Consider the following 63,637-nt stretch of genomic DNA (forward strand, 5'->3'; position numbering starts at 1 on the left):
CCAGCTGTGCTCCCCAGTTTCGTACAGTTTGACTCTTTATTGATAAAATTAATTCTAGTTTTACTTATGTGCTGGTATAGAGACTTGAAAGTAAGTTGCACCTGATAAAAAACTTGCACCTGATAAAGGTTGCAGCGATTATGAAGAAACTGAACATTGAAAACTACCTGCAGTGGGATATTACAGCCCCTCAGCCCACTGACATCTCCTGAGCCGTAGTGCTAATGTTAATCTAGAGGCTTCCTAAGAAGAAATCTCTCATTCCCATTTTCCATGTATCATGTAAATGGGTGATACACAAAGCCAACCCATTTTTATAAATCTTCTCAATTCTCTCCCGATCTTATCTTTTATGTCACTTAATCTAATGCAGCATTTTTTTTAAAGCATGCAAAGGGAAGGAATGGAAGTGAGATCTGATAAATGAAAAATAACTCTCTCTATATAATACAGGCTACCCTTTTCACCCGTGTGAAAACCCAGTGCTAGTGTGCAGTCAGGTGCATGGTGCAGATCCTAAGGAAGGTCACTGGATTTGGGGCAATGCTGCGTGCACCCGGGTCTGCTCATTCCTGGCAGGAGCCCAGACTCAGGCCTCCTCTTTGGCCCTGAGGATAGCCTCCTATGCCGAGCCCCACTGAACCCTGGCGCCCCTAGGACCCCTCGCGACGTCTCACCACGCTGATGCCATCATTGAGAAGGGCCTCCCCGAAGATGATCATGTAGAGTTGCTCGTTCACTCGCGCCTCCTCGAACACGGCCAGCACGGCCACGGGGTCCACCGCGGAGATGAGGCTGCCAAAGAGCAGGTTCTCCAGCAGGCTGATGTCGCTGAGGCCGAAGGCCCTGACCTGGCACACCAGGTAGAGCGACAGGCCGATGCCCAAGGCGTTGACCAGGGCCCCCAGGCCTGCCCACCACAGGATGGAGCCGATGTTCTCGAAGAAGGGCCGCGTGGGCATGAAGTAACCGCTCTCCAGCACGATGGGTGGGAGGAGATAGAGGAAGTAGATGCTGGAGTCCATGACGGGGGGCGACTTGTGGTCGGTGCCGAAGATGATGCTGCCCACCAGGGCCCCCACGAGGATGAGCAGGCAGCTTTCAGGCATGAGGCCCGGCAGCCGGTGGTAAAGATGGAAGCCTGTGGAAGTGCAGAGAAGCACGTTTGGAAATTGCTAATGAAGTGGTGCTCCTTGAAAGCCAAGCGGATAGGACCTGGGGCAAGCTGGCTGGCTTCTCTGAGCCTCAGTTTCCCATCTGTGGCAGGGACTGGAAGTGTTGCAAGGGCGGTGACTTTGGGTTTTTGCAGTGCTGGGAACCAAACCCAGGGCCTTGCACATGCTAGGCCAGCCCTCTACCACTGAGCTATATTCCTAGCTCAGGAAGGCTAGACTGTACACTTACAGATGCAATTTCTGCATCTGGCTCATGCAAAATCAGACACACGCACCTGGACTCTTTTCAGCTTTTCCAATCTTACTTCATTCCCCTCTTCACTAAACAAATAGGCAACAATTAAAAGTGGCTTATTTTGTCTCCTCTATTTAGCCAGTGACATTGCTTCCTGGTCAGACACTGGAGAGGGAAATCAGGTCACATTCTCATCAACCCCTCTTCATCACCTTGGACCCTTCATGCCACCAGCCCTGAATTCCTCCAGTCCCTCTAAAGTCCACCTTCTCCTCTCCATTTCTATACCACTGTCTTTATTGAAGACATCCTAATTCCCCATCTTAGATATTGCATTTTTCTTCTCACCTCCTGCTGTACTTTTAATCTTGAATGTACCCCAGTGTCCTGAGTGTTAAAAGTTTTGGTCCCCAGGGAGGTGATAGTGTGAGATGATAAAACCTTTAAGAGGTAGGGCCTAGTGGGGGGGGGGAGGCCCAGGTCAGTGGGAAAATGCTCTCAAAAGGGATTGTGAGACCCCTGCCCCTTACTCCTCTCCCTTTTGTTTCCCAGTAATGAGGTGAGCAAGTCTGCACTGCTGCATACTTTCACCACGATGTGCTGCCTCACCACAAGTCTAAAAGCAAAGGAGCCAATTCCTCATGGGCTGGAACCTCCAAAACTGTGAGGCAAAATAAACCTTTCCTCTTTATAAGTTAATTATCTTAGGTATTTTGTCATAGTCAGAGAAAGGTGACAAATACAGCTCCATTCTCAACCTCAGTCCCCCAGCAGATTCCACACTCTCCAGCCAGATGAGTTTTTTACACCATATGTATCAGATTATCTCATTCCCCACCTAAAACTCAGAAGACACAACAATAAACCAATAATATTGCTTGAGCGTCCCTCTGTGCTAAGTACTGTGAAGTAGAAAACTAAAGATGTAATGATTGACAACACAGCTCCCACTGATGATGAAATTTTAGAAGTAAGACCCAAGTTAGAAGACAGAAGTAATGGTATGTATTACTGGGCGTTATGGCACATGCCTGTAATACTGAAGACTTGGGAGCTGAGGCAGGAGGAGCGCAAGTTCAAGGTCAGTCTTAGCAATTTAATGAGAGTCTCAGCAACTGAACAAGACACTGTCTCAAAATAAAAAGGACAGGGGATGTAAGTCAGTGGTAAAGTGCCCCTGGGTTAAATCCTCAGGACAAAGAAGAAAGAAGAAGAAGAAAAAGAAGTAATAAGATGAATAAATGTACAATTAGCTGCATTTTGAACGTACCAACAAATATAGTAAAAGATCAGAGGTCAGTGGGTCATCATGGGGACCTCTCCAAGTCTGCCTCCACACAGCTGACCCTACCTTTGTACATTCCCCATTTCAGCCAACCAAATTCCTTTCCTCTCCGTAGGTCTCCTTTTCTGTCTTCTTATCCTGTTATCACTGCTTGAATTATCCTTTTCTTGGTCTATTGGGGTCCTGCTCAGACTTTGAGGCTAAGATTCCTCCTGAAGAAATAATATATCTTTCTCTGAATTATCAAAAAAAAAAAAATGATCTGCACTCTACCTGTCTGATAGCAATGGTCCCTTTCTACTTTTTTTTTTTTTTTTTTTGCACAACTTCTGTGCCCTACTAACCTGTATTTTCCTCAGACTCAGGCAGAATGATTTATCTCTCTCCAAGTGCTTAGCACAGCATCTGTCTACACAGCTGGTCTGTTTGCTGAAAGAATCTGTAGGTATACAAATGAGTGAGTTCACATCATCATGGATGTTGTTACATGGGACAAAATTGAATGGGCTGTTGGAAAAGGACCAGGATTTATGGCATTGGATGGCAGAATGAGAGACATTTTAGGTGGAAAGGACTCCAATGCAGAAGAGAGGCAGACTGGTTCAGTCAGATATTTTCGACATTCATCCAGGACTTCCACCTGACTGGAGCAAATTTTGAATTGTGAAGAATATTAGAAAGAGAGAAGGTGATTTTGTGCCAAATAATAGAGGGGCTCCAATTCAAAATTAAGAGAGCGAGAATTCCTCCCAGGGGCCATCGGGAGCCAATAAATGTCTCCTCAGGGATATTTTGGGTTAGTCACCCAAAGAGGATATGGGTCCCTCCTCTATGCAGACAGGTTAGTACAATGGAGTATAATCCCCATCAATAGATGTGACACCGACTCCCACCTCCATTTCATTAGCTTCAAGGCTAGCTTAGGGCTTCCTTTTAGAGTCATGGATTCTCTATTTCTCAATTACAACTTTATCAGCCTCTCTTTCTCTCTCTCTCTCTCTCCTTTCTTTATAGTTATTTTAATCAAACTCAACTTTTCTTAACACAAGAAGATGGAAAAGCCCAGAGTGTGATTCTCTAAGGTCTGTGGATTTCTAGGTTGGCCCTGCTTCCAGGAATCAAGTTTCCCAAAACGGATCCAGCATGTACCTGCCAAGCTGCACCTTCCTGTTGGAAGCTACCTACCCATAAGTAAGGCTTCCTAAAGGGACACATTATAGGCATTTCGCATTCTAAAATGCTTCCCGCCTTTCACAAGGGACGACAGTTAGTCACTTTGAAATCCATCCCCAATTCTATAATCCCATCCTTACAAATGGTTCAAGGAAGATTCTTCAGTGATGTTTCCAAAAGTTGTAGTAAAATAAAAGACAAAGTCTGAGGTGATGTTTTTGTTTTTGTTGTTATCTTTGTTCTGGAATATCCTTGCTTTACAAATGCATAAATTGGTTATTTTAAAAGGAATTGGAGAGTGTTTTGTGTTTTTCTTCTGGAATGTCTACCAGTCAGTTGTAGGTTAACCTGTCCTCCTCCTTAAATCAAAAGGCCCTTGAGCAAGTACCAAGAATGCAACGCAAATAACAAGAAATGTTGGTGAGGAGGTGAGAAAAGGGGAACACTCATACATTGCTGATGGGTCTTCAAATTGGTGCAACCACTCTGGAAAGCAGTATAGAAAGTCCTCAAAAACCTAGGAATGGAACCCTATTTGCCCCAGCTATCCCATTCCTTGGTATGTATCCAAAGGAGTTAAAATAAGCATACTACAGTGAGCTGGCCACATGGATATTTATAGCAGCTCAATTCACGATAGCTAAGCTATTTATTTATATGGAACCAACCTAGGTGCCCTTCAACAGATGAATGGATAAAGAAAATGGGATGTTACTCAGCCATTAAGAAGAATGACTTTATGGTATTTGCCAGTAAAATAACAGATCTGGAGACTATCAAGCTAAGTGAAGTAAGCCAATCCCCCAAAACCAAATATGGAGCGTTTTCTTTGATATATGGAAGCTAACTCACAATAAGGGGGTTGGAAGGGAAGAATAGAGGTTCAGTAGATTAGATAAAGGAGAATGGAGGGAAGGGAGGGAGAGAGGAACAGGGAAGACAGTAGAATGAATCTGACATAACTTTCCTATGTACACACATGAAAACACCACCGTGAATCTCACCATGGTGTACATCCACAAAAACAGGATCCTAATTAGAAGAAGATATATTCCATGCTCGCATAGTTATATCAAAATGCATTACCCTGTCATGAAAAACTAAAAAGAACCCCAAAAACTTAAATGAGGGAGTAAGAACAATAATTTGGAGGCAAAGGAAGCAAAATTACTTGATAGTCTCTGGATAACATAGGTATGAAGGCTAAATGAACCCACACGTAAGTGGATGTAATTTTCCAGTTTGAGTCAAAGATGGAAAACCATTTATTTAATATTTTTTCACATATGGAAATATAACTCATAAAATATGTTAAATATAAAAACGGAGTCTTTTCAGGGACAAATTTTAAGCATTTCCTTCAAGTTTTGATCTGCATGAATATGTGTATGAGCGCGTGAAAATCAAATATATGTTATAAAGTTGAAATGATACTCTCAATAGAATGTCACATCTCACTTATGTCAATAAAAATAATACATAGGCTTTCCCCATTATTAAATGTTCTTTTTAGTATTCTTACTTTTAGTTATAGGTCAACACAATGTCTTTATTTTATTTTTATGTGGTCAAAGCCAGTGCCTCATCCATGCTAGGCGAGCCCTCTACCTCTGTGCCACAACCCAACCCCTATTAAATGGACTTGGAAAAATAAAGGCCCTTGAGGTCAGGAACCATGGTCATTTCCATGTATTGCATATATTCAGGTTTTATAATATAATCTAAAAAAGGTCATATGCATCCTTACATGTTAAAGTTTTACAAATCATCAGTATTATTACTATCATTGCCATTATTTTGCCTTTGGTAAGTGAACCATCTTATATAAAACTTCCAACCCAGTACTTGGCAAATGGTATGCATTCAATAAATATGCCTTTTCTTCTCACCCCCATATCCATATGGAACACAGAAATTATCTAGATTCTTGAAGACTAGAAAACATGAAATCATACTCGAATAAGCATGTTCAAGCTGACAACCTACTTAAGCAATTTTCTCTTTCTAAACTATGTTGAATGGCGTTAACAGGAAAATAAGTGCATTTAAATCAGCAGTTCCACAGACAATAGTGTCCTCTGAGTTCTCTTAAATTTTAACCATAGTGAGTCTGAGCCACACCTTGAAAGGACAAGCTATGCTTTAGGTTAATATGAAACTAAGACGAAACGCACCCTTTCTGCATTGATTGATCTTCTGATGGACAAAGTGACCAACTAGTCAGGGACAGAACTAGTCTCCTGATTCCCAGACCAATGGTAACCATTACTGATAAAGGGAGGCTAAAGTGGGGGACGGACAGTGAAGGCCAAGAATCTTCAGCCTGTTTACAGAGGGAACACTCAATTGTCACTCAAGACCATCTGAACATTTTCATTGTCAACATGGTTTTCATAAAGGTGTTAGACTCTTTGCTCTGAACTGAGGACGATATCCATTTGGAAAGCCATTTTTACTCGAACAGGTCTCTAAAATAACATGAGACCCTTTGTGCCACTTAATCACTTAATGAATCGCAAGGGAGCTCTTTAAACTAACAATTCCCATCCAATCTTCATACTCTATTAGTTCAAAATGAGTAAAAGTTATAAAGAAGCTCCTAATGAGCACACCTGTGCCCCAAGCCATAAGGAGGGAGTTAGATTAATAGATAAAAACCCACCAAAATTCAATGCAGACCATGTGTGGCTCAAACCCACATTTCAAATTCGTCTTAGAGACAATGTATATACATATAAATGGGCATCAAAATGTTCTAGAGATTCTATCTCAATCAGGCAATCTACCTACTCAAATAATACAAAGTTTAGAGGTGAGACAAAGGAGATATTATGCTTAGGAACTGAGATGATCATATTGATTTTCCACTTTGGAATAAGCTAATGTTCTAAGGAACAGGGGAGTGCAATTAAGGATTAAATAGTCGAAGAGTGTAAGGTACCCCTTGCTTTTTTTTTTTTTTTTTTTTGGTATACACACACACATACACACATACACACAAATACCATGGTAGGAATTTAATCCTGTCATTTTTTAAAAAATCACTTTATTTCACAGAGGAGGCCATTGGCTCCATTTGACTTAGATGTAAACCAATATTTTACCAACAGATATCATCTAATTTGGCCCCATATCCTATCTCTGAGGGACACAAGAGTTGCCTGTGATTGTCTTGCGCCTTGCTTCTGTCAAGTTTCAAGGAACATGCACCACTTGTAAAGAATAAACAATGGAAGCCATTAATGAATTCCACATTTTGTGGTTGAGAATGAAGGAAGACTATTTCACAGAAGAAACATTATGTGGTTCCCGAAATTTCCAACCTGCTTCACTCCAAGGTCTTAATTTTGTAAAGCATGTTGAGACTTTTACATGACAATGTCCCAACAGTGTCACCTGAAATGAGAAGAAACCAAAGGAACCCAGGACCTCACCGTCGTCTCTTAAATTTCAAAGCAGAATCCTGAAGCATTGAGCAGCTTTGTTAAAAATAAATAAAGAAGTTGTGACTTACCCTTGACCTATGGGAAGAGAATTTTTATTTAATCACAGTTAACATTTGAAATCCACTTAGTCCACCATCTATAAGGCATATTCACATATGTGATCTCATGTGAGAAACAACTTCTAAAACCAGTTGTTTGAGGACTTACCTATTTTTGCAAGAGATGCTAAGAGTATCCAGAGGGTGACCTCATAAGGAATTTGCACATAATCATAATCCAGTTCGAAAACAGATATCCTTTCATCTGGCACCGAGCTGGAAGCAGCAAACCAAGCCTTAGGTGCATGCTGAGCAGGGGAACTTGCAGATTCATTCAAATCAGAAGATGCCTCAGAGCCTACAAGGGCCACGAGCAATAACAACCAGATGCAAGGACTAAAAGGCACGAATATCTTGAGACCCATTCTGTGGGCTTCTGCTACACACCCTGGGTGCAGATGTGTGCCACACATCTGCCGCGGAGAGGACTTCTAGAGAACAGCTGCATTCACCTGGCTCAAGGTGACAGACACACAGTCCGTAGGTCCATCCAAGAGAGTCCAAGTATGTTGTTGAGGCTGTGTGTAGAAGATTTCTACTGTTTTTTTTTTGTTTGTTTGTTTGTTTGTTTTAATGCTTATGTTGGAGCAATTCAGCTTCGGACTCAGACACAGTCATTCAAAGAACTTGTTAAAGAAAGCACAAGGAGCTACCTGTAGAGCCTTCATGCGATCATGACCTGAAAGCAATTTATAAAGGGGGGAAAGAAACCTCCTCTTCAAAGCCGTTGGTTCCTCACTTCACTGCAGGCAGGTTTCATCTTGAGGGTGAAAACCGAAAAGGACACCACAGTGCTCATTCCATGTGCCATCAAAGTCCTTTTAATGAGGAAGGGAATCCTTGCCGCTCTGTGGCATCCCAGGAAGGAGCTACCTGTCCTGCCCCTGTCCCTGCTTTCCTCCCCTTGCTACTCTGTCACTTGTTCTGAATGGTCAAGGCAGGTAGTTCTTGAAACACACTTAATTATTTGCTCTGATTTGGCTTTTGTAATGAAATGTTTGCGCTGAGTGTTCGCCACAGGTTACACTGCTGCCACCTAGTGGGCGCCCACGATGAGACACCCTTGGCAAGTTGAGGGATGAATAAGGTGTAAACTAGAAACGTCCTGGAAAACTGTGTCTTACAGTCTCTATAAAAGAGGAAGGAAGAGGGGGAGTGGTGGCAATGGCTAGGATGACCTTGGCATAGTGTACTACCAGACTTCGTGATGAATACTTCATAGGAGTGAAGCTTCACCTCTCCTGAAATTTACAAAGAGTTTTTCAGAGAAAAACAAACCAAATAACAACTCCCATAGGTGCCTACAAATTTTCTTCCATCTTAACGAATTCTGTTATTGGGGTCCATTTGTTGAAAAGTAGTGCCACAGAATGTTTATGAAAGAATTGATTCTGAGGTGAATCTTAAGAATTTCTTTGTAGTTCTCTAACCTTTGGCCAAGTGAACTTGGCCAAGTGACTTCATTTGAAGAGAGAGGATAAGGCTGTTCATCTCACTGAGCAGCTACGAGCACTAAATGAGATGGTGTGGAGTTGGCACTTAATAAATGTCGGTTTTCACTATTTGAAATCACATCTCTCGTTCTCATAGAAGATCAAATTGACAGGGTTGCAATAAAGAACAACAGTGAACAGGAAATGATAATTATTATTCATCATTAATATCACTGCTTCTGCATCAAGCTGCACAGGGATTTCTGTTTTTTTCTAGTTTGCATCCTTCGAGCTGATGAGCCCACTACTGCCTGTATTCAGCAAAGATCCTTAGAAAACTGAGGAAGGATTGGTTGTGATCCCAACACCTAGTCACAACTTCAAAATAAGATAGGAGAATAAGGAGCTCACAAGTGGATGTTTTCTCTTTTCCTCACTGTTAGACTCCAAGTTACTAAAATAAATCATCAGGTGTATTACAAGAAGGATACCATAATGAGTCCACTGTTTTTACTCAGAAGATATACACAAATGGCTTCGTAATAGAAAGCTTATTTATAATAGTTTTTTTTAAAAAAAAAAATTTGGTATTGGGATTGAACCCACAGAGGCTTAACCACTGAACCACATCCCCACCCATTTTTTAATTTTATTTTTCAGTTTGAGATAGAGCCTCGCTAAGTTGCTGAGGCTGGCGTTGAACTTGTGATCCTCCTGCCTCAGCCTCCCCAGTTTCTGGCTTTTACAGGCATGCGCCACTCTGCCGCCTTCAGTGTCTTACTTTTATTCGCATTTTTATTGTTTTTTTTCTTCTATAAAGAAACGAGGGGGGATGGGGAATGTCTCCGTGGAAAGACCCAAACCAATTAGAAGACCTCCATTCTCAGGCGGAGAATTACCTGATTCACTTCAGGAAAGTTGCTCCAATTATTTGAGCCTCAGTTTTCTCATCTAGAAAAATGAAGATGCTCTCCATATCAGGGATCCCTTTCCTGCTCGAAGATCGCAAGTCTTTGTGAATATACGATGAAGTGTTTTTACCTTACAATTACCTGACGGTTGATAGCACAATCACCGTTAGACAAGGGAAGCCATCTAGGGAGGGTAGCAGAATAACCTGATTTCCACACCAGCCTACCCTCTGGTACCCCAGGTGAAGAATGAGCTGCCCACCTTACTGATCCTTGGCATCACACAGATGTCTGAACATGCTTTCTGAAAGGCTTTCACAATTTAGTACACAGAAGGTGAGACCAAGCCTCCAGGAGCAGGAAACCCAATGCAGAACCTGTTGGGGAGGAAAAGAAGCAAAGGGAAAGCACTTCTAGAATGAAAACCACAGGAGCTCTCGGACTCTCCCCCTAAGAAAACCCCCGTCACTGGTGAGAATTGTTAAATACAGAAGAGACTATTCAGTCTCTGCAAATTGTCCTCGGGACACTCAACAGTATCTGTAAGATCTGTGTCTTGGCACAGGTGTGTGGCTTGGCACTTTCTCTCCCCGCACCTCAGTTCAGTGTGAGGTAAGCTTTTCTCTGGGTGGGCACAACCAAGAGTTGAGGATCCCTCTAATCCCCAGGATAATCCCCAGGATAGAGGTACAGTTTCTACCCGGAAGAGTCAGGCTGTCAGTACATGTTACCAGAACTGGCCCTGTCCCACCCCAGCAATGTGTCACTCAAGATCTCTTGCAGGCAGGCGTGACTGAGAGATCCCTTCTTCCTTCGAGCCCTACCCATAGAATTGAGCTTTAACCCCAGAGGCAGAGGGCCAGGAATATGGGGCCCCAATTACTCTCATCCAGCTTGCTCAGGGAACTGATTTTTCCTACCAGGAAGAACCAGCCAAGAAGACTAGGTAACTAGGGGCCACTAGCCCTGCCCAGCACCTCCCTCATAATGCAGAGCATCACTCTAAGAACGGCAGGTGGCTGACACTGTTCTCAACTCCAGGGTGGTGAAACAGGGTCTGCAAAAGAGGGAAGGCAAATCCTAGGACAGAGAGCCCTTCAGCTGTCTCTAAGGAGACCAGTTTTATTTGGGACTTAGTGTCGGGAAGTTCAAGCCTAAGGTCACTGTCCAAAACCATGGAGATTTGAGTTGTGAGCCAGCAGGAAGAGCTGGGAGCTCCATGATAGCTGGAGAAAGGGTAAACCATTAAGAACTTTAAGAAGAACCCTCCTGAGGTCAGAGCAAGCCTCAAAGACGGGCCTCCAAACTTAGCCTGGGAAAGGAATGGAACTGACTTCAATTGATCAGATCACGGAGGCATTTATAGCCCAAGGCATTGGTGAGAATGATAGGCTGAGCTGAGTATAAATTATAGACCATTTGGCAGCTGAATGGGTGATCAGTGGGAAAAAAAAAATCAAATAAAAGGCTAAAACCTGTCACCCTGGAGGAGAGAAGAGAAGGAAAGATATTATGAAAGATCCAGTTTGCTTTGGTGATATCAAGGCTGTATAGGGCATGATTTTACTGAAATCAGGCAGCCAAGTCACTAAACAGTCAAACGAGCAAATACCAAGCTCTGGAGTTGGAGAAGAGGGAAGGAGTTCAGTATCAAGAATTGCTCAAAGTCCAAAGCTCATCTAAAATATCCGGTTTTTAAAAACAACGAAAATGAGACTACACACTGCCCACAGGTGATGCCCTTTTAGATTCAAACAAACAAGTAGATTAAGAATAAAAGAACAGAAAATATACCATGGAAACATTGTGGAAAGACCTGGAATAACTTACAAATAACTAACAAAATAGTCTGAAATAGCGAATGTTTCTGGCGGAAGATTTAGGAAATGAAAAGGGTCTATCTGTGACAGATGTGAATGGTGAGAACATACAGTTAAGAGAATAATTCCATAACATGGGCCCACTCTACTGACTCCTACGTGCTCTCTTTGTCAAAAAACAATTTACTTGCAGCCCTGCCTGGCCTAAGTAGACAGGATATGCCACATTCCTCAGCAAACTACCTGTTATCTGCAAAAAGCAAGGCAGGCAGAAAATTATGCTGATAAGAGGAACCCAAGTTAATTTTGTGACCCTTTTCACAGACCAGATTCCAGAAGATAAAGATAACTCCTCCTAAAGATAAAATCTGTAAGAATGTGTGGTTAAGAATCCAATTAGAATGGGTCAGCATGGGCGCAGGTGGCACAGTTGTCATGGCAGTGTGACTTGAAAGTTTGATGTCAACCTACAGTCAGTCAAAAGGTGGACCTGGGCGGGATTTTCTGGAAACTTCTCTGGGATTCCCAATAAAACTGAAGGGCAGGTGAGAAACTGATGTGACTCCATTTTTAAAAATAAATAAATAACAGCAGCTTCTACCTCAAGGCCTGTCCTAAGGAAGGGGGCGTGACCCTTGTCCTTGGAAAAACCCAGAGAGCACTCCTAAGCACACACCCACCCTGCTGAGTTGTTTGTAAATAACCTGAGAGGTCTGTGGCGCCAGGTGTCCCTGACTCAGTTAGGCTAGGTGGGGACCCATAGCAACCCCTCTAGCAACCTCCAATCAGCATGAGACAGGGAAAATACCTGGAATGCCAGATGACCCCCAAGTGGTTTATGGTAGTTGATGACAAGTTGGGAAACCATGTAGTTTAGCACGTACACTCCTCGTGGCTTAAATCAATCAGTTCAAAGGAATCCCCCTCTTGTACTAACCAATCACCCCTACCCAACTTGTTCCCGCCAGTGAATGTGCTAATCAATGTTAAGAGTTGTTGTTTGATTTTCCCACGATATGGAATGATTTGCTGTGTGATGTTGTGACGCATAGAGTATCCCCCCAAAACCTATAAAATCTCACTGAACAAAGGACCGGGACTCACTCCCTGAGACCACTGCATCGGGAACGGTTGTGAGTCCAGGCTCGAGCTTGCAATAAAGACTCTTGTGTGATTGCATCGGATTCAGCTCCTGGAGGTCTGTTGGGGTGCCACGAATCTGGCATAACACAGGAAAGCTACACTGTCCCTCTCCTCTCTGAGAGGACCCATCCCCTTCTTTGAGAGTGTCCCCTTTTCCTTATCCTGTCCCTTCAGTAAAACTCAGGCCTGTTCCTCTGAGTGACATGTCTGAAGTCTTCCTGACTTGATCACAAGAATTGGAGTTTGAAGGGGATCTTCCCACTGCCTCAGTGTCTGGGAAGGCCCCAGCTCTGTACCAAATCCATCAAGAAGATAAAGCATTTATAAACCTGTACATGCCAAGTGAGATTTGTCCCAGGAAGGCAAGGTTGGATTAATATCCAAAAGTCATCAAATATATGTATTGATTAAAGGACAAAACCTCTTCAATAGATTGAGAAAGAAAAATTTGTAAAATATCAACATATTCTCATTTTAAAAACACTCAAAGACTAAGAATAGAAGGGAACTTCCTCAACATGAGAGCATCACAGCCAGCATACCTAGTGGTAAAAGACTAAATATATTTTGTTTAAGATCAGGAATAAGACAAAGACTCTCATCACTTCTGTTCAACCTTCTACTAGAGGTTCTCTTCAGGGGAACTAGGCAATAAAAATAAATAAAAGGCATTCAGCTTGGAAGAGAAAAAGCAAAATGATTTCTATGAACAGCCGATATACCTTTTACATAGAAAATCCTAAATAATTGACTAAAAATCTGTTAGATCTAATAAGTGAGCTCAGCAAGCTTGCAGGATAGGAGATAAATTTATAAAAACAAATTACATCTTAAAGTCACAAACAAAGCCAAATGAAATTCAGGAAACAATGCCCTTTATAGGAGCATCAAAAGAGAAAATTCTTAGGAATACATTTAACAAAAGAAATGTCAACTTTGGATTCTGCAAAACGAAAACATGGCTGAAAGTAAAGAAGAACTAACTAAATACAAACAAATTCACATTCATAGATCAGAAAACCTAATATTGGTATGTTAGTAGTACTCTTAAAATGATAAGACATGATCACTACCAGAATCCTATATGTGCTTTTTTCTAGAATTTGACAAGCTGGTCCTGAAATTCATATGGAATATGCCAATAATAGCAAAAAAAAAAAAACTTGAACAAGAGAAAAATAAAATTGGAGGATTCACCCTTCTCAATTTCAAACTATGCTACAAAGGCACAGTGTAACCAAAGCAGTTTGGTACTAGCATAAGAATACACATATAGACCAATGGACAAAACTAAGAGTTCAGAAATAAGTCTTTACATTTATGGTCAATTGATTTCCAACAAATGTTCAAAGAAAATTCAGTGTGTAAAAAGTAGCCTGTTCAACAAATGGTCCTGGGAAACCTGATATCTGCTTGCAGAAGAATTAAGATTAAACAGTTAATTTTCATAGGATGCTTAGAACAGTTTCTGATACTTAGGAAACACTAAGTAATAATTGCTTTTAAACTGGCAGAGTGGAGAGTTAAAGATGAGAAGGGCCTCCATTCACTCAATAAGGGTGGAGAATTTGCTGTCATGTATCCTGGGGATACCAGGAAGGAAAAGATGTCTGCAGAAAGAGAGAGGCATGATTAAAGAATACATTTTATGTTATGCAGATTTTCCTGACTAGACCCATTTAGAGAGAGTCACGGCACTTGATAAGCAGAAGCTTCATAGTTTAATTGAAACCAAATTCACTTTCATATGTGTAAATGGTAAAAAGATCAAAATGATAATTATCAATCAATCTAAGTCCCTAAAAGAGATCCATTCTCGGAGGCACCAGGTCATCATAATGGGCTGGACATATACCTGCCTGAATTTATCCACACAAAGAGGGATTTGAAACTGGAAGGGGGGAAAAAACCATAAAAACATTTTTTTTTCACTTGCAAATCAGAGAACTAAAGGAATTATGTGGAACTTTAGGTCCACAGAGAGCTCTGCAAATACCTGCAGCTTTTGATCGAAATATTCAGACAAGTGTATTGACAGTGGAAACCTGCCCTGCTCTGATCCTTTTTTGGTGCCCATTCCAAGAATCCTTGTGGTCCTTGTTGTCTGCTCTGGAAAACCTATCCATACTTGGAGTCCCAGGTTGATGAGGAAGGAATGCCCTGACTTCTCTCTAGTAGACTCCTTACTATTCAGGTCACCACATCCTGTCTATCCTCAGGGCTAATAAGAATGCTCTGCCCTTCCCATCCTCCAGGGCTTCGGCTGTGCACACTGGGAAGCAGAACGTCAGGGGTTTTCTCTTCAATCTCCCAGACACAACTTTTGTTTTGGAGAAACTCCAACAGAACAAAAGCAAACGTAACGCCACTTTCTGTACCCACACATGGTGACTTAGAAAGTCACCTCTCTCCTAGAGCAGCTTTGGACAGAATGATCCACACACCTTTTCTACCTTCCTGTCTTGAGCCACTCTTGCTGACTTTACCAGAAAGTTCCTTGTGCAGCACTTCTGAGTCTAAAGTGTCCGTCTCTTGCCTCTGAGCTCTTTTTCCTTTTTTCAGGGCTCAAATTTCCATTCTTTTTTTAGGAGAAAGAAGGGAAAAGAGCAGTGATAGAGAATAGGTCAATGCTGTCCAGAAAGACGATTTGCTTTCCAAGCCCACAGCTAGCAATTAGACTGAATGGCCTTGGACCAAGTTCTTGTATATCATACTCCAAAATTGAAAGCCTGCATCCCAAGCCTGGAGAAAAGTCAACAGCTTTGACCCTGCTTTCAGGACAGAAAAGCTGAGCTTTGTCCCTGCCCCCACAAAGTCAAACTTCCACTGCTCAGAGAGAAACAGGCCCTGTGAAGGGTATAATCAACACCTGGGGATCCCCCCAATTCAAAGAGGAGCAGACAGGTGTCATGGTGCAGTGGGCATGGGGAGGGCGGGCATGAATGTGAGCTCTGGAATGAGTCAGATCTCCAGGCCAGAGTTACAGACACATTCCTGCAATTCTAATGTGATCGTTTCCCTAAGGGAAATAGAATCTTGAAAGAGGAAGAATCTGGAGAAGCTCTGTGATCTCTTCAAACTTTGGTTATGCTGTCTACCACGATGAAGATGATGATGATGATGACGATCAGTCTGAAGATTAAGTAACATAACAGAAGGGAGAATGCTTGGTACATAGCAGGTAGTAGGTGAGTGTTGGGTAGTAGATGTTTTATATCCCTTAGTCTCAACCATACTGTCTAATAAGTTACTTGTCACTGTTATACCTTAAAGAAATGGGACAATGGAAGTAAAACAGCAGGTAATTAAAACCAAATTATATCCTCTGACTCCAACTACCCACGTTATCACCCGTTTCTATTCAGAAAAATAAGCCCTAAGGCCAGCTGAGCCCAGACAAAGTGGCTGAGCTAGCAACTCTGCCTCCTTACTCTTTCCCCTCCTTTCCAAGGGACTGACCCCTCCCACCCTCCTTCTCCCATCCCACCCATCGCCACCATCCCTTGCACTAGGAATGTCTAGTAGGTGTAGTCTCCTTCTTTTCTTTTTAAAATTATCCCTCCTTTTCTTTCTTTCCTTAGCAAAATTCCTTTTTTCTTAGGGTTACCGTGGTCTTGGACATTGAGGATCACAATTTCTCACTCACATGGGGGGACCACATGGGCTGGCATGGGTTAGAGGCTGCTTTTGCTATCCCAGAAGAGTAGATATCCAGGCAGTTTAGATAAAGGCAAACTGATAAACACAAACTCGTGGGATGTGGGGAGATATTGTGGGTGCCTTGGTACCTTTTGTGTTGCTATAATAGAGCACCGTAGATAGACTGCATCATTTCTAATAAAACGAAATTTATTGGCTCACAGAAAAGATGGGACATCTAAGACCTAGGTGCCAACATCTGGCAAGGCCCTCCTGGCTGCAGTAAAGCAGGGTGAATCACATCATGTGAGGAAGAGCTGAAGGACGTAGAGAAGGAGGAACACGAGGAGACAACCCTGCTCCTGCCATCATGTGCCTGCTCCCACCATGATGGCTATTTCCAAGGGCACAGCATGAATCCATCTTACAGGCCCCACCTCCTGACACTGCCACTACGGTAACTAAATCTCAACATGAATTTTTGAGGGACAAACAATCAAAACACAGCAGTGGATCAGAAGAGATTTAGGGTCTTCTCTACTCTAGCTTCAAGCACATAGGTGGGTGTGAAAAAAATCAGATGATCTTTCTTTTTTTTTTTTTCACAGTTGTTCTGAAAGAACTATTTACATGCCAATGAACCACTACCACCTTCCATTGGATGTGACTCAGTCTAGGTAAGTCTATTGTCCCTTCAGGGTTTCTGCCCACTTCACATCAGTTCCAGCACCACGTGCCTTGGTATTAGTCACTGTGGGTTGCCATGACACATTACCAGAGTCTGGCTGACTTAAAGAGCAGAAATTTGTTCCCTTACAGTTCTGGAGGCTGGAAATTCAAGATCAAGGTGGCAGACAATTAAGTTTCTGGTAAAGGCTTTCTCTCTCTCTCTCTCTCTCTCTCTCTCTCTCTCTTCCTCTGTGTGTGTGTGTGTGAGAGAGAGAGAGAGAAAGAGAGAGAGAGAGAGAGCGCACTCTAGTTCTCAAGCGTCCTTTCTTATAACTAACTCTATTGGATCAGGATCACATGACTGCCTTTAACTTTACCTCCTAAAGAGCCTATTTCTAAATAAACCACGTTGGAGGCTAGAGCTCAACATGTGGACACAATTCAGTCCACAGAAGATACTTTTCACGAGTTGTGTTTCTACCTAGCTCCTGACTTCTTGTGATGAAAGCTACATGTTGCCAGAAGAATTTGTTCTCTTTTCAGTCTCAACTGGCAGAACGTGAAGGTTCTTGTGTAAGATATTAAGATAGAAAAGTGTATCTTTCACTACCCACAGGTAGCTTGTGGACTTCGGAGACCTGTTGCTTGATTACAAGACGGAGTTTCATGTCTCTCTTAATGATCAAACTTTCAGGACTCACAGCCTTTAGCAAAGGGAGGAGGCTTCACAATCACTGGAAAAATTCCCCAAAGGTCCACTGAAAGAGACCACGGATCCCACAATGCTCTGAGATGGAGCAAAATTCTGCCTTGAAGCTCACTGGCTTGGCAATCCTTGATAGAGAGGCCAGGAGGGTTGGGAAGTCCTTCCTGGTGGTGTAGCTATGCCTTGTGGAACAGTGGCACAGGGAGAGTGTGCAAGAGCTACACCTGCTCCTCACTGCCCCACTCTAGAAACCACATATCATCGCTACTTACCTTCTGGAAAAAAAAGTTCCATGGCCCGAACCAATGACATAGGAGACTGGGGAAAGTGGTCGTTCTGGGTGTTTGGGGACAAAATGACTTAAATGAACACAGCCTTGTCTGTACCACACCTCACCATTAGCTCTAATTAGACTCAAGTTTCAATTGCATAAGTCATCATCCAACTGTAGGTGGTGGCTGATCTGTAAATAGCTTCTTAAGGGAACTGTTCAGGGAAAGCCAAAGAGACCCTACAGAACGAAAGTGAGGCGATGGCAGAAGAAAAACATAGTTGTTTCCTGCGGATATGTTAGGTCTGCCTGTTCAGTAACCCAATTATGAAAAAAAAATCCAAGGCATGAAACAAACTAGGGTAGAAAGGTAAAAATAGCCAGTGGGTTATATGTAACTTCCCAGATTCTGGCCAGAGATTTCCCTCTGAGTGATTAGCTTTAAAGGGCACAGGACACAGACAATTATGGGGAGGAGGGATCAAATGTTAAATGGGGCTTTTCTAGTTGACTCTGAATTTTGACAGAGCACACAAATTTAAGGACTCAGAGTGACAATTGCCCCCTTTTCTTCCAACAGAGGTGATTGACAAAACCCCTGAGAGAAAATATGCTCTCACTAAGTGCAGCTAAGCTGGTCCAGGAATCATGACCCTTGGTCACCTTCACGACAGACACTTCATCCCTACCGGTGAGAGAGCACCAGGGGGTCAATGCACAGAGATGAGGCTTGTCTCCCCTCTGGGAAGTTGGGTCACCCCATGGCTGAGAGTTGGCAGGAAGTTCACGGCAGCCATGGGATCGGTATATAAAAGAATAAAAAGATCCCAGAGATTCTGAAATTTCTCCTTCCAGGTTCAAAGATCAAACTAATGTCTGAGCCTCTGCAGGACGTCACGGATGTTGGGAGATCAATGGTGAAGTGAGGAGAGAGGGGGACGCAGCAATGGGAGGGCAGACATCTGCTTCCCCACAAGCCAGGGGAGCACCGTGCAAGATAGCCAGCTTAGAGCCGTGTCGAAAGAATTCACCCCAGAGAGCTTCCCTGCGTGGGCAAGAGGTGAGGCAGAGTCAGAAGAGGGAATTCCTGCATCAGTGTGCCAGCACGGGTGGCAGCCCTGATCGGATGGGGAAAGAGAGACTTTAAAAATTTAGTTTTTAATTAACATTCAATAAAATTAAATTCTTAGGTTCACAGTTGGATGACTTTCACGTGGGTGTAGACTCACCTCACTGTGAGGACAATCCGACTACTTACTCTCTTTGGTCCTTGTTTGGGTCACACCCTCTTGTACCCCTAAATGCCAGATTTGCTCTCGATGACTGTTTTTACCTTTCTAAGCATGCCATATAAATGGAAAAAATGTCACCTTTTGAGATGAACGTTTTTCACATAGCATAATGCCTTGGGATTCATTCCCCTGTTGCATGTCTCAAAGATGCATTCCTCTTCATTGCTGAGCGATATCCCATTGTATGTCATCCTCACCATTCTGTATCTGTTCTGAGTAAATGATTGCACTTTTGAACCATTCATCCTTCACAGTGACCACAGCATTAGATTCTTGAATGGAAGGATCTGGCAGAGCCTTGCAGGAGGGTCTTCCTGGTTCCATCTATGATTCATTTTTTTTTTTTTCTGGCTCATTCTTCAGCATTCTGCATGTGTGAGAACCTCTTTTGGTGTTCTGTCTTGGATATGCACTCAAAGGAAGTGACCTCATGGTCCTGGTTTGGGCCAGGTGACCACCTCCCCACATCTTCCTCATATGGGCCTGTGTACCACTCACATAACAAACCAAATACCCCCATGTCTCCCCCATATCCACCGAGTCCACCTGCCCCCAAAGCTCTGTTTCCCACAGCTCGTTCACTGCCATGCCCTGACTCAGACTGCACGTCCACCCACCAATCATGGTTTGCCATCTTCCCATTGGTTTGCTTCCAGGGGTCCCAGCAACCGCGGATCAGCTCTGGCGCAGGCAGCCAAAAGAACTTCTTTGCCAGTCAGTGGGCAAAATGACCTTCCCTCACAATGTCCCAAACCCAGCCTTGTTGAGGACACCCTTTCCAATTCTGTCTTTCTGTTCTCCCTCAGCCTCAACCCCAAGATACTCTTTGGAGTCCTATTTGCAGCTTCATAATTAATCTCTTATATCCAAATGAGTATTTCTTTATATTAAATATATATGAATTCTGTCTTCTGATTGGATACAAACTGAGACACATTGGTTGAAGGTCACTCAGTTGTTTCCAGGTATTGATGATTATCAATAGAGCCACCATAAACATTTCTATGTTGGTTTTGTATGAATATTCAAGTTTCATTTCTCTGGGGTAAATACTAAGGAGAGGAATTTTGTGGACACCTAGTAAGTAGGTAAAGACTTGCTAACCTGTGGCCACCCCATTTTGCATTTCCACCAGCAAGGTGTGGGAGTTCCATTTGCTCCACATCTTCACTTGCATTTGATTTTGTAAGTTTGATTGCTTCTTCTCCCCACCCACTGCCATTCTACCTTTGGCAGTTTCATTTGATATGAAGGGTTTTTTTGTTATTGTTTTTTGGGGTTTTTTTCGTAGTAAGGATTGAACCCAAGGGCACTTAGTCACTTAGCCACATCCTCAGCCCTTTAGAGACAGGGTCTTGCTAGGTTGCTTAGGACCTCACTAAGTTGCTGAGGCTGGCTTTGAACTTGTGATCCTCCTGCCTCAGCCTCCCGAGCTTCTGGGATTACAGGCGTGCACCACCGTGCCTGGCTGGTAAAGCGATTTTGTCATGGTGGCTTTAATTTCCATTTTCCTAATGAACGCTATATTCCTCTTCAATGAAATATCTATTTGACATTTCACTGTTTGTGAGGGTAGTTTGTTTACTATTATCAAATTTAGAGATCTTTATAACTGAATACAAGTTATTTTTTAATTATCTTCCAAGCATTTTTTATTATCAATTTAATTTTTTTGTAGTTGTAAATGGACATCATAACTTTATTTTGTTTATTTTTATGTGGTGCTGAGGATCCAACCCAGTGCCTCACAAGTACAAGGTAAGCGTTTTGCCACTGAGCTATAGCCCCGGCTCTTTATTATCAATTTAAAGCTCATTTTTAATCCTTCTTTTAACATGGTTTTCCTCATAACAACAGCTACTTTTTTGAAATTTAATTTATCACTTTTTTCTCTTATGGATCATGCTTTTGGTATCAAATCTAAAAACTCTTTGCCTAATTCCAATTTATGTATTCTTTGAAAACTTTTATAGATTAACATTTTACATTGAGATTTGTAGTCCAATCCTGAGTACATTTTTTGTGTAAAGCATGAGGTTCCTCTTATTGTATGTATATGCCCAATGGATTCAACACTACTTTTTAAAAATTCTAACTTTTATTAAATTGTCATTGATCTTTGTCAAAAATCAACAGGTTATATTTATGGAGATATATTTTGGACTGTCTATTCAGTTTCATTGACTTACTTTTCCCAATACTGTATTATCTTGACTGCTTTAACTTTATAATGAGTCAAAAATTTGAGGAATGTGACTTTTCCAACTTTATTTTCTTTTCCAAGTTACTTTGATAATTCTAGTATCTTTTTATTCCCACATAAAATTTTGAATAGGTTTGCCCATATCTACAAAATGTCCTGCTGAGATGTGGCTTTGAATTTTGTTAAGAGCAGGCTATACATCTCCATCTATTTAATTTTTCTTTATAAGCATTTTGTAGTTTTTCAGCATAAAGAACATTTACAAGTTTTTTTTTAATTTTTACCTAAGTGTTTCTTCCTTCTTTCCTTCTTTCCTTTTTTTTTTTGTTGAGCTATTGTAAGTGTAATACTTTTTAACTCTTAGTTATCAATTGTTTGTCACCAGAGATTGAAATATATTTGATTTTTACATGTTAAGTTTTTACTCTGAAAAAATACTAAGCTCATCAGTTTTAGGAATTTGGGGAGGAGTAATCTTGGATTTTCTACATAGAAAATCAGGTTTCAGGAATAAGGACAATTTTATTTCTTTCTTTCCAAACTGCATGCATTTTATTTATTTTTTCTTGCCTTATTACATTGATGAAGACTTCCAATACAAAGTTGCATATGATTCTGAGAGTGAATATTCTTGCCTTGTTCTCATTATTATAAAGTATATCATCTTTAAAGTATACCATTAAGCTGTAGTGTTTCCTTCTGTTTGTTTTTAGAGCAATTTATCATGATGAGAAAGTTATCTTCTATGTTTAGTTTGCTGAACAGTTTTATAATGAAAGAATGGAAAATTTTATCAAGTGCTATCTTGGAATTACTTTCTATGATCATAGGGTTTTTCTTTCGTGAACTGTTAATATGGAGGATTGTATTGAAGGATTTTTAATTTTAAACCAATATTCCATACCCAGGATAAACTCCACTTAGTTAGGGCGTATTTTTAGCTTCAGTTTTCTTGAATATTTTTGTCAATGTTCATGAAGAATGATGATTTGTCGTTCTCTTATACTTTCATTGTTTGGTTTTGGTATTAGAAAAATGAGCTTCGAAAACTTTCTTTCCTTTTCTGTTTTCTGGAAGAAGTTTTATAGAAATTGTGGGGTTTTTTTTTCCTTTTCCTTTCCTTAAATGGTAGAATTAGGCAGTAAACCATTGAGATCTGGAGATTTCTGTTCGGGAAACTTTAAAGTAGGAATTTCATTTCTGTAATAGTTTTGACTAATCTAGGTTATCTGTTTCAGCTTGGCTGAGTCTTTATAGCTTGTGGGAATTTTTATAGCTTTGGGGAATTTGTTGATTTCATTTATACTCTGTCTATATGGTATCTATAGTGGTTTTATCATGCTTTTAACATGTGTGGAGTCTGAAGTGAGATTTCTTCTTTCACTCCTGATACTGATCCTTTGTGTCCCCCCCGCCCCCGCCAAGTTTTTTTCTTTTCTTTTCTTTTTTAATCTTGGTCAGTCTGCTAGTGGTTATCATTTGTACTGATCTTTTCAAAAACCATCTTTCAGGTATTGGGAAATACCTGAAATAGAGTGATAAGAGTGATAGAGTGATAGAGTGCTAGCCTGGTGTATATAAGGATCTGGGTTCAATCTTCTGTAATGTAAAAACAAACAAACAAAAAATAGCTTTGGTACTATTGATTTTCTCTATTGTTTTCTGGTTTCAGTGGAATTAATTTCTACTCTTACCTGTATCATTTCCTTTTTTTTACATTCTATGGTGGAAGTTTAGGTTATCAAGTTTGAGATATTTTCCTTTTCTAATATAAGCCCTTACTTAATAATATACATTCCCCCTAAGCATGGCTTCATTCAGTCTCATCTGGCAAACTCTGATACATCATATTTTCATTTTTATTTGAAAAGTTTATTTGATTTCCCTTGAGACTTCCTCTTTTATCTGTGGATTGATTTAGAAATGCATTGTTCAATTTCTTAGTGTTTTAAGATTTGCTTGTCATTTTCTGTTAATACTTTCTAATTTGACTCCTTTATGAATAGAAGACATACTTTGTATAATTTCAAGTTTTTAACTCTTGTTGTTTGTTTTACAGTTTAGGAGATGGCCTGTCTTAGCATCTTTTCTATGTGTTCATTAAAAGAATGTGTATTCTGCTGGTGTTGGGTAGGAGAGTTCTGTAATTGTCAACTTGATCCAGGAAAACACCAATTAAGTGGTGGTGTTCTGCTCTTCCACATACCTGCTGAATTTCTGTTTATCAGTTTAATCAATATTTGAGAGAAGAATGTTGAGTGAAGTCCCAATTATAATTGTGGAATTGCAATCCTATCAATTTTTATTTCATGTATTTTGAAATACTGTTGTTAGGAGCATATGGATTTTAAGATCATCAAGTTTTCCTTTTTGGAAAACTTGTCTCTTTATAAAAATCTGATATCTAGATATCTTAACAACATATAGTTTCCCATCTTCCCTCCTTCATTTTGTAACTAACTTATATACTACATCTATCTACATTAAATATCCTCCCAGAAAATATTATTTTTTTTAACTTTCAACAGACCATATCATGTTTTCAATGTTTCCCAGCACCAACCTTTGTAGAACCATTTTTATTTTAGCAGACAATTGACCCAGTTGGAAAAGGCCCCTAAACTTCAAGCATCCTCTGAGTACAGAGTCAGTTCTATTCTATTGCCTTTCGGCTCTGTTTGGACCCACCCCATCTGCACACACCGTCCAATGGCTCATCTGGAGCTCAGAAAGGGGTCAATCCCATAATTCAATTCTGGAGGTTGATGATATTCCATTTAGGGTCACATTCACCTAGGTGCAGCTAGGTGATGAACTAGGAGATCTTGAACAGCTTTCTGGGTTCACTATACTGCACTTCTCTGTCTGTAGTCTCCATGGTGCTTTCTCGTGGCATAGATCTCCCCTCAGCTCTTGGGCCAGAGTGCCGGGAGCTTCCTTACCCTGCTTTGTGATGCACAGTCAAATGGCACAGGGACAGAGAGAAAACAAAATTCAATACAGTTTGCCACACCCTCTTGGGACCACAGCACCTTGTACCAAAGTGGGCCATCTCCCTGCCTGAGAGATGTAGGCTCTTGAGGGCCCGTATTTCTGTTCTTGTGTTGGTACTGTTGCTGCCACCACAGCGTGACCTAGCATCTAGGCAATGAAAGAATAGGGTGGCGGGAGTGATACAAAGGAAGAAAGACCAGGAAACCCTGACCAGTCTTCAAGCCAGGCCTAGAGGTCTTCTACAGCTCTCTCTGTCATCCTTAACAGGATGAACCCCTGTGGGCTTCAGACTAAGTCAAGTCAGGAGATAGTAGGTAGAAATAAAAACATAAAACTTTGAATTCTTGTCTTCTTCAATCTGTTTGCTTCTATTGACTCTTTGGAATCGTCAAATCGATTTTCTATGCATTCTCCCAGGTTTTATGGCTAAAGTGAGAGGATCAGAGTGGCGTGTATTTACTCCATCTTGCCCAAAATGACCACCCTGAGATAATATAAATGTTAAATATCAGTATTAACGTCCAACAGAGACCAGAAAGGCTATGAAAATCACCTAAGGTATCACAGAGTCAGTAAGGAGTGACCTCGGCTATGTTGGAGGTAAGGCCCTCACCCTCCTAACTAGGACACATTTTCAGAGTGAAGGAAAGAACTCTGGACAATTACCCTTGGATAACAGGAACCAGACCTGTGGCCTCTTATTTAGAAGATGTGGTGAGAAAATAATACTCTTTTCTGATTGTATTCCACTGAGTCCAGCTGCTGGATTATAGTCTGTTATGTGTAGAAAATATATTTTGGTTGTTTCCTTTGTTTTGGTTGGTTTGCATATAGGAAATATAAATAACCTTTTGTCCTAAATGCTAATTTTTTTTCATCTTCAGTATACTTACTAACCTAGAAAGAGTGCATTGTATAAATATCAGAGTTAGGGATTTTTCTTTTTGTGTATGTACAAGTCTGAGGCTTTTTCTGTAATGCTGAGGACAGAACTCTGGACCATGGGGAACTTCGTCACAAGGGAATCTTTTCTTTTTCTTACTTTTTTTTCATATTTTTTAATACATAAATTTGGATGCACCAGCCCAAAAGAAAGCATTCTAAGTCTGAGGTCTCAGAGAGAGAGGACGGCACAGCAGCCCGATGACAATGTGGGTTCCTCCCTGCTGAGACCCCACAATGATCCTTCCCACAAGAGACTTCCTCCAGGCATAATTTATACCCTTTTTCTCCTCTTTAACTTTATCACCGAAATTTCCAACAAGGATGTTGCTTGGTGCCAGAGCCACAGTGGTTTTTATGATGTGGGTGCCTCCGTAAAGAAAGATCAGAAAAACATCTCACACAGGCACCAAGTGACCAGATGACAAGGTCTCACCCACTCTGCACTTGGACCACATTCAGACCCGTGGATGTGACACACTCCATGTGAATCAGTCAGGAGCTGTTTTGCTTAATTATCCAAACGATGAATCATTCCCTCCATCAAGAAAGACAGCACGAGATGGTTTTACGTCTGTATGTGACCAGAACATTATTTTAACTGCAGGTTGAACTCTTGTAAAGAAAATGAACTTGTGAGAATAAAATTAGCCTTGTCCATCAGGAAGAAGGACTTGGCCCTCAGCATATCACTTTGTTCCCACAAGGTCAGGATACACAGACGGCTGCGGACCTCAGCAGTAACTCACACTGAAGCTCTGTCTCAGCTCCATTCTCCTGACTTTCAAATGGTGAGACCGCTAATTTCCCAGGCTCGGTGTGACCACGGACTCCTGTCCCTGCCTTTCTAGTTTGTACACAAGTGTTAGTGCACTCCTCGACTCCTCACTGGGGAGTCATCTTGGCCCAGGTGATCCCTGCTTCCAGTGGCCCAGGGGACTGTCATAACCTTCAAGCTCAGTCTAAGGGTCTCTGGTCAATGAGACACGGAGGAACTCAAGTTAGCACCACTCTGTTCCCAAGCCTGGATCTTGACATATATTGTGTCAGCCCAAAGGAAGGGACTCCTTCCTCCATAGTCAGTGTGATTTTTTTTTTCTTTCTGAAGTTGCAAAAGTGAGATATATATATATATATATATATATATATATATATATATATATATATATATATATTCTCTAGTAGCTAAACTTTGAATTTGGAATTTGGATCTTCTTGGGGGCTGGAGATATGCAGTCTGACCCTCTCCTGAGATGTGAGGAAACAGTAGTGAGTGTAGCTCCCGGGCCAACCACAAAGTCACCAAGGGAACTGACCAGTGTGCACTGTGTGCTGTCCTACTCAGCTAGGCAGTTCAGTAGATTCAGAACATTAAACACGTGTGTGACTTACGACACACTGAGTCTTTCAGAGGTGTCATCCCATTGCAAACCTATACGCACCTGTAGTCCACGTGCTCAGAGGGGTCATTTCCCACAAGCTCCCAGCTCCCAGCAGAGGCTGACTATACCCCTGCCCACCCCGTGTCCCTTTAGTCTCCACCTTTATTTTCACTTCCTGTGCTCCAGACTGGATGGGAGAACGTGGAACAGAAAAAGCTTTAGGCAGATATTAAATTACTCATGTCTAATAAATAAATACATTTATTTGGTTGCAAATGACATGAATTCATAGGTCCACAGTAGCTAGGACAGTCCCTAGCCACAGAGCAGAAGCAGCTGCATCTGCTGATTCAGCTCAGAAGTGTTGGAAAACCTTGGGGGGGTGCGTGACAAATCACTCTCCCCCTGTCCAGTCCAGAGGAGCACTGGCTCTAGACCACAGAGTCCGTCTCCCTCCAGTGCCTGTCCAGTTTGCTTGGGGCCGGCAAAAAGACACTCAACTTTCCATTAGTAAATCTCCTTTAACCTTCTGCCCATGCACATCTCTCCTGCCCGAGGCTGGCGAGGAAGGGGTTTCCGGCTGGGTTTGCCATCCCTAGGCTGCAGCTCCTCCCAGTGGTTTCTGTTCTGTGGAATCTTTTCCAGTGGGAAAAAAATCCTCGAGCTAATTCTGAGCTGGTTCTACTTGAATCTTCTAGAGTTTTTAACAGGCATGTGGTAGCGCATTTGTGTCCAGAATCGGGAATTGGGACGAACTGATTTGAAGCCTTTCCAAGTGACTGTGGGTAAAACCCTGAGAGCTTTTTTCACAAGATGAGGTAGAGACTCTGGCTCTTGGAAGGAACGGAACTTAATTAAAATTAGTTTTAGCGTTTGATCATCCAAGGCAAGATTCACGGCTGCTTGGAGTTCAAAGACACTGGGTCCATTGACATAGTTGGGGCTCAAGATAAATATTCCTCTTCTGCTCTTCTTAATAATGCTCACGATGTCTTCCGCATACACTAGAAATAAAGAGTTCAATGATTTGCCATTGATAAAGTTAAACCTTGAGTCACAGTAACCTTAACCTCACAGATCCATCAGGGAGCTCCCTACAGAGGAAGGGAGACATGGCCTACTCTGGCACTTTTATTATGTCATCTCTATTGGCTTCTGAAAATATACTCTAGTATCTAGTGACTCTCAATGGCATGCTTCTCTCCCTGCACTCTGTTTGCCAAAACTGTCAATGACTCTGGAAACAAAGCTTATGGGTAGGCTGGGCTACCCGGGGTCTTGGGATGTCCCAGGCGATGAGTGAGGCAGGATGCTGGGACATCTCCTGAGGGTAGAGTTCCAGAAATCAGGAGGACCACCTGTTTGGAATGACAGAGATGACTTCCCAAAAAGGATCCAGGAAAGACATCTTTGTACTGGGTAGCCTCCCTAGCATCCCCCTGAAAATGGGATTCTTTGGATGAGGGAGCATGTCTCTGGAACACGTTCTTCTATGTTGTTACCCAAGATGATCTAGGTCCATGAAACCAGCAAAAGATATGTCCCAACAGAAAGAATGACAGGAAAAAAAAAAAAAACAAACTTCAGAGTTGTATTGAAGTGCTCTTTTTCCCTAAGGTGGTTCCCCCCGCCCCCAGACATACCTCCTCCGGGGACCACATCTCTCTCAAGCAAGCACAAAGTGTATCCATATTTGTTTTCCAGAACTTCAGGAAACAGATTCAAGGCCAAGTGCTCCTCACTCAGAGCTGAAGAGGCTTCACTCTCCAAGGAGCTCCATTTTGCATAGGATACGAAAGCATCAAATTCCTTTTTATCTGAGGAAGATAAACAATGGAAAACATGATCCATTGACGTTGTTTTACCATCAGGGTACCACAAACAGATGCTTGGAGCAAATGGGAAATCCTTACAAAACGGATTTTAAGAAATGATACTATTAATAAGAGCCAGCAGCTGCATCCACTTCAAAATCACACTGTTGAGTGGTATGGATTGTCCAGCCCAAATTGAATTCTAATTCATGAAGCACTACTGTGCTGGGGGCAGATCAAACAGTTGGGGCCTCCTGTGATTGAATCTCATGCACTTAGGAGGGCCGCTGAGCTTTGTCTGCCTCTGCACTGTCTCTGTCTCGTTAGGTACACATCAAAGAGAAGTCTGGTTCATCACAGTGTGATAATATCCAGTCAGGGAGACACTGCCAAGACCCAGCCCACTGCATCCCTAGGAGGAAAAAATAGCCCCTTAGAGAGTTCATGTCACATTAACAGCCATGCACTCCCCCCAAGGACACTTCAGTGACAAACTGCATACACAAGGGCTGTCCCATAAAATTAAAGCTGAAGAACTCCCATCACCTGCGATGTTGTAGCCACCACAGAATCATGGGGCAGAGAATTACTTGTGTGTCTGTGGCGATGGTGGTGTACACAAACTTGCTGTCTTGCCTGATATGTCAAACTACAGCCCATACAGTAGTGTACAGTATGTCATACTCGGTACACAATCATGCCACTGGTTGATGTGTTAATGTACTATACTTTTGTAGTTATTTTGGAGTGCTACTTCTACTTGTAAAAAACTGACTATAAAAAACCATGTCGTGTTACAGGAGCAGCAGACACATACACCTGCTGTTTGCCTGGTCTCTTGATCACATTATTTTCTCTTGTGCTTGATTAATCTCATGTTGTTTTGTTTACCATGACCCTTGAAATCACAGGCTATGATACACACACACACACACACACACACACACACGTGCCATGTAACTGACACCTGAGGTGTGTGGTAGGATATATCCTCTACATTTATGTAAGCACACTCTACAATGTTTGTACTATGACAAAATTGCCTAGGGGTGCATTTGTGAATGTGAATCTGTCATAAAATGATGCATGACTGTACTTATATTTAAATCTTCATATGCAAAAATAGGGTGCTATGACTCCTTATAGGCTGATAACGTATTGCATGAGATAATACATCTGATGTGCTTGGTGTCTGGTTTGTGTCCATTCCACTCTCTTCTAAATGGGAAAGTGAACTAATAGAACTTGTCTCAGGATATTGTAGAGGTTTCTTCTGCCTCTGTTGACTATGTTATTACAAATGCACATTGATTGCTGATCCATACTGAAGAACTAACTGAATGAAGTAGAAAATTCCAAAAGCTAACTCACTAGGCTTTGGAATGGGACACAACTGGTTTATATTCCAGCGCTTCACAATTCCTGTTAAGCAGTATTGTTACAAAATAGTTGGTAGATCAAGCGGTTTGGCGGAATACCTGCTCGATGTGAATTTAAGAGACCTCAGAAAAGGAAAGGCCAAGAGTCAAGTGAGGGGGGTGCCAAAGAGCCAAGGTCCAGGAAGCTAATCTGTCATGCACCTCGTGGTCCAGGTGGGAAGGAGGATGCTCTGAGGCGTAGTTGGCCAGTAAGCGCTACACAGTTTCAAGGTGTAGTGCACCATAATTACCTCTATTTCTTCTATATCCATGGTGAAACATCAGCACACCAGGATTTTCATATAATATGGAAACTAAATTTCATATTAATAAAACTAGAGAGTGGAGTGTTAGCTGACCTCCTAGATCCTCCACAAATGTTATGTTTTATGAGTACATTTTGAATATTCGGCATTAGCTTCCGAGTATTCATTTTGTTGAAAATATCATGTTTGCCAGCAGAGGGCGCCACATCACTGTGCTTGAAAAACCCAGCTCTGCCTCCAAATCTGATTACTTAAAAAGAGGTCTTTGCAAACCAGAAAGAGAAAAAACACGTTGAAAAGTTTCACCATTGAGTGACTCTTACACACAAGCTCTTGAATCATAAGCCACGTAAAACTTTAGCAAAACAGTATAAAATTGCCTAAGGAAACAATTCAGCCATTGATTAAATAATTTGCCCCATTCAAAAAATTGCCTTTTAAAAAATACATCTCAAAAACACTTTCAGCTTATAGATCTGTACATCTCTAGGTTCAATTTTGGACACAGACTTTATCTTTCCTTGCTTGGCTCATAAGATAATTAACGTAGCTAATACACATAACAGGCATGTATAACGCTCTGCCTTCTAGAAAAAATTGCTAGCATGTGCTGAGGTTTCCTATTTGTGAAGGTGTCACTGTAAATGCGTGCTGTGCCTTAACAGGCTCTCCCAGCATCCTTTTTGATGGGTGTTATGGCTGTTCTATTTTATAGATGAAGAAACTGAGGCACAAAGATGTTATTTGCCACATTGTCTTAGGTTGGTTAGCAGAGAGAGTATTATCACACCCCACAACAGCATCATCTACAAGATTCCTGGTGCAGCGAACGAAAAAACAAAACGTTTCTCCAGCCTTCCCTGGTGTGAGGCCACCAGATCTGGAAGAAGCCAGTGAGTGTCCCTCATGCACTGTACTGGCTGGCAGGAGGCATCTGGAATTCTTTCCTAAGGTAACTCCGAGGGAACAGATCCAATGGGTAGTGGCGGCACTTTTCTATGGTCTTGGTCTCATCACAGTCTAACTTGTTTCTGAGGGAATGTCAGGTGGCAGGTTGGGGCCAGCTTACCCCTGAGAGTCTCGTCCTTGCTCCGGCAGCTTCGGCACAGCAACACCATTTCAATCCAGTACATGTAGATGAGGGCGCCTGCTGCCAGTGTGCCCACCAGGGTCATGACGGTGCCCAGCAGGATGTACAGGAACACCACTGGGGGGACAGGGGAGCTGTGAGCAGCAGAAGCAGCGCTCCTGGGCCAAGGCCACCCGCAGCCCACACCAAGGGCCTGCCCAGCACCGTTTCCTGCCCTATTATCAGAACCACTGCCACTGGAAACAGCATCTCCCCTGAACCTGGGACTACCGTAAATCAAGTCCGGAGGGAACCATCGACAGTAAACTCTAGAGAGCCCAGGGAATGGGCAGATCCTGACAGGGAGGGCCTGAGAAGCTTCTCACAGCCGTTCAATTCACTTCTTCATTCACGAACTCCCACACAACCACTTGCATCCTCCTGATTGCACATGGTCAGTTACACTCACATACTGTCATGTCAACGAAAATCTACACTTCCTGAGACCAGGTACATCCCCGGTTCCTGACACAGACAATGGATAGACCACTCTGGAGAGAAGCCATGATTAAACAGCACTCACCACAGGCTAGGAATGGACTTTGCCTTACACGCCTCTGAACTTGCTGGTACTAGTCATCAATTAACTGAATGAATGAAGGACATCAACTACATCTCTGGGCATCTTCTTAAAGAAATTTGAAACTCTTCCTTACCTGGAATTTCTTTTTTTAAAATTTGTTCTTTTAAGATATATATATATATATATATATATATATATATATNATATATATATATATATAAATTAAAATATATATATATATATACATACACTACATGACCAGTGGGATTCTACCTCGTGTACAACCAGAAGAATGAGAAATTATATTCCATCTATATATGATGTATCAAAGCACATTCTATTCTAATTATAACTAATTAGACACAAATAAAAAATTTAAAAAAAACTCAGTAATAATTTCTTAAAGGTTAGTTGCAACATGAAATCTGAACCTATTATCAATTAATTCTTCATCCTCAGTTACATTAAAAAACATTGTTGCATCTTTCACTCTTAGTGGGTTTTACACCGTGACACTTTGTCACTTGGAAACTATTTCTTCACTGCTATTTGGTTCTTCTAAAACTTGATATATTTTATTGTAGAATATGTTTAAAGTCACATGTGTGAATATTACTACCAAACTCATCCAAAAACCAAATCTTAATTGTAAAGCTGTTGAGATCTAAGTGTCACATATAAATTTTCCAAAATTCTAAGTTTTCAGTTGAAAGCATAATGTATTATCCTAATGATTACAGTATACCCTATTGTTACAGGACTCTCCACCCCAGGAACCTCTTTTGTAATATATATGACCAAAAAAAAAAAAGCCCTACTGTATTAGTATTTTAATATAATGCAAGAAATTTGAATGATATATCATAAAAGGTATAAATAAAAACTTACCTACATTCCTCAAAGAAAGATACACGTAACAGCAGCATGTATTTTGACATATTATACAAACATGGAGTATAACTTATTCTAATTAGGATCCCATTCTTGTGGTTGTACATGGTGTGAAATTACACTGGATGTGTATTGTATATAATGATAGGAAAATCACATCTGATTTGTTCCTACCTCCTCCCTTCCCTTCATTCCCCTTTGTCTAATCCAATGAACTTCTATTCTTCCCCTCCCCGCGCTTGCTGGTTGTGGATTAGCATCAACATTTCAGAGAGAACATTCCTCCTTTGGTGTTTGGGGATTGGCTTATTTCACTTAACATGGTAGTCTCTAGTTCCATCCATTTACCAGCGAATGCCATAACTTAATTCTTATTTATGGGTGGATAATATTCCATTGTGTATATACACCACATTTTCTTTATCCGTTCATCTGTTGTAGGGCACCTAGGTTGATTCCAAAGTCTGGCTATTGTGAATTGAGGTGTTATAAACTTCAATGTGGCTGCATTGCTGTAGTATGCTGATTTAACCTGAAAGGTGTCTTGCACAACAATATTTTTCAGGAAAAAAAAAAAGGAAGCCATATCTCCCCCGGATAACAGGGAAATCCGAGAATGGAAACATTTTGCTGCTTCTTGCCTGGACTTTCTACTCTAGCTGCTTAAATGGCTACCACCTCTGATACACAAATATCATTCTGAACACTGAGAAAGATGACTCTTCCCCTTCTCTGTTCTCCCTCCATCAGAACATGAATCCAGGACGTTCTCTGGAAGCCAAGCAAGGCAAGCAGAAAAGGGAATTCGGTCTTAGCACCTTGCCCACCACATAGGGCACACCGGGAATCATTGAATGTTGCAGCTCACTAGTGTCCTGGCTTTGGCCAAGGCTATTAAATGGGTAACACAGCAAAGTGCTTAAAATAGTGTCTGGCATCTAAGAAATGTTCATTAGTATCCTATTATCACTGTTCGCTAAGAAAATACCTACCCCACAAAGAAAAGCAGCTGCCTGTAGTGGGGTCTAACCTCTGGGCTTACCTCCTTTCTTTTCCCTCAGTTGGAGAGTCCAGGTGACATTCCCAATCGAGTTCTGAGCAAAGCAAACATACTTTCTACTAAGATCTCTCTGAGTGGGGCTTTCCAAGGAGAAAACACATTCAATAACTTCATCCTTGACAGTGGATTGTATACTAGGAAAGGAGGGAAAATTCCATATCAGATCAGTGACACAATTCGACATACTGTGACAGCGTGTGTGTGACTCTTGTCAGCAGTCAACAGTTTGGCTTTCAAAAGGAAGGTTGTGTCAATAATTGAAGATACCAGAAGAACAGAAGATGGACAGAGAAGGCCCATTCTTTGGGTAACTTACTGGTTCTGCTGTACATTTGCACTAGGATATAACTCACTGGGGCCCTCATCTGACCTTCCTTACTCTAAGAATTTCCCTTGAGGACAGATAATAACAGTAATTTAAGGATGACGTTAAAAGTAATAATATGAGCATCCTAACTTGGCCAGGGATAGACAGGCCCAGCAGGTAGATGAGGAACCACAGGTCATACCGCTGATCCATGCCCTGCTGCCCCATCATGGAAGCTGTGAGTTCAGGCATTTATTCACAATCTGGATTCTCTAAAATCACCAGTCTTCACTCTTGTCTTCACATTATGAAGTCTTTTTGATGTCAATGGTGTTTAAGACTGCATTGCTGTGAGCCTCCTAAACCACCTCTTAATCACTGAGTACTTCCTGCCTGCCATAGCCTGCGATGAACACGTCACCTCTACTGCATCTGCCCCTGATAGTGACCTTGCAACTTGAGGTTATTATCCACAGGTTACAGATGCGGTGAGGGAGGCTCACAGGGGGTCAGGTTCACATTGCCACTAGGTGGAAAACAGATTCAAATCCGAGGCAAATCAAGTTCTGTTTGCCACACGCCACCCCTCTGATCTCTAATGCAATGTCAGCCTAAGTTGGGACCCAATGACTTCTCTGATCTAAGAAATTCTGGCTAAATTCTATTTCTCTTACCAAAATCTATTCTTAACATTCTGTAACTATGTGTGCTTTTCAAAGTGATATCACATTTGTTCACTAAGATGTTTTAAAAATAGAAGAAGACACTAATACATAGATTCTTACTTTGGGTAAGATTTGGGGAAAATGAGGGGTACATCCTCTAGCAACAGAGCTAATTGGACATGGCTTTATTCAAGCCCTTTGACTCTTCAAAAGACTGTAGGCTTTTGAGGCACTGAATGTCTTTGAATGTCTAAATTTCCCTTTCTATTGGTTAAACTCTCTCACCAGTAAATTCCGTCCACTGATGTGGGTTTTGTGCTCCAGAGAGCACAGTCCAACTTCACAAGAAGGTATTTCAAGACAGATAACCGACCTCTGAGTCTTCTTTTTCAGGTTAAATGGCTTCAAATATCTTGTGTGCGGTTTTTGCCAAGCTCTGCATTATGGGGCCATTTCCTCTGGATACTTTCCCAATTGTTAATGATTCTGCAAATTTGGATCCCTGAACTCATGGCAAATTGAATGCATAGCACTGGTTGGATGTGCTACTTCTCCTCCAGCAACCTGACTCAGCATGTCTGTCTGCCGGATACCTTGATGTTTAAGGCAGCCACATCAAACTGTTGCACTAAAGTAAGCTTTAAAACCACTTGAAGGTCTAGGGTGTTGCTCAGTGGTAGCATGCTTGCTCAGCATGCTAGATGGCCCTGGATTTGCTCTCCAGCACCAAAAGCAAAACCAGAACAAAAGCAAAACACTATCACACACTCATGCATCACTAAATGACAAGCTGAGTTGATTCTATCATTGCAGGAGCATCGGAGTGTAGTTAACACAAGCTAAGGTGGCTCTGATGTCACTCAGTGGTACAGATCACATACGGATCTTTCACTGACCAAAATGTTGTTATGCACAACTGTTTCATCCTATGTCCCCACCAGAATCTGCAAGGCTTCAGGACTAAAATGAGCATACAAATGCATTTCTGTGTTTTTGTTTTTGTTTTAGTTGGTAATAGTGGCTACCCTACTAAATACAATCAGCTGTGCACATTTTAGCAATTTTCTAAGGGTGAAAGCATCTAGTCTGGGTTGCAAAGACTTATCTCTTTTTCTTACCTTTTCTTCTCAGAATTTGGGGCTTTCCACTCCCGGTCAGCATCTTGGATGTACCACTTTATCACAGGTCTAAAGAGCTTTTCGAAGCCAAATCGTGCTTTGCAGCGAAGAGTTAAAGACTTTCCTGACAATAAACAAGTCCAAGAAAATAGGAAGGAAGGATATGAGAAAGCTTTGTCCCCTGATGGGGAGGAAGACGTGGCCAGGAGACAATTTCTGCCCAATTGGCAGAAGAAAGCTTGTATGCCAGAAATAACCAAATGTTGACACATCTCGTTAAGAAACACAGTGGTCCTTGTGTGTTCGTCTCTCATGGGCAACACTCATATCTCAAAAATTTTACTGTCTGTTCTTAACATGAAGATTAACACAGTCATATGTGGTTTGAGCAAGACATCAGGGAAATGAGAGTTTTAGTGACCAGCATGGTCTTTGACACCACTATAGAATACAATGTGCATCAGTAAAGAATATTTTACTAACCAATGTTTGCATATTAAATGACATTCATGAGGTTACTATAGCATGTAATTTAAAGAATAAATTATTTAGATACTCAGCTGTGTTTTATGAATAAGGTACCATGAATTGGCATTCTTATTATTAGACTATCCTCTTTCTACCTACCGTCTCCAAAAGAAATATCCAGAAACGCTCTGCCTCAAACAATATTTAACCAGGAAATGTTCAGGGCCTCCAATTGAAAAGTAAAAGTTTTCCTACCGATAATGCTTTAAAGCTCACTCATGCCATAAGTAACTTGACTACATATTTGGAATTAATCTTTTTTCTTCTTTCTTCCATTCTCATAATGTTTCCTGTATTGCTGTCACTATTTCTGTCTTCAGGACACGCTGCTATGGCCACCCAGTGATCTTATACCATAGTATCTCTTTTTACATTTCTACAATAACAAATCTTTTATCAGCATTTAAGAGAGCACATATTTTATTGAAAAAGAAACCATTTGGTGTTAAACGTATCCATTCTTTGGCTTTAGGGAAAGACATAAGTGTTATTGAACTTGACAAAATGAAAGGAGACCACGGGGGGTGTCAGTTTCTCCTGTACCCCCAAATGACACCATTTTGTAATACGTTGCATGGAGTTTGTAGTATTCCACTATATTTCTTGTAAAGACCAAATATCATATTTATAAGGGTAATTCCACTCAAGGTGGTAAATTAATAAACAAAACCCACATGTATAACCTCTTCTTCCTAGGAGAATCTAAAATCTATTGATCATGTCCAATGCACCATTCGTTTATCATCCATTGCTCCATGATACTCAATAAAGCCCTGTAAAATCAGTTTTATGATGCCTATTAGCAGATATAGGGACTGGATATTAGGAGGATTTAGTAACTGTGCACGGTCACAGAACTAGGCAGACCTGAGTTAAGATTCATACCCAATTCTGCTTAATCAAAACCCTAGTCTTCTTTTCCTATTCATTTAGACCTGCTCTATAAGTCCAGTGTCATTCAAAGAAGATAACATGGATGAGCTTACCAAGTTCTACTTCCAGTGTGTCCTGGATGGGATCCAGAATATCTGGCTTGAATTTAGTGTCTTCCACTAAAAGATGAATATAAAAATAAAAATATAAAAATAAAAATCATTATTTGCATTGGGAATTCTGAAGGCCTGCTTGCTGAAGATTTGGGGTCCTTCGATTGGTCCTCAATGTTTCAGTGCTCCCTCTTCAAATCTTATCCATAATCCACAAGTCTAGGAACTCAGGTTTCCGTGTGAAACTTGCCCACGGAAGTGATTGTGGGACATTGGGATATGGGTGTCATCAAAACATTAGTCCTTGACTAATCCACATCTGCCCGGGAACATTTCCTTCCATACCAATGGTGCTCACCCATTGCAGACATGTAGCCCCGTGTTTATCTTCTACCACTAGATTCCCTTTTAATATCCTTTGCCTGAAAAACCCAATGGAAGGGGGAAACTGTTAAGCAGATCTGCGTTCACTCCCTCCCTCCTTAAATTCAGGGATTGTTGCAAAACAAAGGAGAGTCCGGCTTTTCGCCGGTCACGGTATTCTTCATCTTCCTGCCACAAAACTTCAAAGGTGGCCCCACTGTCAGCCTTCCTCCTGAAGGTGTCCTATCTCCTGGTAAAGGAAATGTTGTGGCCTTTGCTCTCCACATCATATTGATCCTCACAGAGCGTCTTCCTAATTTTTGTCAACTTTGAATCTTTCATGTCTCTCTCTCCTTCTATTTCTCTCTCGGCTTCTTCTCATCAGTATTTGCCTACACCTAGTCTCTGACTTAAAGTAAGAAGAGGGAAGGAAAATACCTCCCCTTATTCCTGCCTAATGCATTCTTCGTCCTTCCCAAGAAGAGAAGGAAAGGGCTTTATGGGCTTGTTTCCTCCCTTCCCTCACGGGCCATGGAGTCTCATTTCTTCTCTCATGGCTTCATTGAAGCTGCTTTGGCTGAAGTTCATCTAAATCTCTTGGGTGACATATGGACTTTACCGGTGGGCAGTATTGCACACTGCAGGCATCCCCCTTAGAAGCCTGCTCTTCCTTGGTATCATGTCTCTGTACTCTCTACTCACCCTCGACCTCAGTCTTTAGTTCCCTGTGTCCTTGTAGGTTCCCCTTCCTCTGTGCCTCTGCCAATTATCGCCTCTCTCCCCAGATCTCCTACTGATCTTTCACTCTTCCTGCTCTCTTCAGGTAGTGAAGTCCACACTTAGGACTCTTCCTTACAAAAGATCTTGGCTCCCAAACTGGTATCTCTGCTACATTACCAAGTTTACTTCTTCTGCTGCTCTCTCTTCTCTTCCACTGATACCCCCTTGCCAATCCTCCTCTGTGCCACTTCTCTACACGTTAGCAACCCTCCAGGGCTCAGATCTAGGTCCTCCCTAGATCTCACCATGGTCCTGGGTTTTAGACATCATGTGAAGTTGACCATTCTCACTTCCACGTCTTCAGCCCTATCATCTCCAGGCTGGAGGGTCCAAATACCTATTTTTCATCATGACTTGGATGACTCAAAGTCCTTTCAAGTTAATATTTAACTTCATCAGCAGACTTTCTTCTTCTTCTGTCTTTTATACTTATTAAATAATGTTATCATTTACCAATGTATCCTGATCAGAGAATCAAAATGTTCTTGATTTCCCTTTTTTATCTGCCTTCTGCATAAAATCATGTTCTATCCACATAAAATATGTTCCACACGAAATCATGTTCTTCCACACGCACACAAAAAAAATCATGTTCCATCATGTTCTATTGACTCACAAATTTAACCACTTTAATTACCTCTACTAGTCTCTTCATAGAGAAACCAGAGGCATATATATATATATATATATATAATTTATTTTAATTTGTTATACATGATGGCAGAATGCAATTTATTTCATATTACACATATAGTGCACAATTTTTCAAGACACTGATTGAACATAGAATATTTTCACACCATTTGTGTACTTAGGGTAATGATGTCTAACTCATTCCACCATCATTACTACCTCCTTGCCCCCTCCCTTTCCCTCCCTCCCCTTTGCCTTATTTAAAGTTCCTCCATTCCTCCCATGCTCCCCCACCACCAATCGCTATTATGTATCTACGTACTCATATCGAAGAAAACATTTGGCTTTTGATATTTTGGGATTGGCTTGGTTCACTTAGCATTATATCCTCCAACTTCATCCATTTACCTGCAGATGCCATGATTTTATTCTCTTTTAATGCTGCATAATGTTCCATGTGTATATATACCACAGTTTCCCTATCCATTCATCAACTGAAGGGCATCTGGGTTGGTTCCATAATTTAGCTATTGTGAATTGTGTTGCTATAAACATTGATGTGGCTGCGTCCCTGTGGTATGCTGTTTTTAAGTCCTTTGGGTATAAACTGAGGAGTGGGATAGTTGGGTCAAATAGTGGTTCCATTCCCAGTGTTCTAAGGAATCAGAGGCATCTTTTAAGAACATGAATCAGAACTGCTGCTTTCCCTCTTGTGACCAACTTCATTGGATTACGGAAAATACACCTAGCTGCCCAACTTGAAGCTTGGCCCCCGTGACCTTGGCTCTTCTTTTTCTTCTCTTTATTCTCAATTGCCAAACCCTTTCAGATATGCCTTCTAAATATTTCTGGAATCCATCCACTTTTCTCCATCCCCATTGCCACTGCCAACTGGGGTCCCCTTCAGCAATTCCTTACTTGATCACTGCAACCTCTGAACTTTCCTCTCTGCCTCCCATTCCTGTCCTCAAAAATCCATTTCCTACACAATAGGCATAGTGATCAATCTTGAATGCATGTCTGCTAATGGCACCCTCCCACTTACACCCCCAACGGCTCTCCATTGTTTCTTGGATAAATTCCAGACTCATTAAAACACTTCAAACACTCATTAAAACACATCAAATGTGCTTCTGCCTCTGCGTGGAAGGGTGCCTCTCCCACTTTTGTTGGACTCGTTTGACCCCATTGTTCAGGTTTCATTTGGACTCTGCTCACCCAAGTTTGGGTCTGGTGAGCACCCCTGTATGCCTGCTGCTCCCCTTCCTCCCTCTACCTTGTATTCTGGTCTCCTTCTTCCTATCCATCTGCCCCTCAAAACAATACATTTTTGGAAGTCAGAGAAAGTGTCCAAGTTCTCATTCTTGCATCCTTAGTTCCAAGACTGACACATATTAGAACTTCAATAAATATTTGTGTGGGAATGAATGAAAATCAGAATAAATGAGTTAATGAAGAAGACCGGATTGATGAGAGAAAGTTTGATTAAAATAGATGCAACACATATTGTAAGGTGTCCTTTGGAAAAGAGAAAAATAGATTATGCCATGGAGAATTTGGAAGAATGATTTGAGGCCTGAGTGAAAACATTTATACATCACATGGAGGAGAGAGTGATTAAAGTAGGATCTTCACATGCCAACTTCTCTTCATTGTTGTTGGGTTTTTTTTTTTTACTATTTATTTATTTGTTTGTTTGTTGGTTGGTTCTGGGGATTGAAATCAGAGGTGCTCACCCAGTGAGCCACCTCTCCAGCCCTTTTTATTTTGAGATGCAATTTTGCAAAGTTGCTTAGGGTCTTGCTAAGTTGCTGAGGCTGATCTTGAACTTTTGATCTTCCTGAGTCACTGGAATTACAGGCCTGAGCCACTGCACCTGGCTCCACCTTCTCTTCTAAGGAGAAATTTGACACAAAATAAAATGGTAGAGATCTGAAGTAGATGTAGGTGGAAGGCCAGGGATAGGCAGGAGTGTTTAACTAGGTCCTGGTGAGTTCCATGTGTCTTTTATCTTACAGGGAAAGTAGAGGAAGTATAATTGATGGGTGTCTTTACTAAGAGATGAGTCAATAGTTCTGAAGATCTTGGGTACAAAGCATTAGTGACTGACTTGGTTATGCTTTAGGCACATAGGTCAATCTTAAAATGAATTATATCTTATAGTTTAATGGTGTTGAGTTTTGCAGATCTATTAAGAATGACCCAAGGAGAAATTTGGTACAAAAATAGATAAGCCACAGAAGAACTCCAACAGGGCAATGAACATAAGATGGGATATTGAACTTCATTATTAGTCAGGGAAGTATAAATCAGAAGAAAAAAAAACAAAAGGAAACATCACTTGATACCAACCAAAAAATTCTGATAAAACTAAATATTATTTGTGAATAATGAGAATCTGTTCATTGCTGATGAGGGGGGATAAATGATACCTTGGTGTAATACTATGTGTTTATGACACAAAAACCATTTTATAACACAAAGCAATATCCTATTAACAGATGCATACATATGCAGCATAAGTACCAATGCAAAGGACATAAATTATAAGGTAGTGACTACACAGGGACAAGAAAAGCATGGCAGGGGATGAGGGTAGAGACCTCAAGCTGTAGTTACAATGCTTTGTTTCTTTAAAGAAAAAGAAGAAGATTTTAAGGATGTGGAAAAACGTTAACACATGTTAAACTGGTAATAGACATGCAGATATTGCTTAAAGCTTCTGTGTGTAACACATTCAATGTGCTTTCAAATTTATTACCAAAGCAAATCAAGGAGAAATGAATGGATAACCCAATTTGGGACATGCTTGAGAATGGTTCAGAACTTAGCCTTCCTAAGGGGATGGGATCTGGGTTGATGGGAAAATTGATGCTTGCCCACACTCAAAGCTTTAATGTTTACAAGTGTATGACTATCCCTTTTGTTTTCCTAAAAGGAAAAATAATCAACAAGGCAAATGAAGATAATTTGATTTAGTCAAGTAGAGTTTTGATCTCAAATCTTATAAGAAAAATCCCACTCACCAATGGTCATCACTTGAACAACATCTCTGATGGTACTCAAGCTGGCAGGATCTGGTTGAGTATAATCACACACGTATGTGCCCTGGTGATAGACATAGGTATCATCCACTAAAATTGAGCTGCTCTTTTCCTCAGAAAGGAGTTTTCCATTCTAAGGCAAAAGATAAAAAAAGAATTAAATACCTTTCTTAAACCAGAGAATTTTATTAATAACCATCGCAGCTATGAAAATCTTCATAAATTTGAACTAGTCTGAAATAATGATATTCCACGGTCCATGAAGACATTGTGCTAAAAAAATGTATTGTAAGGTTCTTATGTGAAACAAGAAGCATTTCCTAAGAGCTTTATGTTTTCATCTGAGGAACACAAACATGATCAACCCACAAAGGGTTTTTAAAACCTAGTATTTTCCCAGAGAATATTCTAGAAAACTTATAGGATTCTAAGGAATGTTATCTAAATGAATATTTTAAAAACATTTGTGTGTGCGTTTATAAATTATAATCATTTTTTTCTGTGAATAAGAGCAAAATATACAGTTTTCTCTTTAAATTGACCTCTGATAGAAATGAACTACAGTAGATGGGGTAGAGAGAGAAGATGGGAGGGGAGGGGAGGGGAGGGGGATAGTAGAGGATAGGAAAGGCAACAGAATACAACAGACACTAGTATGGCAGTATGTAAAAACGTGGATGTGTAACCGATGTGATTCTGCAATCTGTATACGGGGTACAAATGGGAGTTCATAACTCACTTGAATAGAATGTATGAAATATGATATGTCAAGAGCTATGTAATGTTTTGAACAACTAATAATAAAAAAATAAAAAAATAAAAAAGAATAAATTGACCTCTGATAAAACAATAAATTTTAGACTAAAGGTATTAAGTAAATGTGTTTACATAAATATCACAAAGAATGACTGAAAACTGAGAGACAATTACTTAACTCTTAGTGGATCCATAGTAAAGTAAGAACTAAAATATAATTATAACTGTCTCTTCCCACTCGGTGATTCCCTTTGGCCCTTAGGATAAAGTTTACAACTCATCATGGTCTTATCTGGTCTCGTGCTGCTATTTCCCCCCAACTCACTTGCCATCCACTATATAACCATGCTCTTCCCTGATTTCTGCACTTGAACATCTCCCATCACATTTTACCACTGAGTGTGCTACAGCTCATTCTCAAGCAGTGGCTCCCTAGAGATAAATTTGCAAGAGCTTCCGTACCTAACATACCCTAATGGTGGTTCATGCCCACTGCTCTGGGGATATGAAGGGACCAATTCTGCCAGAGAGAATTGGTCCCTTCATATCCCCAGAGCAGTGGGCATGAACCACCATTTCCATGCATGGGCCATTTGTACTAAGTACATGATTACTTATATCCCTCTCTGAATTTGTTGAAAGCAGCCCTCGTGTTTACACATATAGATAGTGGTGGACACAGATGAATGGACACAGTTTCCTTTTCTCAGCAAGTTCTCAGGCCCTGAGTGGTGATCCATTCTCTAGTACTGGGCACTATGTACAGGGAGCATTTGGGTAGCCCTGCCTCAGCTCACAAGAGGCAGGGACACTTCCTTGAGTCCATGCAGAGCCTTTGAAAATATGAAGCAATCGGTCCATTGAATGTGTCATTTGGCAAACATTTGAAGCACAGCATGGATATGAGCAGTAAAGTCCAAATGGAAAAGGCCAATGAACGATGAACATCGATATGTTTGTTGTGTTTCTCTAGCACATGTAAAGTAGGACAGCAATTGTAAGCGTATTGTAGAGGATGTGGAAATGAATTCATGTACACTTGAAACAAAGGTTTTCAAGTAGAAGAATCACATGTTGGGACAGTTTTAGAAAAAGCACTTGTAGTTAGGTATGGAAGCTCTTGCAAATTCAAGCAAAGACTATAATAATCACTTCTCTATCACCAGGGGCTGGGACACTGTAGGGGTTCAATTAATACTTGTGGAGTTACTGAGTACTGCTGCACCAATATCCCTGCAGCCTCTGACTTCCATGCACAATATTGCTTCTATGATACATGGCCTTCCAATTTCCAACTCAGAGTCCTAGGAGCCTACCTTTTATAACTAAAGTTGAAAGAAAAGAGAAAAAAACACCACAAATAATAAAATATAAGACCCTGTTTTCTATAGATTATAAAAATTCCTTCTCAAGTATTATCACATATGATTTTCCAAATAGCCCTCTGACTTGGTTTGCATTGATTCCATTTCTTTCATTTTATAAATGAGAAAACAGAGGTTCTGAAGTTTAAGTAAAAGTTACTAAGAAAGAGGCTGGTAAGTGAGAGAAATGAGAATAAACCAAAAATTTTCTGACTCTGAGTTTCATGTTTTCACTGATGTCTTTCCCTTCCACTTTGCCTGTTGACTGAGAGAATCAGGGGTTAACCCATGCCAAGCCTCTGGTGTGGTTCCTGTGGCCCAAGAAAAAATTTCCAGTAGGTTGGCAGGAAGTGTAAGAGGAGGGCCAGGCTGGTCAGAGTAGGGCAGCTACAGAGAGGAAGAAAATCCAGGGCAAGAGCTAGAGACAGACCAGGTTAAATATTTATCAGGTAATCTCAAGGATCAAGAACACTTCAAAAGCAAGGTGAAGAGCATGGAGGGAAATTCAGAGATAAAAGATAGAGAGTAGGGTGATAAAAAAAAATTTTAGAGTCAATCACAGGAGAAAGTAATGGAAAGAAAAAGCAGAACTAAGAATAGGACCTCAGTTGAGCCTGGGGAGGGTGGTAATGCCAAAGTGGATCTGACTATTATTTTTTGTAAAGGACAGTCTTGCTCCATGTGTACCATCAAGACTTTGTGAGATAGAATGCAAAGAAAATATCAAAGAAATTAGGAAAAAGGAAGTTATGCCAAGGATGACCGGAAATTCATCAAATAAGTCAGTGACAGGAGATCCTTGTAGGAGAGGTAGAGGCTGAGGTGGGTGTGCAGGGAATTCTTTGTTTTTCTCAGGTGTGAAACAGTCATGAACAATCTATGGAAGGAGGAACAGCCATTCTACACTGTGAATCTGTGTAGACAGTGGCAAAAAAGTCCTAGAGAGAACTGAAGCATGAAAAAAAAATTAATGAAGACACCAAAAAGCACTGCAAAATGTCTGTAAGTTAGGCTCTAATACCATCAAGTGCGACCACACATGCTGAGCATCAGGGAGCACCAGGGCTACTTGGAACTGGGCGACACAGCTGCGTTCCTACCAGGGCTCCCACCACTTGGTCTGGGAGGACTCCCGGGGTCTGCATTTCTCCTGTAATCCAGTATAGACTTCCAGTTTCTGTGTTTTGCATGCTCCTCACCTTAGACTCACAGTGTCCATATCTGGGTGCACCCCTTCTCTGCCACATCTCTCATTGAACCAACTTCTACTTCTCTAACTTGGTAAATACTGTGAATATATTTTGATTGACGTATTTAATCTTTGCTTTTATTCAATGAAAACGTCTTTGGTATCTGCCACCTTCATTCGATTCCCACTGCTATTTCTATGGATCAGGATTCAAGTTCAAAAACATCAACAGGGTCCCAGTAAGGATACCATATGAGCAACCCACAGCCTTCTCTTTAGTCTAATCCTAATTATACAACAAAGAATTCTCTGGCACAGAGCTTCTCATCATTCACTAATATACCCTTTGGTTTTCTGTTTCTGTTGCCTATGCTGCTCTTTCTTGCTAAGTGTATCTTCATGATCATATGACAACATTATACTTACCTTCTAGGCTAATGTTTATCTTTTAATTGCAAAAATGACATATTATGGAAATTACTGATGGTGGTTCAGTTGTCAATCTCTAGCCAGGGTCTTGAGTAAATTATTAAATTGATGGCTTGTTGTTACTTACAAAAGGAAGTGGTGGTTACTATAAGAAAATTTGTATTCACTGACAGCGATTACATCAAAATCATCTCATTTTCATTTATAATTAAATACTTAGACCAGAGGCTCAGACAGACAGAGTGGGCACACCATATTTTCATTGGAGTGTATAATTTGGAAAATACTGTAACGATCTCCCTGTTAAACAAAATATACTTGTGGGCTGAATGATAGGCTATTTTGGTGCCATTCAGTTGATCAAGCAATAATACTCCATAATAGTGGATTCATGGACAAATGCAACTGGAGGGACCCCTCTGGAACCAGCCGCTGAAAACTCTGTCCTGGGGGCTAGCTTTCTCAGTATTTTTACTACTGGCTTGAATGTTCACATAGCATATTTGCTTATTTCATCTGTGGCCCTTACAAATCTGAGAATGCTAGCTACTGTGTTGGAGTTTAAAATAAGCATTCCATTTCCTTGACACATACAATGATGAGGTAAAACCAACAAATTAGCATTTAATAGGATTAAAATGTGAAATCAAGACAAAAAGCTACAAATTCTACTCTATGATCATGAAATTGAGACTGCTTGAGGGAACTACTTGGTTGAAATTTTTTTTTTGGTACTGGAAATTTAACACAGTGGCCATCAATCATTGAACCACATCCCCAGCACTTTTTAATTTTATTTACTTATTTATTTTGAGATAGGATCTCCCTAAGCTTCTGAGGCTGGCTTTGAACTTGCAATCTTCCTACCTTGGCCTCCTGAGCAGCTGGGATTACAGGCACGCACAGCTACACCCGGCTTGATTACAATTCTTATGAAAAAGACCTGCTCACTGGGTCTTTCAGCCTTATTATGGGCTACTGAAAGCCAGAAACAATTGTTGGCTGCATCAATGTTCTGTTCAGAACAAGGAAAGAAAGAGTTCCTCTGATTTAGCATTGGTTAGATAACTAGTGAATTAATGTATGGAACAGGTGTCCAGGAAACTGTCCAGGATTGTGGAAGATGTTCACCATGAGACAACTGAATAAGTCAATGTATAAACTTTGGAAACAGCTTTCAAAAATATGAGCTAAATTATCTGTATTTCTTCCATACTTAGAAACACTTTTGTGTGTGTGTGTATGAGGCGGGGTAGGTACCAGGGATTGAACTCTGGGGCACTCAGCCACTGAGCCACATCTCCAGCCCTATTTTGTATTTTATTTAGAGAGAGGAGCTTGCTGAGTTGTTTAGTGCTTTGCTTTTGCTGAGGCTGGCTTTGAACTCATGAGGCTCCTGTCTCAGCATCCTGAGCCGCTGGGATTCCAGGCCTGGGTCTAGCCAGTCTCAGTACACTCACCAGTTCTCCATGGCACTAAGTCACACAGTGCCAGTTATCATGAAACATTTACTGTGCAAAGTAGACCAGAAGGAAATGAAAAGAAGAAGTGGCAAGTCATAAGTAAAATTTCCATGGAGCACAAGGCTCAGAAATTACCTGACAGCCACGTCACCACTGTGGCAAATGAATTTGGCATATGACAGGGATTGTCTTGGACCACAAATGGAAATGTTATTCAGGGCACAATGCTACTAATAGTAGGTCACAAAAGTATCCCCAAATCCCATATCTTGGTACACTAGGCCACCTCAGAAGAGATTCTCCCACTGTCTTGTGTTGTAATTTTGCATTGTGTCAAAGATTTGCTTAAATGAAATCATAAAAATGCTGTCTTGTTACATGCAATTATCATTTATAAACAGGCTATGCCAAAGCTATTTTCTCATTATATATCTAGAATTAGGAAAATATGGAGAAAAAATTATTGAATAACTTACTTTAATTATGACTTATCAGTCACTAAATAATTAAGAAATTTCAAGCACAGGGACTCAGCCAGGCCCCAGAACTCTCCTTGAGCCTTTTCCAGGCTAGGGGCTAGCAACTGAACAGTTATTCAACTAAGCCTCAGTTATTCTGCTTGGGCTGACATAGACCCTGAGACAAGGCCAAGTCTACATATATAGCCTTTACTTCTGTGCACTCTGATGGGACAACCAGCAACCCCAGAGACCTCACCTATCCCTGGAGCCTGTCACATAGCCCTACCAGCTACAGATTGCAAACAACAGTACCTCCCAGCCATGGAGGACAACCTGCCACCTTGCCTGATCAGAGACAATCACAAAGTCTTGGCAGCAGCTCCTCTGACCAGATTCCAGGCAGTGGTCTCATCAGACCATGGAGCACAGCTAGCAGCTCCATCCAATCTTGGAGCACAGCTAGTGGTCCTGGCCCACTAGATTATCCTGCTCTGGAGTTGACCTATCTGAGTTGTCAGCTAGCCCATCCAAATCCCAAGATAGACTAAATAGTAAAGATCTGTCAGCACCAAAGATCAAAAGCTGTGATGACTGTCTCTGCAAATGTAAAGTTCCCCCAAAAGCAACAGATCACGAAAAATCATGGAAATATGACAATACCAATACCAGAAGAAACTAAGAAAGCTCTGATAATGGACCTTGAAGAAAAGGAGATATATGTAATGACTATGAAATAATCCAGAGTAATCCTCTTTAGCGTGACCTTGTTAACAAGGTCAGACAATGAAAAGAAATATGTATAGGAAATGAATGAAATTTCAAAAGCAGTTTGTGAAAAAAATCAGAGTTTGAAAATTAAATGGAAACAATCAGAGATTCCTAATTAAAATGATATAAATAAAGAATATAATGATAACTAAAAAATAATTGTATAGAAAAACTTTAACAGCCATCTTGATCAAGCAGAAGGAAAAAGTAAGAAGCTCAAAGATACGGCATTTGATCTTCTCTATCAGAGAGGCAAAAGGAAAAAAAGAGAGAAAAAAGGCTTATGAGAATCAGAAATATCATCAGAGAATTAACTTTTGCATCAAAAAAAATCAAAGGAGAAGAAAGGAAAAGTCTTAGAAGATATACTTAAGAAAATAATGTCTCAGGGCTGGGGCTGTAACTCAGTGGGAGAGCACTTGCCTCTCAGGTGTGAGACGGTGGGTTGGATCCTCAGCACCACATAAAAATAAATAAATAGATAGATAGATAAAAATATCATGTCCATCTACAACTAAAAGAAAAGAAAAGAATGTCTAAAATTTTCCCAGATCTGAGAAACACAACAGTCAGTTACAGGAAGTTCAGAAGCCTCCAATCAAATTTAAATCAGGAGGAGTTCATTTAGAGATATCAAAATCAAAAAAGGAAGATAAGGAAAGAAAGCTAAAAGCAGCAAAAGATGAGACATATCACATTCGAGAGAGTATCAACAACGTAGCTATCAGAAGAATTATCTGCAGCAACCCTGCAGGTCTGGAAACAGTGAGATAAGCTATTTAAAGTGCAATAAAACAAAAACACAACTCAAAACGAAACCTGCCAGCCAAGAATATGTTGCCTAGAAAAGCCATCTTTCAGAAATGAAAGAGAAATAAAAACTTTTCCAGTCAAAGAAAACCTAAGGGAGTTCATTGCCAACTGCTTCAGGGAGTCAGTCCTGTAAGCTGAAATGAAAGGCTGCTGGTGAATGAAAAAAATATGAAAGTGAAAAATCTCAATGGCATGAAATACATGGTCATCTTCAGAATACCCTAATACTGTAAGGGTGGTACATAAAGCAATTTTATTTCTACTGTTAAGGTTAAAAGACAAAACTGCTAAAACAACTTTAGCTACAATGATTCATTAAGGGATACAAATTCAAAAGAATATATACATTTTTATATCAAAATCAGGAAAGGAAGATGTTAAGGAGCAAAACTATAGCTTTTGTATGCGATTAAGGTTGTTATTAGCTTCAAATAATTTGTTAAAAAGTTAAAATTTTTAGGGTGAGCTTTGTGATATCCATAAAAACTGTAAAAAATAAGGATTCTCAGCACAACACCACAGCAAACAGACAAAACATAAATAAGGAAGAGAGAAACAATAGGCCCACAAAACCTGAAAAATGAATTACAAAATGGCAGTAGTATGTCCTTACCTATCAATGATTACCTTAAATGTAAATGGACTAAATTCTCCAAAAAAAAAACAGAGAAGATTAATGAATGAGGAAAAATATGATCCAATAAATTTAAAGCCTGCTTTGTCTGATATCAGCATAGCAACCCCTGCTTTCTTTCTTTGGGTTTCTATTTGGATGGAATTTATTTTTCCATTCCTTCACTTTTGGTCTATGGTTCTCCCTCCTAGAAGTTAAGTCTCCTATAGGCAACATGGGCAGATTTCTAAGTGCACGTGCATCAAAATCCAAATGCCACTTTTCCATAAACATAGAAGACCGACCCTTAAACTCATATAGAATCACCATAGACCCCAAATGGCCAAAACAATCTTGACCAAAAAGAACCATAAAAGAATAAAATGGGATCTTTATCTCACATCATAAATAAAAATAAGCTCAAAATGGATATAAGACCTGTTGTTATGGAACTTCTAAAAAAAAAAAAAAAAAACAGAGAAAGCTCCAGGACATTTGCTGAGTAACAGTGTTTTAGGAGATGATCCTGAAAATACAGGCAAGAAAAACAAAACTGGACTATGGGATTGTATGCAGCGAAAAAGCTTCAGCACAGCCAAGAAAACAGGAAACAACTCATTGAATGGGAGAAAATGTTTGCAATGGGCAAAGGACCTGAACAGACATGTAGTAGTAGTAGTAGTAGTAGTAGTAGTAGTACCACCAGGAATTGAACCCAGGGGCACTTACCACTGAGCAACATCCCCAACCTTTTTTTCTATTTTACTTATAGACAGGGTCTCACTGAGTTGCTTAGCGCCTTGCTTTTGCTGAGGCTGGGTTTGAACTCATGGTCCTCCTGCTTCAGCCTCCAGAGTCACTAGGATTACAGGCATGTGCCAAGGTGCCCAGCTCCTGAACATACATTTCTGTTAAGAAAACACATGTGGGGCTTGGGTGGTGGCTCATTAGTAGAGTGCTCGCCTAGCATGCATGAGGCACTGGGTTCAATCCTCGGCACCATATAAAAACAAACTAATGTGTCCACCTAAAACTAAAGATACATAGATAAATAAAATTTTTTTTTTAAAAGAAGACATATGAATAACCAAAAATGTGTTAAAAATGCTCAGCCTCACTAGTCATCAAACAAATGAAAATTAAAACCACCTTGGGGGCTGGGGATATAGCTCAGTTAGTAGAGTGCTTGCCTCACATGCACAGAGCCATGGGTACAATCCCCAACTTCGCCAAAACAAAATAAAACAAAAACCACCTTGAAATATTACCTCACACCTATTAGGATGATTTTTATAAAACACACCGAAATGACAAGTTTGGTCAAGAATGCAAAGAAAAGAACCACTTTAGCATGGTTGGTGGGAATGTAAATCAATACAACTATTATGGAAAATGCTATAGAGAGTCCTTAAAAACAAATAACAATGGAACCACCCTCTGATGCAGCGATCTTACTCCTGTATGTGCATCCAAAGGAATCGAAATCAGTTTGTGGAAGGGACATCGTGCTTCCATGCTAACTGAAGCTCTATCCACAATCGCCAAGATGTGGAATCAACCCAGTTACAGACAAAGGCATGAAGAAACGTGGTAGACAAACACCAAGAAATAGTGTCCAGCCTTCTCAAGAAGAAACCCTGTAATTTGTGACATGGATGAACCAGAAGACACCATGCTCAGTGACATAAGCCAAGCACAGAAAGACAAATAGTGCATGATCTCATGTATATGTGGAGTCTAAAAAAAAAAGCTGAAATTATGGAAGTAGAGAGTTGAGTGGTTTTACAAGAAGCCTGTGGTGGGGAGGGAGTGGGGAAATGTTGGTCAAGATGGACAGGAGGAATACATTTTGAGATCTCTTGCACAGCGGGGTGACTGTATTGTGTATTTCCAAATAACTAAGAGCCAAATTTCAAATGTTTTACCATGAAAAGTGGTAAGTAAGCAAGGGCGTGGATATACCCATCAGCTTCATTTAATAATTCTGCATAGTATACATATATCAAAACATCCCCTTCTGCCCCAGAAATATAGGAATTATGATTTATTAATTAAAATGATAAAATGGTTGAAAATGATTATTTGAAAAACACACGCTAGCCTGAATTTTTGTTGTTTATGAAGGTGTTCTAGAGCCCTCCAGAGAGACGTCCCCAAATCCACAGAGTTGTTTCTGTGGTATACTCAGCACATCTGCTGGGCACCCCAGTACAATTTCAGGGATTTCCACAATGTCATCTTTTTATCCACTCAGCCGGTGTCTGCTTCATTTGTTCAGAGAAAGGGTTCTGAGGTGTGACCTGTGACATCTGAGACTTGGGGTTCAGCATGAAGGTAAGGGCCACCAGGTACTATTGATGCTCAATGTCCTCACTCCTCCTGGTGTGCCACAACCTCAAAGTCCACGACTTCCAGACCACCATAGGCGTGTGCGTGTGTTTGAGCTTACACACCCATGTGCAACTCATGAAACATAAACCGAACCAAGACCTGTCCAAATCTGTCACAATTCTAACAACGGTCATCGTTTGCCTTTCACCATGAAATACATGGTGAAAATTGCTGTCAAAACCCCAGAGAGCCGGGCTTGGTGGTGGTGCACGCCTGTAATCCCAATAGCTCAGGAGGCTGAGGTAGGAGGATCACCAATTCAAAGCCAGCCTCAGCAACTCATCGAGGTCCTAAGCAACTCAGCAAGACTCTGTTCTCAAAATAAAAAATAAAAGAGCTGGGGATGTGGCTCCGTGGTTCAGCACCCCGGGTCCGATTCCCAGTATCATCCCCTGCTAAAAAAAAAAAAAAGTGCCAGAGAAGTGAAACAAAGCTTCCTTTTGCAAATGTCATCTGGCTTTAGGGTCTAGCTTATACAGCAGCATGTGCAGAGAACTAGAAACTACAGCGTGGCTTGTGCTCAACTGCAAGAGCAAAGGGTGTTCAGTTCAGGTGTACGATTGTGGACATGCAAACACGTTTCCATCTGACTATGGCATCACGACTATTTCACTGGCTTGAGCCCAACCCACCTTGTCAGCCAGTCATCCATCAAGGCAGGTTATGAATATTTGGAGCCCAGGGGAGTTTTGTTCTTGAGAGAGAAATGAAAATAATGAAGAGAACCACCAGCTCTTCTTACCAACCTCATGTTTGAAGTTATCATGTTCTTTAAATTAAAATTTTTCTTGGTATCATTGTAAAATACCACAAGCCACATCATTTGCCTTATTTCTGTAATGAATTTAGTGACACCTGTCCTCACGTCATCACAGAGTCCCAAGAACCGAGTGAGGGAAGGTCTTCTTTCACCATTGTAGCTGTACCCCCAGGAGTCTCTCATGAGTTTTGTGGTGGCTAAAATCACCAGGTAGATAGATTACAGAAGGTAGCTAACTTACCTTCTTTGACTTCACTCAGAAAACATATTTAAAAACATACTTTAAGTTACAAACATATATTGTAAAGCCAAATTAACGTTTTTGTGTGATTTCTAAAGTCTTGTTCTTGCAGGAGTCAACTGGGATCTATTCCCAGATCCCACCCCCCAGGGGTGAAGTGTGATTGGATTCTGTTGCCTGAGATGCCTAAGCAGCATTTACCTATCTGTTAGTACTTGGAGAAACTATAAACCATAAAGTAAATGTAAAGTGTTCTGGTGATGGAAGTTTACTCACATAATTCATAACTCAATATCATCATGAAACTTGACCTTGATCCTTTTCTCTTAGCCCTCCCAGCCAGCTATCATGGATTTGTCCAAACTGTCCTCCTTGAGGCAACCTCTTAGGAAAAGTATTCAATTTTCTTGTTTCTTTTGTAAACCTTCAAGCCCTCGAAGGGTGCCCCTACCATTGGCAATATCCGTTGCTTTCCAAAAAAAGCAGAATGAACTCACCTGTCTTCTACTTAGACACCCTTAGGTTTATGTCTTACCCAAATGTGTGAAATACTTGCATGTTAGAAATTTTTCTGATGTTGATCAAAAGGATGAGTCTGAGAATCCCAATGTTTTGCTCTCTTCTACATAGGACCAAGACCATTTTAGAATTGTCAGGTCTCTTGCTCAGGTACAGGGACAGCATTTGGGTCATTCTAGACCTCAGGTTCTCAAACCCACATTTCTATAAAGTACTTAAAGAGTTGTTACCAGAAAAAACAATGCTCTTACATCAGTTTCACAGAATTCATTCTCACCTGGTACCAAGTCACCTCTGGACTCTGTTTTTCATTTTGGCAGCTGAGACTGGGACAATAAATGGAGTCCATCCTACCAAGAAGTAGGTATTGCTTATGTGGCTTAGGGTTCTCACAGGATGAATTTGCCTGGGGCTTAATTTCCAAGACTGTCTTGACACAACATGCCACATCCTGGGGTCTCCTAGGAGATTAACAAGGTCCTGTGAACATAGATATTTTATTTAGGTAGTAAGGCTTTGATGATACTTGCAGATAGGAAAGCATCCGGGACATACCTAATCCTGGGTCCACAAATATATGAACCAGAATCATTCATCTCTGGGATCAAAAAGCGAAGCATAGTCTTGTCCTGAATGATATGCGGATATTGGTTAGTAATTTCCTCCAGTGGGTCTCCATTCTGAGGTTGTAGGTACCAGAGGACATCAGATGGGTCTTTACTACCACTGCAGGGAAAGTATTCAGGGTCTCTTGTTGGTGAGGGTTCACTTGTCGGGTAGAAGTGGGATTTCTGCAGTTCTGGTAAATCACAAAATAAGACAAATTCCTCTTCACTCTCTGTGGAATATGTCCAAAGGAGTCTTTTGGTGGAACAATCTGACAATCACAATAAACAAAGCAACTCAGAAACACATTAGAAGATAGAAAGCTAAATTACATTAAAAAAAAAAAAAACTGAAGTAACCAAAGAGTACATCCCTCTGGGTATCTATCTTCTTCACTGTGCCCATTTTGTAGGAAAAAAAAAAAAAAAAAAGATGTTCATGTTCTAATTCCCTTCCATTGGGCTTCAGTGTCGCCAGTAGAACTCTGACATCCTGTGAATGACAGCTGGGCCATCAATCATTCCTTTCAGCTACTCTCACCCAACACCCAGCTATGGTAACTGGGCTCCCCATGGGCGCTTGGAGTCCACTGAAAGCTGTTCACCCTAATAACTCTCCCACTGCCGTTTGAAGAGTAGGAAGGAAACGCTGTGAATAAATATATCACACTGCTGATATCATCTGTCAACTTCAGGCTTTGACCACAAGGCTCAGTGTTAGCATGAAAAGTGAAAACCCCTACCTGAAATATTAAATTCTGCGATCCTCTCTCCTGTGACAAGCCAAAGAAATGTCCAAGCCCAATAGAGCATGACTCTCCTGTGCTCCCGTCATCACATCAGGAGACCCACCCCGTTGGCAGTAAAGAGGACGTGGAGGGGCTCGTTTCCGAGTATCCTCTTCATTTCTGAAATGGGAAATGGAGAAATCGGAACCAGTGACCAAAATGCAAGTCACACAGGAAGCTTTGAAGGGCAGGTCCCACCCAATGAGCCTCCGCATACCCAGGGCTGTGTGGGCACTTTTAGTGGTGAGAAGCAGCCTCTTCGTATGTACCTAGAGGAGGAGGAAAGGGCACCAGTTACCCCCCGGACCTGCCCATCATATAGTAGGTTCTTCTAATGCTATTTTCCCCACGTGGAATTTTTTCTTTCTTTTTTTTTTCTTTCTTTTAATGTTCTCATCTAGTGTGCACATTTCCATGAATCATTTGGAAAAAGTTAAGTTCATATTTTTTCCAGAAAAGATTGCCCACATTATATGAAAATGGCTGATTCTTCCAAGTTAACGAAGCTAGAGATACGGCTTCTAAGTATAAAATTTAAAAAAAAAAATACTAGTTTACAATAACTGTCATAGAAAAAGGAAAAGGGAAATTGTCATTGGTCATAGCATCAACCTGGTCTTCTTGGATGTAAAGGTGAGAAGTTCTTCCCAAGAGAGACTCAGAGCGGGGAGCTACCCTGCTGTGTCTGTCCCCTGTGCTGATAGCGTAGCCAGGGGAACTTTCAAACACCTTATAAGTGATGAGGAGTAAGGATATGGAATAGGTGATGTTTGGTTATTTATTTTGTTTTGAACAGAAAATAAAAGTGTTGGTTATAGAATAGTCTGTCTATGTCTTCTAGAGCTCTGAATGTTGACCATTAACATAAAAATAGCCTGTGTCTTGTCTCTGGGATTATGGGAATAAGATGAGTTTCCCAAAATTTTGGCTAAAAAATCCCCCCCTAAAACACTCCTGTAGTGTCTCAGCCTCTTTAAGGGAGGTGAGAGCAAGGGATAAATGGTATAGTCGCTGTCTTCAAGGGTCCATCACAGTGTGGAGGACAGAGTAAAAGAAACAATTATTCTGATGCTTGTTAAAATGGTGAAGACTTTATTCAAGACTATCGCAATAGGGGAGAGAGATCAAGGCCCACTCCCAGTGCAAGGATAAGTGGGGAGTTATAGCCAAGGAGGAGGGTGCAGGTCAGTGGGTGGGAAGTTATCAAGAGAAATGGAAAGAACAGGGATCCCTACTAAACCCATATAACAGGATGTTGCTCAAGGCAGGTCAAAGATATCCAGGGTGGAGATGAGGAACTTAATCAAATATCAAGATTAATTCTCTCACACAGGTGCATAGGTTGGGGGGATTACATAGCGGTGTACTTTGTTCAGACCGGCTGATCAGGCTAAAGATAGGACAGGTGCAGAGGTGGAGGCTTGGAGAAGAGAGCTCAGAAGATCCTGACCAAAGTTTGGTCAAGGAGAGAGTCTCTGTTTACACAGACACCCAAATCAACAATTTTAACAACATGCAATAAAGAAATAAAGTCCATTGCTAAAACGGAAAGAGAGGGAGAAAGAGAAAGAAGAAGAAGAGAGAAGAGAGAGGAAAAGAAAGAGAAGAAAAGGTCCATCAAATATCCTTATGGTCACTCTAAAAGTTCCCTTTAAAAATTTTTCTCCCCAGCAGATGACATAATCAAAATCAATCATCAATCAATCAATCAATCTGAGGGAGAGGGAAGGCCGCGGGGATCGGTAGCCCTGGCAGAGAGGCAGATTGAGCTCCTTGAGGAATACCAGCCATTAAGAGCAGGCTGGGGCGAATGGAAAGGAAAACTGACAAACCCAAAAGAAGAAAATCAGAAGATGGAAAACACCTGACAGTGAGACAGACAAAAGGAGGGGCGACTAGAAGTGAGTGTCAGAAACTGCAGAGTCAGGGATGAGAAGGACTGAGCAGGGGCCTCGGGTTGGGGCCAGAAGTATTGGACATTTATATCTGGCTGATGACCTGGCTTTGTACCAAGAGCGAGGGTGTGACCCAGAGGGATGATTGTTAGTCATGGGGACTAGGTCCACTCTGGTCTTTGTCCTCACTTGTGACTACTGGTGGCTTTTCCTATCAGAACTGCAACCCATAAATTAGGCAGGATGAGACACCACCTTGGAAGATGGAGTGACCTCCCTTGCCCTCCTTTCCTTTGCCCACCAAGCCTCAGGAAGAATGATCTTCTCCATCTCAGTCACCAGATGCACGTTCCTGAAGAGCAAGACGGAGCTTCTCATTTCATGATGAAAACCCTCACTGGCCCCCACTGCCCATGAGGTTGAGAAGTGATTCCATGCACCACCCACATTCCCAGTAGGATATGTCTCTCACATGCCCTCGTTCTGATATTTTCCTCAAAGACACCTTCCCTGACCACATGGATGAAGAAACTCCCACTCCATCCCTTCTTTGCCATGACCCAGCACACAACCATCTCTCTGATTATTCTTTTACATTACTTTTCTCTTAGGATGCATTCTTGTCTAAAAATACTCATTCTTTTTTTTTTTTTTAATATTTATTTTTTAGTTATTGGCGGACACAACATCTTTGTATGTGGTGCTGAGGATCGAACCCGGGCCGCACGCATGCCGGGCGAGCGCGCTACCGCTTGAGCCACATCCCCAGGCCCCTAAAAATACTCATTCTTAAAAGCTGTGTGACAACAGGAACCGAGTACCTCCTTCCCTGTGGGTCTTGCACTCCCTGTCCAGGCACAGTGCTGTGCAAATAAGAGGAGCTCAGGCACCGTTTGTTCAGAATTCATTACACTGCCGCCTAATTGTGGTTCCCCTCGCCTTGTCTTCCCACTAGACTGGGAACTCTTTAAGAGCAAGGGTACTGTTTTATAAATCACATCCATGCTTACTGCAAAGTAGAAGCCAATTCCATTGAACAAACAAATGAAAAATGCTCCAGGAGGAGTCAAAACAGACGCATATCAATCTATTATGACAACTCACTCTCTATATGAGCATAAGTCACTTACACTTTCTGGATTTTCATTTTTTTTATCTGCAAAATAAATCATTTTCACTGTATCAGTATTCCTCAACCTTAGAGCTAGCTCGAGAATTATGATTTCTGGGAGTTAACTGATAAATCTTTTTTTTTCTTAATTTCTCTGACATGTGAAACATGGGATTAAATGATTGCTAAAATCATCTCTACCATTCTGCAATTCCATGTCTCAATGTCCAAGGCTGCAGCAAACCAATGGCCTGAACATCCAGCCCTTGGGAATTTCCATCCTCCTTGAGATGACAGACACTCCCTACATGATGCATGCACCCGCTGGCCTCCAATCTCGGGTTCCCTGGGTCAGTTCCAGGCTGCAGCTTCGCCTCTGGGACTGTGTTTCTCAAATTATTTTTATTGGAAGAACAACCTGGAAAACTTGTTACAAATGTGTCTTCATGGGCTCCCCCAAGGGCTGATTAAATTAGATTCTCAGGGAGAACAATGGATCTACTTTACAAACAAGTGTCTAGACTCTTGACCCACAAGTCATCTTTGGGAAACCCCTAGGAACAAGAACAGAGCCTTAGGAGATGGGCCAGCCCCTGAATCATAGTAATTGTTGCCATTTCTGGTGGTCACAGCATAGCACAGCACAGCACAGCACAAAACAGGTCCATTCTGAAAATTCTATTTAAATGGAATAACAACCTGAATGATGTGTTTTTCAATGTCTACTCTTTCATAAGACCATCTAATGTCGAGGTGCTGTCATGCATTTCTAGCATCATCAAAATGTTTCTGGGAATCAGAGTATCATGCAAGCAATGGGTATTCCATTTGTTAAGAATTGGACAACTTAAACCAAGCAAGGCTGCACGTTCTGTTGATGGGAATAAAATGACAAAGTGACACTGATCATATCGTTCGTTTGCACTCTGGTCACCTGGGGGAAGATGGGTAGTGACTTTCTCATTTTACCAATGGACCACCTAGGTTTGCATTGCTAGGAGTAGTGGTCTCCATTACTAATGATAATCACATACCTGGTAAGTGTTAGAAGAGGGATTCAGATCCAGATGTAGAGGGTCTTGGAGCTCCTGATTTTGTCACCATCACATGCTGTTCCTCACAAATGGAGATGAGAACCAAAAGAATGACTTTGGAAATCTGCAGGCTGTCTCTCCAGAGCGTTTTCCAGATGTGTTTTCAGAGTCCAGTTTCTTTTCGGGGAGATTGAAGCCTTCCCCTTCAGACAATCAGGGGTACCTTTTCAGTGATTTGGGGGGAGAAATAATGAACTAAAACTTTCATTTACCAAAGGTCTGACAGCAGGAGAGAAAGAAGCTGGAGAAGGCAAGTCTGCAGCCCAGAAGAGAAGTCTCATCCTTAGGGGCGAGCTCACGCAGAGACAGAGATACATGGGGAAAGAGTAAGTACTTAATTCAACTGATACTATTATGATTCTCTCATGGTCCATGGTAGCTTTATAGCCCACTGTCACTGGATAATAGGTAGAGAAATGTGTAGCATCTGCTCAGAAATGCTAGGGTCAAATCAAGAGGACCATTTGAATTTGGCAAATATCTTGAATCCCTCCACTTTCAGCCCTTCCCATAAAAAGCTTGAAGCACTGTGGAAAAGTTTTGTTTATGACCACCAGCTGTTTCGTTTAAAGTAAAGTCCCCATACATGTGGAGTTACAGATGTTGCTGAGATAGCACATTCCATCATTTTTGAGTATTTCATACAAAAACAATTGTGTCAGCAGTTCATTTGGACAATCATTTAAGCTCTTTTCTCAACTTATATGTTTGTATTAGGAAATCTAGTGAGAAAATGTACTATTATCTTACCTTTATTTCCTCTTCTTAAGACATGAAAAAAAGAGGAAGGAAACTTCAAGTCCTTATATCATTGACTGCTGGCTTTTATATCTGAAGAAAAACATGTGGAAGGTATCCATTTTCAAAAAGTTCTGCCGTACTTCTTCCTAGCCAGAGAGATACCTGGAGAAGACAAGAGAGCAGTCTAACTCGTACAGTTTGGGAAATAATGAGTTATACATGGAGAAAAAAAGTAAGCTTTCAGTATTGTGGAAACAACCTTTAGCATTATGAATTGAGTAGTCATACAGGAAAAAAAATCAAATTAACTACCTCTGTCAGTAGAAGGAAAAGTCCTGAAGATGAAACATCAAAAACTCCTCTCAGGCCAGCCTCCTTGATAAGAAAAGGTTTGTGGTTGGTTTAGTTGAAAGAGTGAGTAAGCTTGCTTCCTTTACAAGAATTTCCTGTACAGAATACTAGCACCCAACTCAATTTCTCAACTGTGAAGCTTTCTATTTTTTTTTTCTTTCTTGTAAAGCTAGTCCTTAACTATATAACCTTTAAGATCAAAGGTAGAGCTGGGTGCGGTGGTGCACGCCTGTAATCCCAGTGGCTCTGGAGGCTGAGGCAGGAGAATCATGAAGCCAGCCTCAGCAATAGTGAGATGCTAAGCAACTCAGTGAGTCCCGTCTCTAAATAAAACACACAAAAAAGGACTGGGGATGTAGCTCAGTGGTCAAGTGCCCCTCAGTTCCCCAGTACCCACCCCCCCTGAAAAAGATAGAGTCTTTATTGTGATAAAAATTTTAATAAAAAAATCTCTCCAACACCATTTATCTGAACCAATAATTTCTTGTTAGAGTGAAATAACTTTAAAGTCTAAAATCATTGGAGATTGTATACCTATGTATGAAGAGAGAGCTTCAGAATATAACGTATAATTAAAAACTCCACTGCAATCAATACCTCTTAATACTTAGGACAGTCTGAGTTTACTCTAGACACAAAGAATTTTGTCTAAAAGCTTTTTTTGTTTATTTTTTATTTGTTTTTTTTTAGTTACACATGACAGTAGAATGCATTTTGACATATCAAACATATATGGAGTATAACTTCCCAGTCTTGTGGTTGTACATGATGTGGAGTTACACTGGCTATGTATTCATATATGAACATAGGAAAGTTATGTCTGATTCATTCTACTGTCTGAGAAAGCTTCTAAATTAAGCTCAGATAGCATTCTCCCTCAGAGTCTAAATTCTGATAAACTTAAGGCTGATGTGGCTGAGCTCATGGAAGCTCCTACGCCATTGCTTCACATAACTATATAATAACATAAAATACAAATGGGGACCACATTGCACTTTGGGATGAAGGCATGGTAAATGATTACCTGAGATGAAGGTTGAGGGGGTAGAAGAAGGAATAGCCACTACATACAGGATTGAACCAAATAAGTGTATCCACCATTGGCCATGAACCCCTTAGGACTTCAAGAGGACATGGGACTTTTTCTGAGACTATTGGAAGACTAGTAGCAGGTGCTATGGAAATGACATTCCAGGCATGTGAAGTCCCGGGCTCACAGGGTCCTGCTGGGACAGCATCAGAGGTGAGAGGAAAGGAAGCTAACCTGGGAGGGTTTAGGGCAGGGATGGCTAGGATGGAGTGGAAAGCTAAAATAAGGTGCTGTTTGTGACAGCTGTGGAATAGCTGTTTAATTGAACAGGACTCAAGTTACTTGCAGATTTGGAAGGTGTTTTTGTCAAGTTTTAAAGATCCTGATATAGACCTTTTTTTTTAAGAGAGAGAGAGAGAATTTTAATATTTATTTTGTAGTTTTCGGTGGATACAACATCATTATTGTATTTTTATGTGGTGGTGAGGATCGAACCCAGCATCCCAAGCATGCCAGGCAAGCACTTTACCGCTTGAGCCACACATCCCCAGCCCCCTGATATAGACCTTTGATGTTAAATTTAAAGTTACATAGAGAGGAGGTTTACTAAAGTGTTTTTATCAGCAGGTGTTTCTCTGATATTTATAAAGTGCATTTGGAAAGAGAAAATGCAAGAAAAGTCATAAAATCATTGAAATTCAGGAAATCTGGAAAGATGCAGGGCACATAATCACTACAAAATGTTTCAACATATTATAAAATCTCTCCATTTAAAATGGAGTATGGAGTAATCACATGAATAGAAAGTTGACAAGTGGAATAAGATAGATCTAATTGGATATGAAATTTTAGTGAAATGGGAAAAGGGACATCCAAAATCAATGTGTAAGAGGTGACTGTTGGGATAAATGGATGACCCTATGGAAAACACTCTGAAGGATTCATTTCTTGTACTACACACCAGAATGAATTCCAAATGGGTTGAGGATTTCAAATGAAAAATGAATCTGTATAAGCATTGGAATCACATGGTAATTCCTCTATAACCTGGGCCGAGGTAAGAACCAACAGCAAAGTAAAAAGATAAATGACAAACTGGGAAAATATTTGCAACTTACACCACAAAGTCTTAATATCACTAATATGTCAAGATCTTTCAAAGTAGTGTTGCAAAATAACATCATCTCTACAGAAAAATGGGCAACTGCCAAGAGAAAAGCCTTGCTGATGGGAATGCAAGATTACTTATGAGCCCTGTGTGGAAGAATTTGGCTATACTGAGCAAAATCACATGTGTGACCCAGCCATGCTAAATACAGAAATCTTCCCCCAGAATATTCTAGTAAAAAGAAATGTGAAACTATGTATTCAAGAACAGGCCCAGCAACTCGCGGAGGGGCAGAGCCGCCCCCGCGCCTGCAAGGTAGGCGGACCAGCGACCCACCGGCAGAACAGGCCCAGCGGCCTGCTGAGGGGCAGAGCCGCCCCCCCACCGCGCCTGCAAGGTAGGCGGAACTGTGACCACCGACAGAACAGGCCCAGCGGCCCGCGGAGGGGCAGAGCCGCCGCCCGTGCCTGCAAGGTAGGCGGACCTGCTACCAACCGGCAGAACAGGCCCAGCGGCCTGCCGGCGTGGTAGGCACATTGCCCCAATTGGAGGAGGGGCAGAGCCGCCGCCCGCGCCTGCGAGGGAGACTTTGCAACTATACAAGACCAATATAAATATATAGGGGGAAAATTCAATAGCACAACAGTTTCACCAAGTAGAAAGGAACGCGAACAGTATGAAGAGACAAGGAAAGAAAGGACCACAAGCAATGCAGGTCAACTCAACGTTAGAAGAGGTAATAGCTGCAGCAGATGGAATGTCAGATAAAGAATTCAGGATATACATGCTTCAGATGATCTGGAGT

General features: G+C 41.1%; 2 protein-coding genes across 6 annotated transcripts in view; both read right to left on the minus strand.

Annotated features, from left to right (window-relative positions):
* Slc9a4 (solute carrier family 9 member A4) overlaps positions 1-8,335 on the minus strand; it is a 57,293-nt gene extending 48,958 nt beyond the window's left edge. The window contains exons 1-3 of one of the 2 annotated variants that reach the window (XM_048810472.1): positions 7,522-7,654; positions 3,040-3,134; positions 678-1,141 (exon numbers count right to left, since the gene is read on the minus strand). In XM_048810472.1, coding sequence (XP_048666429.1) covers positions 678-1,109 — 432 coding nt within the window. In that variant the 5' untranslated portion in view covers positions 1,110-1,141; positions 3,040-3,134; positions 7,522-7,654. Of the gene's footprint in view, positions 1-677; positions 1,142-3,039; positions 3,135-7,521 lie in introns of both variants that reach the window. The other variant, XM_015504960.2, reaches the window with a different exon arrangement.
* Positions 8,336-27,046: 18,711 nt separating this feature from the next.
* Positions 27,047-60,592, minus strand: LOC107158544 (interleukin 18 receptor accessory protein). Of its 4 annotated transcripts, none has more exons than XM_048810474.1 (12): positions 60,353-60,592; positions 59,543-59,745; positions 55,458-55,622; positions 54,665-54,908; positions 54,387-54,570; positions 42,325-42,475; positions 37,523-37,588; positions 36,009-36,132; positions 33,901-34,052; positions 31,385-31,522; positions 28,461-28,634; positions 27,047-27,821 (listed from the first exon to the last, which is right to left on the minus strand). In XM_048810474.1, exons 3-12 carry the CDS (start codon positions 55,525-55,527, stop codon positions 27,499-27,501), a joined length of 1,626 nt encoding a protein of 541 aa, XP_048666431.1. In that variant the 5' UTR covers positions 55,528-55,622; positions 59,543-59,745; positions 60,353-60,592; the 3' UTR covers positions 27,047-27,498. The 4 variants fall into 4 exon arrangements, with proteins under 4 accessions (XP_048666431.1, XP_048666430.1, XP_015360497.1 ...); XM_048810473.1 differs by having other exon boundaries at positions 42,325-42,406; positions 54,665-54,986; XM_015505011.2 differs by having other exon boundaries at positions 54,665-54,986; positions 60,353-60,591.
* Between the last annotated feature and the right edge of the window lie 3,045 nt (positions 60,593-63,637).

The sequence above is a fragment of the Marmota marmota genome, unplaced genomic scaffold, assembly GCF_001458135.2.
Source record: "Marmota marmota marmota unplaced genomic scaffold, marMar, whole genome shotgun sequence".
In the NCBI taxonomy this organism is placed as follows: Eukaryota; Metazoa; Chordata; class Mammalia; order Rodentia; family Sciuridae; genus Marmota; species Marmota marmota.

Excerpts from the sequence above, each read along its gene's own strand:
- LOC107158544 (XM_015505011.2), bottom strand. The coding sequence starts at position 55,527 with ATGCTCTATTGGGCTTGGACATTTCTTTGGCTTGTCACAGGAGAGAGG. Across the intron at positions 54,571-54,664 it reads ATTTGTGGACCCAGGATTAG|GAGACCCCAGGATGTGGCAT; the intron begins GTATGTCCCGGA and ends TTAATCTCCTAG. Across the intron at positions 37,589-42,324 it reads TGTTCAAGTGATGACCATTG|TGGAAGACACTAAATTCAAG; the intron begins GTGAGTGGGATT and ends TTCATCTTTTAG.